The sequence below is a fragment of the Liolophura sinensis genome, chromosome 6 (assembly GCF_032854445.1).
Source record: "Liolophura sinensis isolate JHLJ2023 chromosome 6, CUHK_Ljap_v2, whole genome shotgun sequence".
In the NCBI taxonomy this organism is placed as follows: domain Eukaryota; kingdom Metazoa; phylum Mollusca; class Polyplacophora; order Chitonida; family Chitonidae; genus Liolophura; species Liolophura sinensis.
The window spans coordinates 70,699,313-70,761,989 of NC_088300.1; the positions used below are offsets into that span (position 1 = coordinate 70,699,313).

The 62,677-nt window shown below is 36.9% G+C and overlaps 2 protein-coding genes across 3 annotated transcripts in view; one reads left to right on the forward strand and one right to left on the reverse strand.

The window, feature by feature from the left end:
• Window positions 1-15,974: 15,974 nt before the first annotated feature.
• LOC135466815 (uncharacterized) lies at window positions 15,975-60,535 on the reverse strand. 2 transcript variants are annotated; one of them, XM_064744517.1, is made up of 29 exons: window positions 60,506-60,535; window positions 51,786-52,029; window positions 47,483-47,518; window positions 43,749-43,916; window positions 42,554-42,699; window positions 41,851-41,946; window positions 39,685-39,751; window positions 39,184-39,347; window positions 38,366-38,513; window positions 37,286-37,348; window positions 36,350-36,526; window positions 36,021-36,181; window positions 35,632-35,727; window positions 34,784-35,014; window positions 34,232-34,439; window positions 33,758-33,817; window positions 33,363-33,530; window positions 32,616-32,764; window positions 30,793-30,885; window positions 28,786-28,852; window positions 28,105-28,268; window positions 27,606-27,870; window positions 25,933-25,977; window positions 25,453-25,629; window positions 24,914-25,065; window positions 19,352-19,447; window positions 19,004-19,070; window positions 18,565-18,728; window positions 15,975-18,158 (listed from the first exon to the last, which is right to left on the reverse strand). In XM_064744517.1, exons 2-29 carry the CDS (start codon window positions 51,841-51,843, stop codon window positions 17,781-17,783), a joined length of 3,864 nt encoding a protein of 1,287 aa, XP_064600587.1. In that variant the 5' UTR covers window positions 51,844-52,029; window positions 60,506-60,535; the 3' UTR covers window positions 15,975-17,780. The 2 variants fall into 2 exon arrangements, with proteins under 2 accessions (XP_064600587.1, XP_064600588.1); XM_064744518.1 differs by lacking the exon at window positions 60,506-60,535 and adding an exon at window positions 59,274-59,352.
• Window positions 60,536-61,841: 1,306 nt separating this feature from the next.
• Window positions 61,842-62,677, forward strand: part of LOC135468443 (phosphatidylinositide phosphatase SAC2-like) — an 8,103-nt gene continuing 7,267 nt past the window's right edge. Inside the window, exon 1 of the mRNA XM_064746707.1 lies at window positions 61,842-62,029. Within this exon, the coding sequence (XP_064602777.1) occupies window positions 61,872-62,029 (158 nt within the window). The 5' untranslated portion in view covers window positions 61,842-61,871. The remainder of the gene's footprint in view (window positions 62,030-62,677) is intronic.

The window sequence follows — 62,677 nt, forward strand, 5'->3', positions numbered from 1 at the left end:
CAGGCTGAATGTAACCACTGTGGTTTTATCTGACACTCTTCCAGATGCTATTGAGTTTGTTCTGTAGTACTTACTGTTTATGGACAAGCTGGTTATCTATGGATCTTTACATGCAGCACATGTCCTTACAGCAGCCATATCATATGACCTTCACCCTGACCTTGTCAGACCAGACAGTCCATCTTAACTCATTGATTGATCTGTTCTGGCAAAGACATAGCCTTAATTATACACAGAACGTTGCATAATGCCACAAATAGATAAAATAATCTAAATAATGGGAAGAAGCGGAGGATATTTTGTCTCGAGCGTGCTTTGATTCCCTGTTGGCAGATCAAACTAAAGACTTTCTCTCCGAGAAGCATTTCCAATCCATAATCCCCCAAACTCTCCTAGGACAAACCATGTCTGTCATGATAACACACTCCTATTCACATCTACTCGTATGAATGATTATGAAGCTTAGCAAGCCCTGCATTTTCATCATAATTCTATTCTAAAGTTCTCTGATATACATTGTTGAAGCATTGTTGGGTGTATATGCATATCCTGTGATGTTTAATTCATTGTACACATTCTATATTGGCTGCGTTAATTGTCTGTTACCAAAAGAAGCAGTGTTTCATGTACATTTTGTTTATTTTTTGTGATAATGTTGGAAAACATCACCGGAAAAGTTATATTTTTGTATCTAGCTCATGGCATACAACCAATAATGCTAATGCTCACTCTCTTGGATAAGACCTATCCAAACATGGGTCTGTCCATTAATAGTCTAGTTATCCTACAAATTTCACATGTTTCTTGGCAGTTTGAAAGGTTTCGTTTCATAAGCTGTACAGTTTCAGAAGGCATAGGTGTATTGAATGAGGCATCTTTAAGTTTGCTATGTATTATACCACGATGAGCATATATATGTGTTGAGCTGCACCGTTGACCTCAGTTACAATTTTAACAAGTAAAAGGTGTCAGCATTCAGTATTAGTTGCACTCAAACTCATTTTGTCACTCAAACCTGTATCATCATTGCGTAAAAATTTCTTGTAAATTGAAAAGCTAATACCTTTAGTGGACATGAAGCTCTACAACTCATTCAAGATGCAAGAAAGACAGTCAAGCATGTTTTTTTTTTTTTTTTTTTTTGATTGGTGTTTTACGCCGTACTCAAGAATATTTCACTTATACGACGGCGGCCAGCATTATGGTGGGTGGAAACCGGGCACAGCCCGGGGGAAACCCACGACCATCCGCAGGTTGCTGGAAGACCTTCCCACTTACGGCCGGAGAGGAAGCCAGCATGAGCTGGACTTGAACTCACAGCGACCGCATTGGTGAGAGGCTCCTGGGTCATTACGCTGCGCTAGCGCGCTAACCGACTGAGCCACGGAGGCCCCCACTCAAGCATGTGTCATTATTTTGTAAGAGTTTGTTGTGATTTGAACATCAAACGGTGGACATGAAACTGCCACATTTGAGGTTGTGCTTTTTTTTTAGAAAGGATTTTTTTTGATTTAATACATGTAGATGAATCTAAAAGGAACCACAAAGGTCTGTCCTAATGGTGCTCTGGACCTGTCCTTGTTTGATGTAACCCCATATGAGATAGAATTCTTATAAGTTGATAACAGGGCTTCTTGGATGCCAGTTGGAGCTTCGCTGTGCAAGCTGTCAGATCATTATATACAGGGAGCTCTTTAGATGTCGTAACATAAGATATGTATATTAGGTGTTCTCTGATGTGAGTCGTACAAAGCTTCACTGGCTGAAGAGGCCCTACTCCACCCACACTGTCTGTGTTCTATTTGTCTTAATTTACCACTAACCCCCCCCCCCCCCCCACACACACACACACACACACCCCACCCCACCCCTCCACCCCCACATAATAAAACTCCTCTCGGGTACTTTGAACTTGGCTGATCATAAAGTATGCATACATGTTTGTTGAACATGTCATTTTAGTGCTCACCTATGGTGACAGTGTTTACATGCACTGAAAAATCAAATATCTTAATTGACTTCTGTTTGAAATGATTTCATAACCATGTAGGATTTACCTGTTTCTAATGTATGTAGAGTTCATTACCTCTTTCCTTTGGCTATGTCCTTGACTTCAACAATGCTGACTACACAGGGGCGTTTGGTTTGTTCATGGGGGTTGAAAGCCAATTTCCTTTGTTTCCATTTGATAAAGATTTGCATAGTAAGTCAGTGCTGTTTAAGAATTGTATATACATGTAAGTGCTTTTTTCGAAGTTAAAAAAGAGTAAATATTTGATTATAATGCATTGTTTAAGAATTGTATATACATGTAGCTACTTTTTTTGCAGTTAAAAAAGAGTAAATATTTGATTATAATGCATTTATTTAAATAGAAATATGTACATCATGGACTACAGCATTCATAACATTAGCATGGTATATGGTATATATGACATTGAATTACTTCTGCATTAAATTTAAAGTATATAATAGGTGCCAAAAATAGTGTTTTTTATTCTCCATAATATCCATTCAAAGCCCATTGTAAACACAGAAGTTGGAGGGATAAACACATAAAATTGAAATGTGAAAACTTTTTGACATTTGCAAAAAGGTTTAAAAACAGACTCAGTTTTTAGCCTGTTTAATGTCTTAATGTAACACTCATACTGGTAGTCTGATGTATAAACGTTCATGGCCACCTTAAAATACAAGCATTCAGATTTACTTTATTCTGTTTAATATAGTTTTGAGTTGGGTTTTGGCTGCCAGCGAACTCTTTAATGAGCAACACTATAAATATGAACTGTCGTTGGGAGTTAAATAAGGTGGTTATGTAGATTTTACTGAGTGTTTTATCTGAACTTTGTCAGCAGTTAAGAATGTTGCAAGATATTTTTTAATCTGACATGTAATGATAATGTATGTTATATGTAGACCTGTAGTGGCCGTGAGGGGATGAGCAATTACCTGGAAGCCTGAAAACCAATGCTGTCACTGTGAGGTTAAGTTCAGCTCATGCTGCTTTCCTCTCCACCCTTATGTAGGAAGGTCTTCCAGCAACCTGCGGATGATTTTGGGTTTCCCCCAAGCCCTGCCAGCTTTCCTCCCACCATAATGCTAGCCATCGTTGTGTTAGTGAAATATTCTTGCATTCAGCGTAAAACGCCAGTCAAATAAATTAATGAATAAAGTAAAGACATGGGACCTTCAATCATTGTTACTGTCTTCCTAGAGAACAGAACAGCTACTCTAAACTAAAACATATTGTGCATTTTGTAAGCCTGCTGAAGAGTGATGAGCATTCTTTGCAAAGCTCACGCAGATATTAGATATACGTTTTAAGTTACCTGACATGCCTGATATGGACATAAATTAATTTTATTTCTCTACAGAAATAAAATATGGACACTATTTATTACATGTATATTGAATATCTGTATTAACTAATTATGTGCAAATATTGGAAAGATCAGGATATAAGTTTCTTATATTTGAGGAAATCTGTGTACCTGTTAATTCTTAATATTTCCTAATATTTCTCACTAGGACATACATTAGTAGTTCTGATAGGAAAGAATTACATTTCTCTTTCTCATTTTTTGGACAAGTAAGGATATGAATGTGCTGTTCATTACATCGACTAAACATGTGAAAAAAAAAAAGAAAATTAAATATTCCTGCTACAATTATATGTATACTGGCTAAAAAAAGCAGATCAGGTGCCCCAAATATTAGAAGAATAAATGTAAAATATGTGAACTGTGAGTTGTCTTTGGAATGTCGCCAACAAGCTTGACAACTGAGGAGGATCAAGAGTTGAAACATTCTCCAAATGCTTATTTATACTCACCTATGTCCAGGTCTGTCTGAGTTTGTCCCTGTACATGTGTCAGTTACATGTGTGGCTGCCAAACACTGGCTGTATTATAAGCTCTGGCCACCCAGCAGGTTCCATAAGTTAGAACCTTAAAACTTTGGCTGGCCCCTTCCTGTAACACTTTTCTGTAACACGTTCCTGGTCTGGTGGGATATAAGACTACAGCATTTAGCCCAATCTGATGGGTTGAAAGGGAGATGGAAGAAGGGGGAAACATGCCCTCAACCCCATCGTTTGGCTCAGAGTGCGTCTTTCATAGCGCTGTGTTCCCGACTGTGAAAATCAATAGCCACAGTTTTAGCCAGGTTCCATTTGCCCTGTGATCTCACCTACCCTAGTGATTCAGGACATCAGAGTGAAAGAAATAAAAACCGGTGTGTTTTAATGCTCAACATTTATTTGGCCATCTGCTATTTTGCTATCCAGCTTTGACTATTTTAGAAACCCTTCTGAAGGAACTGGTTTGAAACCTAAGACGAAAGTGTAGATGGGTGCACATGTACAGGTGAACAGCTGGTCCAATCTGGTGGCTGTTTCTGTCCTTCTGTAAAACTGTATTACTTAGAGGTGCTCGTATGTACAAATTATTGTCAATGAAACAACTCTTTGTTGTCAAGGAGATCCAAAATCAATTTTTTTACGCGCGGGATGATCTTGCTCAATTAACAGCCAGAGCTTTTATATTTCATGTTGGGTGTAATGGAATCTTGTTTCCAAAACTGCATTATAAAGTAAACTACTTGTTCATCCACATGTAATAATTACAATACGCATTATGTCTTTTAGTCAGTCTGTCTATCTTTTTTTTAAGACAGATTCAATCTGTTTCTTTGGGGTTTGGATTGGCTGTGTCTTATGACAGCTACTTGTATTTTACTTGTTATCCAACAGGTTCTGTAAAAGATCTCTTTTGAGCAAGATGTTTATTATTCCCAGGCAAAAGCATGGTTTCATACTGAGAATTGGTGATATAGTTAAAAACACAAGATGGAACAAGTATTATGTATTATTAAGTATTATTCCAGAGGGCACAAGTATTATGGAATTGTCCTTTCTTGGAATGTTACTTTTCTTAGAATATATTCTTATAGAACTTCAGTAAGGGCTAGATGTGCTGAATCTGAAGCTGCAAATAGCTAAAGTTAGACTCTTGGGCAAATCCAATGCACGCTCTGACTTTACAAGTGTAACCTTTTGATATGCAAACTGTATGAACTGTGTAGATTGCTACATGGGCTTCAGTCTGGGTCAGCCTAAATACTTTGATATGTAAAAGCTTTCTTGATACTGTGAGAATGAAAATGGTCAATAATCCTTCTTAATAGAACAATTCTCAAGGGATTTACACGGGTGGCTTAAGAGGTACTGAGAACTGGCCATCAAAGAAGGCATTTAGTAAAATATTAATGGCTCAGAATGCAACTTAAAGAACATTTTGGGCCAGTTACCATTTAAGAAATTGATTTTATGGAAATCCTCACAAAGGATCTGAGATATTTGTGGAGAAGATTTTCCTTTGTTAGTGACTGATTGAGACTGTTGTCTTGATCATGAAAGACAGTCTTGTGTATTTGTAACTCAATATCTATACCCAGGAGAATTATAAAATCATTGTTGTTGACAGATCAACATATAGGTTTAAAAATAGATAAAATATATACACCACCTCAACTTTCTATAAGATCATATATTCTGACGGCAGTTTTTGCCTTGGCTCGTGGTCTTTCCTAGGAAAGAATTGTATATCTGTAACAGAAGTGCTGTATGTATATGTTTAATATTGGGAATGTATACACACACACTGAGGTTATCAGCTAGTTGCTAGAGCACATAGTGCACATATTCAGACAGGTCTGTGAGTGTAGAACATATTCTTAAGAATTTTTTATTTTTTTATTTTGAATCAGCTTTGACGAATATGAGTATGCACGCAAATGTACGCTTGTGTTTTATGTGTAAGATAAGATGAAGTCCGCCCAATTATTTTCTACTTAACAACCTCGACGTAATGGATTGATTCAGTTGATGTGAATTGTAATGCAAGCGGATGTAAAGAAGAACAATTATAATCAAGGTCCTGGTTTAATATTCATATATAAGTACAGGTACACATGTAAACCCTGAGGGAAATCCGCTAGGTCTGTGTGTGTGGGGGGGTATTTACAAAACTAGCTAACTGATTACCGTATGTATTTGATGATGTGGATGGATCAGGAATATGTGAGGAAGATGACTTGCGATGGTATAGGTGACTCCCATCTATTGATTATCGTATCATGGGTGTATTGAATCAAAATGGTAATGTCACGGCTTACGACAGCACTTTGATCACAGATCCCTACAACTGTGCAGTTGCCTCAGATACCTGATTAATTGTCTTTAAATGACAACTAGATGCTGACTGAAAGTCGATCTTCACGGCTCTGTCTCATCTGCACATGAAATTTGTGCAAGGTTGCTGCACATCTTGTTTGTCATGTCCAGTTTTGCTATGATGTATCCTTGGAGGCATTGTCTAAATGTTTTCATTAACATTTACGTTTTGGGCAAAATTTTTGGATTTTGGATGACCATTATAAGTGGCCAAATAAACAGATTGTTTTTTCCCCCCAAAAAATACGTAACAGTCTATCCACATTTTCCACAATGGTGTTTGTACAGTCAAGTATTGCGTTATAAAGGATCAAAGAAAATTTATGTTAAATTTAAAATAGTTGTTGAACTTTATAAGGCTTAATAAAGTGTCTGAGTGGCATAGCTATGGGCCCTTGGATAAGTATTTCCCATTCATAATATATGTGTTTCATTTTGCTTTGATTTAAGTTTCACCTGATTCTACCCATCCTGTGCAGTAATATTTCATGATTATACTAATATAACAATAGTATAGTACTTGTTTATATACAAGTATGTCTCATTTTCCTTTGACATCTAACCTGATTCAGCCAATATAAGTCTCACCTTACTGTACCCATTTCATGCAGTACATACGGTGGCAGTTTGAGTCATGGAATTGTACAAACTGACCACTTAATATCATGTGTATCATCTAAACCAGACACTTTGCCCAGTATCCTGAAGATCTGCATTCTTCCACTTACATGTACATGTTAATGTCCTGATCTAGTTTTTGATTTGAATTTAGAGAGCCTTTATGTCTTGTAACCCAGCAACTCCAAATCACGAAAATAGAATAGGGTCATTAACCTTGTTCTTGTACCTGGGAAGCTAACATGGACATCCAGACTGGCTTGAATTGAAAATGAATTAGATGAATGTTGTGGTGTGGTGTAGGTCCTGTCTGGCATCCAGAACTGCTTTACGCATTTCCAGTTCCGATCTCCTTGAACTTCAGTCCTGAGCTCTGGAACGGGAAGCTTTCATTGTGTACCACATGTTATACCTCATCATGGTAATTACTCGTATGTTATGTAAGTCAGGTTTATGCCATGCTGCAACAGTGGTTTTGAAGTCAGCGTACAGGCTGGATTGATAAATGACCTTGTCCAATTAGCGTCCTCTAGAGCATTTTCTCTAATCAAGGTCGTTCTGATATGTCTGGGTCTGTATGTGACAAAGTCAGTCCAGAATGTGGCAGAACCGTTTAATTCCTTTGGGTTTGTGTCTGATTTCCTCATTTGTCATGTTATAATCGTGTTCACTGTATTTTATTTAATAGCATCACACAGAGCCAACATTTAATTTTTTGGTCAAGGCAACCCCTTGTTAAAGGTTCATGAGGCAGCATTACTTACTACTGGAAATACCTCACCAAAGTTCATAATTATGTAGTTACAAAAGTATCCTATTGTTATTTCTGGTTAATCAGAATTTGTAAAGGATCAGTTGATTTGTGAGCATTTGTTCTTACAAAGAAGTATAATTGTAAATGGGTAAAATCACATTGTCTAACTTTACAAAGAAAGTGTACACTAAACAATAGTAATTCTTCAAAGAGAATTGCATTGGAAGACAGCTGCTATAAATTTATTCACCATTGACTTTAACTTTAATCACATCACTATTCGTTTGGATTTTATCCAATGGACTAGTCAAAATGGGCTTGCTAAAGGGTTCCTCAGTAGGCTTCATTTCACCAAGATCTCAGGATGTTTAGCCCCAGGCCTAAGTCTGTAATTAATCGAGCTTAACCAGCCAGCGGGCCTATAACATGAGATACAAACTCAGCATCTCCCTTGTATCAATCTTTCTCAGGACTATGAAACGTCACATGACATGTTGACCTGGCAAATACCTGGAGACATGAGGTCAGTGGGGTGCAGGGTTTTGTGGTCATGGGACCCAAGTCTGATAGAATATGTTGGGTGTCTGTGTAGAAATTTTCAATCTGAACTGGTTACTTTATAAGTAATGTGTGCCCAATAAAAAATAAATAAAAAAGAATCCAAATGAATGCAGGTATGTAAGATGTCTTTGTAGCTAGGCATCACCTCAGATATTCATATCGCAGTTGTCAACAATAACAGATAGTTTGTGTCAGTTATCCCAAGACTAGCACCATTCCTCAACTCACTTCAACAAAGAAAGGATACAAAAATTATAATAAAAAATTTGGGTGGCCTCATGTGAAGAGAAGCAAAGGATACTTTTACAAAATTTAAGCAACATCCAAATTGTGTACATGTATAAGTCTCAGAAAAACTGTGTACTTAAGATGACAATCAGGAATTCAGAAGTTGCAAGCAATAGTTGTTTTCAGTTACCAGAATATCTTTCATTGCTGAAAATAGCCAGCATTGTATTCCCAGGCAGTTTATTCAAAGCTAGGTAGACACAGGAGATTGCATCAGATTGTCAGTATATCCTTCTGAAATCTCATCTTAACCTCAATATCTGCACACGGGTTTTGGAGTGTAATATTCTAATGTGTCAGTTATGGTGTCCAGAGGCATCTGGTATAGCTTCTACATTATTCTACAAAATAGTGAACAAAACTGACTGTTTTATGTCAGTTCTGAGTTGACAGAAGTAATGTACAACAAAGAAGTGGTGTGAATTTAATAGTTGTCATGTGTGGAAAGCAATTCAGATGTGCATATGGCCATAACTGTATCATCATACCTGAATGGTTTAACGATTTCACAAAGTGTGTCTAAAATCTGTGTGAGAGCATCAGTAACCATCACGGTAGCTCAGAGTCATTTTATTACTGACATAAAAATCTGTTAGAAGACATACCAATATAATACAGTCATGTGTTATATGAGTGATAAAACCAACAGTTCCTGATTGTTTATGATGATAACTAAGACATCATCTGAAGTTTCGAATTCCTGGTAGTGTGGCTTATGTTTAGACCTTACAAGAAAAGTATGCCACATATCCTGGTTTGAGTTTATTGCCATGTTTCTGTCAGATTTGATATTAACTTTCTCACTGACTATTTGATATTGAATATTTGATATCCATTGAAATATTGATTACATGCAACACTTCATGCATGTATTATCTTAACATAAAATAAAATTAAATGTTGAGAGCATTTCTTTATTACATTAGATCTAATATGAGAATGATTTTTCTTCTGTATGGTTTTAGACAGTCATAGATTTCTGTATGAAAAAAATGAGAAAGTATAATTGAATTGTATTTTGCTCATTACAATCATCAGCATTTCAATCCAATATCAATCTTTTATTTTCAACTTATTAGTCAAGGGCTATGTTTATTTTAAAACTTCAAATTGCATGTTACAACAGGGGTGCGTGCAGCTGCAGGGGGCAGACAAAGCATCTCATTGAGTAGTTGATCACCTATACAGAATTTCACCTGCAGCAGTGAAGATTTTTTTCTGTGTAAACCTTCGAAATCCTATTACATGTGGGAAGCAAAATCTCATCAAGCTTCTTTAAAAGCCTTATATTATCCTAGACCTAGCCTAGATACAACACTCTACCATGGGAACCATGTCCAGTTTTTATCTCTGACATTTTTTTTTTTTTTGGGCCATTGACCTTCCCAATATGGATCACAGTTTGCATGTTTGAATACATGCTACATTAGACTTTTCAGCAAATATTTTTCAGAAGAGCTTTTTTGTTTTGATGAAAGATTATCGAATGGTGACCAGGTCTGAGATTGCTTGGAGGGTTAATCTCAGCCATACAAGCAAAATTCATCAGTTGTTCTTGTGCGGTCATATTCCTTTAATCTCTAGAATTTTCTCCCCTGAACTTGGCATTGCCTGGGGACAATCCTGTCATGAAAAGTCTGGAGAGTTACAGACTATGATTGATCGGCAACGCCATCTCACAGTTCTTCAATTTGTTGAATAATGTGACTTATACCATCGATGACCAGTTCCTTCAACATGACCTTTTATAGTTAGAAGCCAGATCTTGATATGAAAGCACTTCAATTAGTCATGTGACAAACCTACCGATAAAGTAAACATGCAGACATACCTAGTATATAAGATGGCTTGGGAGAGCTGTATAGAACAACATCCTATACCATCCCTGATAGACAACATTACACCATTAATCTTACTATCTTTAGGGGAACATGCAAACTCACCTGACATCTATGAGAGTGGAACTGGTAACTTTCTAATTGGTTTTGGTCTCTGATCAGTAAATGACACCTTTCTGGTGGGAAAATGATGGTGCCTTCAGTCATAGCTTTCAGTCCCAACTTAATCTCTCAAAGATAATTGGAATTTCCTAGATTTCTGTAAATAAAATCTTGAAGTCCCTAACCTCGTCCAATGTGCATGGTACTGTATGAAGCCAACGTAAGTAGATTGATAAATGAAGTACCATTGGCAGGTTCAGTGCACTGGCGAATGAAATTTTTTGCTTTACATTTTCATTTAAATTTACACAAATGTATTGTATGTTCTTGTATGGTTTCCTTACTTATTATTTTGGTTTTGAAAAGTTTGTACTTTTAGTTTTAATTCTTCAACACCTGGTTTTATATATCTAGCTTAACCTTGACATACCTAGTAATGTTCTCTGCTCAGTTAAACATTTATACATTTCCTTCTGAAATGAATAAATATGAAAGGGGCCTGTTTTTACAAAGCATACAGTTGCCATTCATACGACTGTTGAAATGCCCCTGGCAACATAGAAAGGAGGCATACATCACCATACTACATGCACTTTGTGCAGTGCAGCAATTGCTTTGAGAATAATTCCCTTTTTCTTAAATATTTCCAAAGGAAAGTTGAATTTAGGTACTTGTAATGCCAAGATTACATTGCTTCATTTTGCAGTTGTTCCAGGACAATATTGCTTCAGTTTGCAGGACTTGCTCAGCTTTTTGTGCTCAGGCTTGGAAGAATTAGATGTACATTTATTTCTTTTTGTCATTTTTTTTGGGTGGTTAATTAGAAAACCAGATTTAGAGGTCAGCATTTTGACCATTGATTCCTCTGTTAGAAACCACTTCAGAAACTCCCAAATTACCATTTTTTTGGATGGGAGGGAAATATTTAAGAAATCAATCAAGGTGAAGGGATCAGCATGACATATCTGGCGGTGTCCTTGGTGAAAGTCAAACAAGGCTCGTGAACCCACACTTAGAGCCACCACCAGATGGTTGTGTGGCAACTCTTAACCCAATATTGAATTTACACCATACTGAAGTCCCACCTTAAAACTGACTGCAAGCTGTGTGCCAACTCTTTGTAAATTAGAATATGCTTGACAACAGGGTTTTTATTGATGGTCAATTTTTACCTCTGCAATGTCAGCATTCATTCCTCTGACGGGACCCTGGATTATGCATGCAGGAAATCTTTCGGCTCAACCAGAAGCCTCTATCCACGAGGTTATAAAATTTGAGGAATAGTCTGTATACCTTTATTGACATTGCTGCACAATCGAGTTTCCAACCCTCTTAATGCAAATACTTGGTGTTTGGGATGAATTTTTATTGTATTCAGAGACAGAACGTCTGTATTGAATCCAGTCTGGAGTGTTTTGGAAGGCTAAAAGGATGCCTCCAATTCCTGATAAATGAAGTCCTTGAAACCTGTTTGTCCTTTGATTACATTGGCAGAGGCACTGCGAAAGACGTTTGAATGTAAAGCAAATAAAAGCGACACCCCCAGATTGAAGGTCATATTTTTCTGACATTTTGCCGTGATATTGTGGTTGCTCCTAAACACCTGATAGACTGTTCTGACTGTTTGTATGTGTTTATTGGATCAACGTGATAGATAAACTGTGTGTACGTTATTATGTTGGACAATAAGGGATCTGGCAGTTGTTTAAGGTGGTAATTGAACAGACTGGTCTAGGCATGTAGCTAAGGTCTGTGTGTCCGAGATTTGTACCCTGATAGGGCAGGATACATGTACGGTTGTACTGGGTACTGTCACTAGCTGCTTCAAAAGCAGCTGAAAAATGTCAGGAGAAATTATTTTCAACATACCAATATTTATTCTTTTGTAAAAAACTGTTTTCTTTGGCTTTATGCCTTACTAGTCATAACCATCATCTTACAGTTGCCATGCAAGGAGGATTGTCACAGCATATGATATTCTTAAAAACACTAATCTGTAGTACAGGCAAGTTTTTTAGGATTATACTGTACCTGTGCATGAAGCTAATAATTTATTGGTAATTAAGTGTTATTTGAAAATGAAGATATGGAAAAACATTTTTGGGGTCAAAAGTGGAAAATTCATATGCAAATTCAGGTGGTAAAAATTGAATACATATGAATGATTGATGTTCAGTGATAAAACTGCTGTATGACATAAAATCACTGAGAAAATGCAATGTGTACAGTGTTTTCTGGCAAACATGTGCTACTAGGCAGCTGATACTTTACTATTGGTCCTTCTGAAATAGCATAGTGATGACCATCTGCTTGGATGTGTTATAAATGGCCGGCACAAAAGCAGTAGACACTTCATGCCTCCATGGATAGGGCAGGAACACTTGAAGGGAATGAATATTGACTTTCTTGGGGGAGTGTCACCTACATCATTTGTAGCCTTATTTAGCTGTTTGACAAGTCTTAAACGATGTTTGTATAGACATGTGCTATTGATCTGAACATTTAGCTGAGGAATCCTTATTCTTTATGCATTTTATGCAGTGTTGTGGTAAAATATGCCAATGTGCTTTGTATTGCAGAAGTGGCTCATTGAATTCAAGGTTACATTACCATTGAAATTAGACACGTATAAAATTTTATGCCAAAAAACAAACTAGATGAATCTGTTTCATTGTTTAAATTGATAAATTATTAAACGTTTAGACAGTTTTAGCACATCAGCATTAGCATATATATATATATATATATATATATATATATATATGTAATACATGTAGTTTTATGAATTTGTTTCTTAGACTTTTATTTATAAGTCTGTGCCTGCTTTTGTAAGCTATACCAGCACTTGTCAAATCAACTGATATCCCACTCGCACTTTTCCCAAGCTCCTTTCCCACTGAAGCTTGTCAGTTTCTGGAAGGCAAAGCAATTAATGCGTGTCATGAATGCACTCTTAAGCACAGATCAAATTAATAAATAATCAGCATAACTGATATGTGTTTGTGTTCTATTTCTGAAATCATTAGGCATGCACACCTCTTGGATGATGTACTCGCCAATGAAGTGGGGATGGCCAAATCTGGCTTTTGTCTGAGTGTTTTTGACAGTTTGAGCAATCATTTAACCTATGACAAACAACTGTGTATTATCTATGTACAATGTAGAAAACATATGGTATTGTAATTATTGGGTTCCGGGTGACTTTGTGCATCCTTCAGGTGTTGGCCAATTTTTATGTCCTGATTAGTGAGTCAGGATTACTATGACATATGGCAAATGTTGGTGTTGCCTTACAAGCAGGATCTGTTGATTTGCCTTATACAGCATAAAATATTAACCCACCCACCCACCCTCATATATCTTCTTATCCTACACAACCTGCTCATTTTTCTATGAACTACATGTGGGTATGACATATGCTACCAACCAAACCTGACAACTGGTGATGATTGCAGTGAGCAGAATCTCTCCTGCTAAGGTGTTATCTTTGTTAACCATCCACTGAAGACTGAAGGTTAAAAAGTTGACCTTGTGACCTGAAGGCAAATTGATCCCATGCCTTGTCGTTTAAGGGTCTCCTGCTGTGACATTTAATTGTCAGAAAATTTTGCAGATCTTCTATTTCACTCTGTCTTTGTCCCTGTTTTACAACCCATCAAAATAATCCTCAGTACACATGGCATATGGAAACCATATCTAGAATGTACTCTAATTTGAAGTCTTTTCGAATTGTGCTATTATTCTCTAAGACAGTCACATGGACTAAAACATGCTGAACTAAATTTTCAACTTAATGACACAAAACAAGCCTTTATGTTCCTCTAGGGCAACCTGCCCTGATATTTGCCGGCATGCTCTTGTTGAATTAATCCTTTAAAGATGACTGTTCATGGAGTTGTTAGGGACATGCATGTGAAATGTGATGTTTTCAAAAAGAATGGGTGAGGTGCTGTACATGGATAAATGAGGAGTGTGTTAAATGATAATTGATATACATGTACCTGGTAAATAAAAAGAGATGCATGTTTTAGTCTTTACCATCGTCTTAAAACATGATTACGTTAATCTTTAACATCTCACACAAACAACACATAATTTATCCTACATACTTGGAAAGAGACCTAAATGGCCACAGCCATTTTGTTCTGACAATCTTTGAAATTTTATAAATCAACTTTTAATCTCAGATTATTACAAGGTTATTAATGAAAACCTCTATATAAAGTGGCTAGCTCTTATGGGATTAGCCATGTTAGATAAATCAGAAACATGATGTTACAAGTACCCCATGCTTACATGGTTAAAAGGTAAAACAGGGTTCGGGTGACATCAACAGAAACAGCTGCGTTTTCCATTTATAGAAAAAATCTTGCCAGATTTGTTAAAATTTATAACATGGTCGGGCTTTCAATTGTCTCATTTATGCGCAATTTTTCTTACATTGAACTGCAATATTTTGGAAAAGCAACATCACAAAATAGAAAGGTATGCATTAAAACTTTATTGCTGCAAGGATACATTTTGTCTAGAGCTGTCATGCTTTTGATTTCTGATGGGTTTTTTTTATATGTTTTATATATTCGCTGTTTGATAGGGGTATTTTTGGCCTTTCATTGTTGTGTTATGTTTAGTGTAAACTAAGATATGGTCGAAATTAATGTGGATATACATGTATGTAACATCGGGAGACCCTTAAAAAATGACATTTTCAGGATGATATAGACTGCCATCCATGGTACTGTTATCCACTGGAGAAAGTGTGTAGTATACATGTCATTACAGAAGTTGAAATATTCCGAAGCACCCTGTGAACAAAATTGGAATATACAAGTGTCTAATTTTGAAATATAACGGTTTTATTTCCTGATAAATATTTCAATCCATTCTGCCTTTCTATCCTCTTCTCAGTGTGGTAGTAATTGAGTATAATATATACATTTACACAAATTAACTTTCCTGAGTAACGAACTAAGCTGTTGGTAAAAGTTATTTAAAGGTAACACTTTTCAAAAAATACATACAGTTCATGGCCATTGATTTCAGATTGGTTATAATACTGGTATATATGATCATATGTAGAGTTTTAATGGGTTTTTTATCTTAGAGAGGCTGTACCAGAGATTTTGGGCAAAAAATCTGTTAGAGCAAATCCGGTTGAATATTTGCTATTATTTTGGAACTATCCAAATGATAATCTTTCCCAGAAAATAAGGATTGTTTGTGCATGTTTCACTGTTCAAAACAGGTCATTTACCTTCTTAGAATTTATAATCCAGATCAAGATGTATCTTTTTCAGACTTTAGAATGATTTTAACACTATAAAATAGTGTATGTATAATTATTTTTTGAGGGCACTAATCTCAGCTATTCTTATTTGGGCTACTGGTATCGATTTTTGTGTGAAAAATCTCTGGAACAGCCTCCTTAAAGTTTTCTCACTATAGGTAATTTTATACCTTGCATTCAGCCTCTATTTTAAACCCTTAAAAGACAAAAGAAATACGCTGACAAATCATATACAGTGCACATACATACAATGCTTAACTGTTCTCAGGATGTAGAATGATGACAGAGCACACCATGCTGTAGCACTTGTAACACTCCAAACACTGACAGGGAAGCAGTCTCAGCAATTACACTTTTATGAATATACATGTGTATTTGTTTCTCACAAGCTTTGTAGCTATCAACATTCACATCAGACTGAAAGCAAGTTCTCATGTTGTAAAAAGTACACTTCACCAGAAAGCCACTCTTCTAAACAGAAAAAATATCCCACCCTGATAATTGAGTAGATTTTATGATTTGAATCGTCATAGATATCAAAACATCTCACTTCTTTCTTTCTTTAGTTTAATTATCTGTGATAACTGTGTGTACATACAAAGTCTGCTGACATCTACTTCTGCTCTGACATCCTGAAGCAGATTTCAATCAACCTCTTGAAAGCTCTACGAAAGCTTCACATCCGTCTCATAATGTTAAACAAGAAGAAATGAATTGTGATGTACCAATTTTTCATGGTGGCTTTGAAGTTGGGGACTTGTAGTTTCAGATCATTTGTAATCTATAAATTAAATCTTAATATTGGAAGGCAATATGATTTTCATGGGCAGTTTAATGATTTTCATTACATATGCATGTACGTTGAACCCGTTAATAGACAAATGCATTAATATCCATCTATGAATCAATATGGATTGATCTGTTTTCATTGATTGTCTTGGTCTGTATCAGCATCAAAAAAGTAAACACTGAGCTTATATGTTTCAAGAAATTTAGGTTAAAATTTCACACCCAGGGTTTAAATCCCCATATATAAGCGGATAACGATTTTGTCCCTACAGTATTTATCAAATAGAAAGCCAGTCTTGCATGCATGTATATGTAAAGCTGAGCTAAGAAAAATCATGCTAGCCGTGTTGACTGCTGACATCGCTGGTTTAGTGGCATGACGTCACTATGATGCGCTATGGAATGCAGCGTTATATTGAAATATGACGTCGGCTAAATTACTGCGCAGGGTATAAGTTTAATGTCACAAAGAAAAATAACATCAGCTAAATTACTGTGCAGGGCATAAACTTAGTGCCACGAAAAAAAAATAAGGTCAGCTAAATTACTGCGCAGGGTATAAGTTTAATGTCAAAAAGAAAAATGACGTCGGCTAAATTACTGCGCAGGGCTTAAACTTAGTGCCACAAAGATAAAAGACAGCTAAATTACTGCGCAGGATATAAACTTAGTGTGTCACAAAGAAAAATGACGTCAGCTAAATTACTGCGCAGGGTATAAACTTAGTGCCGCAAAGAAAAAAGACGTCAGCTAAATTACTGCGCAGGGTATAACCTTAGTGTCACAAAGAAAAATAACATCAGCTAAATTACTGTGCAGGGCACAAACTTAGTTTCACAAAGAAAAATAACGTCAGCTAAATTACTGCGCAGGGTATAAGTTTAATGTCACAAAGAAAAATAACGTCAGCTAAATTACTGTGCAGGGTATAAACTTAGTTTCACAAAGAAAAATGACGTCGGCTAAATTACTACGCAGGGTATAAACTTAGTGTCACAAAGAAAAAATGACGTCAGCTAAATTACTGCGCAGGGTATAATTTAGAATCCATAGTTCCACCCAGCTTATTACGGAACACCTTTGTGGCAGTGTATTTTTTGTATTACTTGTGTGAAACAGAACATTCTGAGCTTTGTAGGCACACCACTTAAGTCCCCAAAGCATTCAGCAAGTGGTATACAAGCTAGTTTGAAGGTATTTTGGTATTGTTTGCTCTTAGTGTTGTTGGGTAGCCATCATCAATTGTTTTAAAAAAAACAGTGTACAGGCTGTCTAAAATGTCTTTGATCAGCCAAATAAAATGACCAATCATAAGTGAGATAACCATTTGATGGTGAAGGTGAGAATGATGAATGTTTTCAAGCTGAAGGATGACACAACAATGTTTGTTCCAGAACAAAACCGACTGCTGGCAACTTCAGGGATGCCTGAAAAATCTTTAAAGCTTCGGTAAACCACTCGGTCGTTCACAGGCTGAACTGGCCTGAAATTTGTTCTGATACGTTTTCGTGGATTGTTGTGGGATCTGTGGTGGGAGCCTGACCCTGGGTGACCTACTACAACTCCCTCTGATGTCCCTGCCCCTCCATGATGCTCTTTCTTCCTCTTGTCATGACCACTGTCATAGCTTATACCAGATAGAGATTCAGAGTGATCCATTTGAAACATATTCCAAAATTTCTTCAACTGAAAAAAAAAAAAGTAAAGTGGAAAATATTTTTAATTTTATCTTGCATATAAATTGTATAAGCTGGAAGATGTGAAATTAGTATCTCCACAGCTTAACAGTAGATTTCTTTACCCCCCCCCCCCCCTCCTCTCTAAAGCAATATATCTGTAAAGTCACTGTTTTCATTTATTTTCCTTGATATTTTTGCTGAGATTTTCTCATGGCAATGTGAAGGCTCACCTGAAAAGTTTAGTATACAGCTTCTCTTTGTTGGTATACATGGTAATAATTGTAGGTTTACTCAAAATTTTAGAGAAAGCCAAAAAATTTGTAAATAATTGGAACTTTCAGGATATTCTGCCACCCTGAAATCAAGATAAAACGACAAATTGTTACTTCTCAATAGTGATTTGATAGACGTACCTGTTTCTTTGATATTGTTTGGGGTTGTTCAAACAGAGTCCAGATGACACTCTCATGACAGCCAGGTGTGGTGAGGGAACCATTATACCTGTAGTAACGACTTTTGTCCTTAGGTAGGAAATACTTCACGGATAAGGGCTTTAGCTGAACCTCTTTGTCATCATCTGAAGTGTTCCAAACAATACCAAGCCACATTTTAAAAAATCAGTTTTGTTAAATCTTTGTATTAGTAATGAGTTGCACATTAATTTCCAGTGGTTTAGCTCCTGAGTTCACCCAAACATTTAAACATGGGTTTTGACGAATTTAAACTTCAAAGCACGTTTATCATATAGTCATTACCTTTTCGCATCAACCTAACTGTTGTTTATGTGTACTTTAATTCTCCAAATTTATGTAATATAAATTTAAGTAAAATGGGAAATAAAATAAACCTTACTTGGATCCTCAACATGTTCCAAAGCATCTATAATAGTCTGTAGAACAGGATTGTCATCAGGAGCAAGCTGACAACATGAATAGATAATCAAACTAAGCAATCTGCATTTAGTTACTTCATAATTTTCTGAATTTTATAATAGTTATAATTACAACTTTGTTGTGATACATGTAATGAAATATGTACACGGTTTGGCAAAAGAAGCGCCTTAGTTCTGAGTGTAAACGTTCTTGATGACAACTAGATTACAACAAAATGTACTGATGTGGACATAATATTGTCTTTAGGGAAACCTAATTTGAATGAGAGTAGAATATAATACAATTATACTTTGTCAATAAGCTTTACCTCATAAAATACCCCAAACACAGCCAAGCCGAGAGGCTGTGTCATTGCTTCTGTGATAGATGCATATGTCTCAGAGTCATAGTTCACAATATGTAGCTGCAAAGAGAAGCAAATAAACATTATGTATTAAAATGAGTTATAAATATCATAAAAAAGCACACTTACTGACATGTAGTAAACAGGGCTGACAAGATGTTTTAAATGATTCAGCTTAGATTAATATTAAGAACATTATTACAAATCGCTAATGTAAAGTGATTTTTGTCCTGATTCAGCCATATTCTGATCTCAGAATTGGAAGTTGCAGAAGAGTTTTGCTAGTACCAATCTGTAAGTTTTACAAAATGGAGATAATTCTTCAATGTCATTTATTGTGGAAAACAACGTGGAGCATTCCAGTGGTAGATTTTATAAGCCTTCCTTCAAAATCAGACTTCATCAAGAAAAAGTCCGCTCCTTGTATATGTTGTGTATACATGTAAATACAGGTAAATAATTGAAGAATGTGCATGAGTTAGTTTACGGGTTTTATTGTGATTGATTTGAGGGTTTCATGCTGATGGTAATAATTGGATTTCTGCTCCATCTAGTCTGGTCACAACTCTCTGTTTTAATAGGCTAACTTATACCTCTTTATTATTGATATCGTTGAGAAATAGATTTAAAATGCTTCATGTCACGCCAGTGGGAAATATTTTGAATTCAGAAGGGTGCCTTTATGTCTGTTCCTTTAACTGCCTAAGCTGTCTTTACCCAATGGGGACCCAGGCTTTAACAGTTTCTCACTGTGTGCCCAGGGGCCCAGAGGTGGCCAGATGAGAAATTCTGCAATGACGTTTTGTCCTCCAGTAGGAGCCATTGCTAACCATGCTGTAAGGTGCATACTGTCTCTTGCCAGAGGCCGAAGTGAGGAATGGTCAAAGTTTTCCCCTTATGCAGCTGGAATAAAATCATACATATATTGGCCCGAGAGCAATGATCTGGCTGTTTTATGCACCCTTTGAGATTTCATGGGACTTTAGAGCTGACTTGGACCTCGAAAAACAGGAGCCAAAAGTCAACCTGTGCCCCACATTCTGATTTGTGTTGCCCTTGGGATAGACATTATGGACTTCCTTTGAATACGAACACCCAAGCTTTGTACCAATGAATAGTTATTTATTGTTACTTTTATTGAATATGGCTTTGATACTTTACTGTAGGCCAGTCATGTCTGGTGCACTGCAGGTCTGATCCCTTGCATAGGAATAATCATGATGTGTATAGGTGATTCTCAGTTTGATACATGTATGTTGTTTACCTTGAAATATTTACAGAATTTGTGGTGTTTGAAGTTTAGTTGGAGAATTAAACCATTAGTTCTGCAGAGCTGTAAGTGTTTAAATATTGTGACATTGGCAGTGATGTAATGCTTTATCCAGTACAAACCAAAGAAGGGATCAATTACATTTGGATGAGTACATGTACTCAGACATTTAGTATATCTGAGTGCTGACCCATCTGGTGAAACCTTTCAGACAGAAAACCTATCAAATGTATTAATCAAGACATGAGAGTGCTCCAGAGAGGTCATGGTGGTGGCTGGGAGGGGTGGGTGGGTGATGTTTTATTCTCTGCCTAATCCCTGTGGCTAGAACAGCCTTGGTCCAGCCTCTGAAACCCATAGGAACACTTTTGCTGTCTCTGGTGTATATAGATAACACCTGCACAAGCAGTATTCATGACTCTGTCCACTTGATTTATCGGTGGGAGGCTCAGATGTGAAGTTTGTGTAATCTGCATTGAGAGTTCTTCAGTATTCTGCAGCTTTTATCAGCTGTAGTGAGTCACCATGGGGTGAGGTAAGGGAGAAAAAGAGTAACTAATTTGCAGTTTTGAGAAAAAACTTAGATAATGGAATTTTTAATATGTAGACAAAAGTGATATATAGATGTACGTATTAGCTTGAACTAAACTGAAGGCTGCTGTTTTAGCACAGAATATGGGTATCTTTGGGTTTTATATGATCACATTTTGGCACACAATTTCACTTGGCACATTGTGGATATGTGAGCCTGTTATATGCCTAAAATAAGTAGTGTTCTGGCTGGCATCCTTTCAACTGCTATAGTTCTGTCAATACAGTACATCCTGTTGTCACCATTCATCCAGGGATTCATAGAAGTCGCGTGGACGAGCCCTTATTGGGTCCGTCGATTGAATAAAAAAATCAATAACTGGTTATATTTATTCAATTTGATGTTTTTTGATATGCCAAATTTTACATAAACTCAGTTTGAACATATCCAATGTTCCGTAAAGCAACCTGTTCATGTTACAAGTTATCTCCCTTGTACGGAAATCTTCATGGGGAGGAAACCACCAGTCAGGCCTCGTGCGCTCACATGTAGTCACTTGCGCTACGCTAATCTCAAAAACAGAAGTTACGACTGGAAGCTGAAGTCAAATTATTCGTGAGGAACGATGTTTGTTTTCATACGCCTCTCCGCTTCCCAAAAGCGGAGAGGCGTATGAAAACAAACATGACACATTTTAAGCTTCCTTGGTCTCATATTGTTCCTCACAAATAATTTGACCTACTTTGGCTTCCAGTCGTTCTGTTTTTGAGATTAGCGTAGCGCAAGTGACTGTATGTGAGCGCACGAGACCTGATTGGTGGTTTCCTCCCCCTCATGTCAGGTATGGGTAATATCTTCAGCTCCTTTCAAGGCAAGCACACAGTTTCGTTCAGGGTGTTGAGATCCAGCTGTATTGGTCGTGGAAAAAGTGACTACTCATTGATACATAAAGTAGCAGTGTTTTTTATCTCTCTAAATATGTAGCCTCTCTATGTAAAGATCATTATAGTTAATACTCCATGTGGTAAATCGCTGTATCGCTGTGGGTCTCATAATTTTCTCATTACCGGTGGATGATACTACCCTGTCAAATCAGACTTTGTTTTGAACTGCTTTTGTTGATTGAAATCTTTGTTTATTTTGACAGGTAAGGATAATATTTCCAGAGAATTTAGGTAATGCACAAAGCATTCAACTGGATGCACTATTCAGATTAGTTTCTAGTATACATGTAATTTTTGATTTTTTGATTTTCTCAAATGTTTTTTTCTTTCATTTTTGACTTGTCCTTTTACAGACTGAAAGTGACAACCAGGTATTCCATAAGCCATTAATGCATGACTATTCTGTCTTGAATCACGACTATTGAATATTTTTGAAAAGTGATGTCAAGACCAGTTGCTCATGTGAGTCTAGATTGACTGATGATCTGGGTTGTAAGCTTTCTGGGCAGGTCTTGCACTTCACTGCACCTTATCCTGAAATACATGTAGCAATAACTGGAGTGTGTGCCAGTTATCAGTTTGCAGTATCAATTAGGAGGCCAGATTGAGTTCATATATAAGCAGTGATAATTACTTAAATCAGTAAAGTACAGCAATATACAAAAATATTAAATTTTAGTATTGAAACAAAAAAAACCCTCAATTTCAGTTGAAAGAAAAACTCAATTTCGCCCAGAAAGTGGTGGTCGGTACGTGGAAAAATGACTTTTGTGAACCCCTGGCATCCAAGGTTTATAGTGAAACTTAGGCCCCCTGTGTAGGGGCCTGCCCAGTGGTCTGCCCAGTGATGCTACAAAGTACAGGAAAATGACGTTGTATTTTGTAAAACGGAACATGGTATTCACAGCTACATGTACTCCAGACAGTTATGATTTGTGATAAGTTTCATACTTCTATTACTGGAAACTATAGAGATTTGATTTGGGTCTGTTTCTCATGAATGTTTAACCGTTTATGACCTATAGGTTTGGCCAGCAGTATGTGCTTTTCCACTCTGTTTTACTACAGGATCAACAGCAGTGACCTCTATATCATCATTGTGGACAGGATAGCCCTAATGCAAACTACTTATGAGGATTGGGGAGTACTGCAGTAGATATCATGTGTTGTGTAAATGTAAAAAAGCTCTCACATCCTTTGGGTTTGTCGTGGGTATATTCATGCCCTAGGGTGTATGCTTGTCCAGGGTATATGCTTGTCTTGGATGTATGCTTGTCCAGGGTATATGTTTGTCCAGGGTGTATGCTTGTCTTAGGTATATGCTTTGTCAAGGGAGTATGCTTGTCCAGAATCTATGCTTGTCCAGGATCTATGCTTGTCCAGGGTGTACGCTTGTCCAGTGTGTACGCTTGTCAAGTGTGTACGCTTGTCCAGGGTGTATGCTTGTCAAGGGTGTACGCTTGTCCAGGGTGTACACTTGTCCAGGGTATATGCTTGTCCAGGTTGTTTGCTTGTCTTAGGTATATGCTTTGTCAAGGGAGTATGCTTGTCCAGAATCTATGCTTGTCCAAGATCTATTCTTGTTCTGGGTGTATGCTTGTCCAGGATGTATGTTTTTCCAGGGTGTATGCTTGTCCAGGATCTATGCTTGTCCAGGGTGTACGCTTGTCCAGGGTATGTGCTAGTCCAGGGTATATGCTTGTCCAGGGTGTGCGCTTGTCCAGGATCTATGCTTGTCTAGGGTGTGCACTTGTCAAGTTTGTTTGCTTGTCAAGGTTGTTCGCTAGTCTTAGGTATATGCTTTGTCAAGGGAGTATGCTTGTCCTGGATGTATGCTTGTCCAGGATATATGCTTGTCCTGGGTGTATGCTTGACCAGGTTGTTTGTTTGTCATGGGTATATGCTTTGTCCAGGGTGTATGCTTGTCCTGGTTGTATGCTTGTCCAGGTTGTTTGCTTGTCTTAGGTATATGCTTTATCAAGGGTGTATGCTGGTACTGGATAATTGCTTGTCCAGGGTGTATGCTTGTACTGGATGTATGCTTGTACTGGGTGTATGCTTATCCAGGATGTATGCTTGTACTGGGTGTATGCTTGTCGTGGATGTATGCTTGTCCAGGGTGTATGCTTGTACCGGGTGTATGCTTGTACTGGATGTTTGCTTGTCCAGGGTGTATGCTTGTACTGGGTGTATGCTTGTACTGGATGTATGCTTGTACTGGATGTATGTATTTAGTTTGTGTACTTGTCCTGAATCTATGATTGCCCTGACTGTACATGCTTGTTTGCCAAAATGAGAACTCAGATCGCGTTTGGGTATTTGCTTGCCCGAGGCAGGGCTTGAAATAACGCTTATCTAAACTCGCTCAGACTGGATGCTTTTCCTCGGTTGTTTACATTGAATGGTAAGTGCACCCCCTAGTAGGTGAACTCCCGCAAGTAAGTTTCATTTTGGTGATCGACTTTGCAGAAGTTCTGACAGAATGTTGGATAAAAAAGAAAATGCTACTTACTAAAGCCAACTATATCCTGTAACGCGGTAGACTGATTTTTTTCTTCGCCAAGGTAGCGATGTTGACGGAATATGCCAACTGACATAACATACGCAAAATGCAACAATGGCGAATGGTAGTGCTAGCACAGTTAGACTTCTAAAAACCAGACTGATGGTGACATCAGTACATGTCCCTGCACATGTACATGTCCCTGCCGAGGTGTATGCATGTTCTTGGTGTATCCTTAATGTTTTGGGTGTATGCTTGCTACAACAGCTGGGATTACCTCAAGAGGATAAGCCTCACTGTCAACAGTGTGCTCAGAACCCAATTTATCGGAACCTGGTCCTCCCCAGTGAAAGTGAAATTGGACTGTCTTGTAGACTTTGGTAAGACCAGCGCCGGTGATGAAGTACTTCCCTTTCACATTCACTTGAACTGTAACAAATGGTATCCAAAAGTTCGTGAAATTGGAATCAAAATGAAAAAGATGATCATGGCATGCAGTATATGACTCTTTTCCTGACATCATGTTACGTGGATGAAATAAATGAGTCTGAGGATTTTACATTACCAAATACACCGTTCCAAGTAATCATACTTACACAACAGTATCACTGGGCATGTTATGGTGAAGACCAGTAGTTCTGTTTTTAAATTGAGTGTTGCAAGTCAATGTTCATGAACTTCTCCATGTACACATATCAATTTTTGGATAAGTCACAGAAAATAGCACATGTAGATGGCAGATTACAATGTTCGACAAAATATGATTCAGACTGTGGGTTTTACCTATGGAGAATTAATTATATGGATTTAGCTCACCTGTGTGCCCATTGTTCTTTACAGTCATCTTACTGCCAGGCAGGGGAGGGTCAAACCAAATGTTTACATCTCTGAGGTTTGCATCAAATCTTGTCTGATTTCGGTGGATGTTGATAGGCGACTGGTGTTGCCCATCACACTCTTTGTCAGGATACATTTCCGCCCATATCTGTGGTCCTTGTTTAATAAGAAAATTTATATCTTCAACGTAATTTGCAGCAGAGTCTGCATATGTCCTTTTGAAAAATGTAGTTAGAGTTTTTTTATTTGCACTTCCAGAATTCAGGTGAAACTATCTTTAAGGAGGTCTCAATATTAAAATTTTTATTGTAAAAAAAGCATAATGACTTCAGAAACGTCACATGTCTTTTAGCTGAAAATGAATTACTGTTTTTAAATCAAATTAAAGACACTTTAAAATATTCCTTTCAAATTTTATTCATAAAATGAGCAGTTTGTCATTGAGAGAATTAGACATACCCCCAGCTCCTTCATATCCCCAATGGTGCTTTCTCTTCTTTTCTCCTAAAACAAAGAAAAACATTGGTTCATTGTTGTTTAACACACAAAATCAATGATATGCTTATTGTAGATATATGTTCTGATGTTGTAGAAAAGTTCTAAATCATTTCACAATCTCTTTGTTTAACTAGTCAAATTGTCTTCAATAGACAGTGGTCACGGACATGAATACATAAATAAATATGAATTTCTTGTAAGTGGATATCTCATTAAACACTGACATAATAATTATTTCTAAGGAAAGTTGTTTAGATTGAACCATTGGAAAATGGATAGCTTAAGTCACAACTATAACTCTTTCATGCCTTTAAAGTGCAAACGATAATTTGATCATGACAGAAACCTTGAGATGATAGCATGAAAATTAAATGTTCTTGAATGTTATTTAACCTAGTGACACAGGTCAGCAGCAGGATTATTGCCAACTGCAATAGCCTTTGGCTATCACAGAACAGGAAATCCCTGCCATATCCTTTTGTTATCAAAAGCATCACAACAATGAAGACAATCATTTAATAGTACAGCTTAACCATAATATCTTCCACAGAATGACAAAATAACTAGTTTGCCCGTTTGACCACTATTCCCACCATTAATGCTGCAGAGAAACAAATTGCAACCTTTTATACTGCAATATTGAAACCATCAGTGAGAAGATTTCCAGAGGGCAGATTGTGAAGGCTTTATCTGGGTGTCCTGTTTAGTGTGTGAAATTTCCTCTTTGTTTGGTAGCTCTAGTGTGTACTGAGAACGACAGGAATTAGATTACTGGGTAATCTGATCCCTGAGTTCAGATCTGAGTACTATTGATTCCTGTTGGTCAGCTCCTGTGTACATGCAGCAGTTCCCGGCTTAAGTCGCTAATGTCCAGTGCATTTTGTTTGCTGCTACTATGCCAAAAATCTAACTATCTGCAGGCAGTACCCTGGTGTCGCAAACTTTCAACCATCACTTCAAATGCACCCTAATTTATATAGTTCCACTGTTAAAGGTTTATTTTGAAGCCATCAGAGTGTACATGCATGTGTGACCCGTATTGCTAATATGTGATTTGAGATTTGAGAGCTGTCCATTGAATACCTGAATTGCCAGAATCCAATTGCACATGGACCCTTTTTTATAATTACTACAACATAATTGCATACAATTGAAAGTCTTGATGTTGGGATTCAAAACTGATTATCAGAGTTGATATTAGTTCCCTGAAGGCATAGGCTAGGAGCAGATACATCTTTCAAATTATGCATGAAATGTATGCCTATAGGGCATTGTCTTGAAACTATCAAGCAAATCTCTAGTTTAAGAAAAAGTTGTGAAAGTAGCAAACAGTGATGTGTGTTAAATATAGTGATAATCATAGTATTGTGATACAGTTTAGGTACATTTAGCCATACACGCCTGTATTTCTTGAAAATTTTGTTGAGAAAATCCTTGAAAAACATGTGTTACAGTTTTGCTGATGATTTCTGATGATGACAGATCACTTTCATTAAGCAAATCACTAACTTAATGTTTCATCATGAACTTGATTCATGGTAGCTGGAGTTTATGGTAAAAGCTTTTACTGTTGGATTTTAGGCATGTTTTGTAGACAATTTTCTCTCTGGTACTGTGTAACATTGTTTAGTTACCCGATAACCTGAAGCTTCGCCAAACCCTGCGGCCATGGAGAGGCTGCACTGGCCTGAAGTTGTCCACCATGTTGGGGCCATTGCTTCGACCACTGTTGGTTATCTCCTCTGGCATGGCTTCCGCCCCACCAGTTCCCACATCAGCACCTGTAGGTTTACTGTGACCATTTGAATGAGGGTCACTGGGATTGTCCACAGTGTCTGTATGGCCGGTGATGTCATCATCCTTCTCTCTCGGAAAGAAAAGCTCTCTGAACTTTTGCATCTGTAATAGTTTGTGAAGCAAAGGTTAAACTTGCATTTGATAATAATTTACAGACATTCTTGAGTTAAACATGTTAAACACCATTTAAATAAGTAAATATATGTACATTAATTTACGTGAGGTGAAGTGCAGCTTCCTGTGCGACAGAATTAAGTCTTTGTTAAGTATTAAACAGCAAAACATTTGTAATAACATGAGAAAAAAAGTATTCATTATGTAAACTTCCTTTGGTACCTGATCATAGGAGATTGGAAGTTTCTCGTCAAACACTGTCCAGACTACACTCTCGTAACAGCCCGGGGTGGTCAGGGATCCGTTGTACCTATAGTACTTGCTGGTATCATGAGGCATCAAGCTCTCGATGCTCACGGCCTTAACAGGTTGTTCAGTATCAGAGTCTGTTAAAGATGAATTATGTGTACATTCAGCATATGAAGAACTATGTGAAGGGATTTAGCCATTTCCTACACCAAGTGAAAATAAGATGTCAGTGCTTTTAGCATTTAGGTGAAAACTGTACCTCTTTAAGACACATTTATAAAGACTGGAAATATGTTACATTAGATTTTTTTTTATCTACATAATAAAGAAATGATTTCTCATAACTTCAAGCCATCATCTAGTCTCTGTGAGTATTGCCTTTCTGTTAGAGGAAGCCAATAGCTCACATGTTGTTATGGCTATCTGTAAAATGCCACGAAATCCCCCACACTAAAAGGAAGGCCCTGGCCTTTCCTGCTTTCAAAGGTTTATTGACCTCAGACTTGGGGATTGCTCAAGATGTTCCTATTTCGTTTAGACTTGGTAAAGCTAGGCATTAAACAGGCTCAAGGAACAGCTCAACATATCTCACGATTACAAAGCTTAAGGCAAAACAAATCAGGTTAGATGTATCCAGATTATTGATTGGCTCACCTGGGTCTTTGACATGTGGAAGAGTCTCCAGGATTGGCTCAAGAACTTCATTGTCTTCTTTAGACATCTGCAAAAAGAAATCATTGAAACTTTTTTTAAAGAGGCCTTTTGAGTTATCACTTATTCCACATCATATGAATCTTGCATTTGTACATGTACATCAAAAGAAGTCTGATGTTTGAATATAAGTCATGAAACATTTACATTCGTATTTTCCACAGTTGGCTGAGAAAGCCAAGGGTTAAAATATCATCAGAAATGAAAAAACGGATTTACGTATGTCTAAGGCCGCTATACACATGTAAATAAACAGAATTATACACAAATTTCTTGTGTTTTTAAGTTACAGTATATATATAAAAAATATTTGCATAATTTATGTCCTATTACAGTAAAGGGTAAATACATTGTATATGTATGTGTATAAACAGTACACTTGTACTGATTTTGTCCTTGGTGAACTAACTGGAATGTGCCTTCAGACATGTATATTATGGTAGAGTTGAAGTATATCACTTGCTTAATCATTGTTCAATCATTAAAGGTTGTTTAGATAATAATCAGGAATGTGTGAGGTTTAATCAACCGTAGGATTGAAACTGTGATTGTTTGTTGTTGACATGGACGTAGAGGTCTTGCCCCAGGCACTTCAGCCTTCTATTCGTTACCATTTTTAGGTCAACTGAGAAATGTTTTTCCGCCAGGCAGGCAAGTCACTTAGTTGGTAGCCATGCTGATTACCCTTAAAGCAGCTAATATACTGGCCTATTCTTATCAGCAGGTCCCCTTATTGATTATGGGAAGGGGATTCTTTCTTGACAGATTGAAGGCACATGACCTTGTGATGTACTGCAGCTTCTCAATGAAAAGCTTTCATCTTGCCCAACAAAATTCAGTGTGAAATACTGTTTAATCCCCCCCTCTGGCATTCTCATCCTGACCCTTGGTCACCTCCAGTGTAAACGTTTGGACATCTTCCAGATTGTTGACATATAATTGAATTCAATTCATCCCCTTGTATTTTTCAAGAAGTAGTTCGATTGTCAAACAGTTACTTTTCTTATTTCCATTTGAGGACAGAAAAGCAACATTTTCATGACAATTTAGTATTTTAATAGAATGCTGTGATAATCATTAAAGTGGGCATAGTCATTGTGAATTTATGTGCATATCCGACATAATTTACAATCCTTAATGTGCTTGTTCCATCTTTTAAGTGTGGAATAATAAAGTATGGTTAAGTGTGGATATTCATTATGGCATCAAAAATCATACCACAATATGACTCAAACATCATTCATTCATGTCATTTGTTTGACCACCAATTGTAGTATGCTATGATCTTATTTTGGACAACACAACATTTTGATCCCTTTTTTGCTAGAGATAACCTATATAAAGGTAGTTAAAACATGTTCATACATGTACTTCCTTTTCAAACTTTGAACTGACAAGGAAAAAACTTTTTTGTTTTCCACAGTTTTGATTGTGTGAAGATACTGTAAATGTGTTGCAAAGTGTGATTTCTGTTCTACAGGTAGAGTAAAAAACACAGAAGAGACAGTGTTTTTGTCAAATCCCAGTGCCACATTGTCCATCTTTCTTTGTGATGTAATGTCTTTTAGCGTGTAAATAATGGAGATGGGTAACAGCTAAGGAGATCAGGCAATATCATATATTCTTCATCAAAATGGGAAAAAAAGGATATGTCCAGATTGAGGTTTGTCTGTTTTCTTTATGGATTACACAGGGAGACCATTGTAAAAAATACCCTGCATCGTATACATAAATGATTGTATAGCCAATGTGAGTATGTGTATCATGTGTGGTTATTTGTCCAAAACAAAAAAACTCCGCCTTCTGTAACAGTGTATTATCATGTCATTAATCTACTGCTGTACATGGTGGATGTGATCGGGAATGTTGCAAACACATCAGAAAGAAACTTTTTGGGTTTGTAATAGTGTTATTTTGGAGGGTGTAACATGACACAGTGTATCTACTTACATAAAACAGCACCCCTAATACGGCCAGTCCCTGGGGTTTGTCAATAGCTTCCATGACAGACGAGTACTTTGAATCGTAATTCACCACATGAAGCTGTCGTAAAAAAAAAAGTGAACGCTTGTGAAGAAGGAGTACAGAATAACGAGTTTCTCAGATATGTCATTAGTTAATGTACATTACTATCACTGCTGGATGGCGTAGAATAATTATTAAATTGAAGAGCTTCAGCTTGATCTTCATATACCTTTATGTAAATAATACCTGTATTACTATCATTTGTACATATATGTATTTACATGTAAACTGCATGATGTTTTCTCCTGTTATGAGAAAATTTATCAGGCCTCAGTTTCAGTGTTGAAGTATTTGGTTACATGTGTATAATCATGAACATATTATACTTTGACAAGCTCCAGAGGGGTGATAATCACTATACTGTAAGAATTCATTTCTTGGAACTTGTAATCATATCTGTCTGTAATGCATGACCTCACCACTATACAGGTATGATGGCATAAATTTGAGGTGATGCACCTATTTGTTTGACTTTCTACATCTTGGTCTATGAGACTCCAGTATTGGCTTATACCTTGAGCTTTCCTTTATTAGCATTATACTTTGTTTTGGTTTGGTTGACCATTGTCAAATTGTATCTAGTTATATTAACCAGAAATCGGCATGCTAATGTTTCACGCTCGTGAATCCCCAGCAGGCATATGTGCATCAGCTGTGAGTTCCTTTGTTAGGCCTAATCACAGGATGTGACACACCAATGTGACTAAAATCCATCAACCTATATTAAATGCCCTAGTGACCATTGACAGCGAGGAACCTGCCAGTAAAGCTGTCTGTCCCTTTGTCAAGAACTGAGGCAATTCCATTAAAAAAGGGATATAAATTCTGAGAAAGGAGCCTGTAACAAGTCCAGCTGCCCAGCTGTGTCAGTGAGAGGGTTAAACTGCCAGATTACAGACACTATCAAGAAGTGCAGACTTGTGGGGGTGGTAGCCGAGTAAATGAACGCTTGTGGATCATCCTCCGTAAACCATGTTACTCACTAGACTGGAAGAGAAACCCTCATCCTTTTTATCTACCCACAACTTTTCCTCTTTCATATCTCTGGAATTAGCTTTAAAGTTAAAAGGTTTGCTGTTCTAACAATAGTACAAGTAGCAATGTTGAGCACATGTTCCATTAGGTGGTTTGGCATTTCACTTTAGTTGTGGTTATTCATACATGTACATGTACTTGCATATAAACATTCAGGAGTTATTCCCCTTGATCCCCCTGTGAACAGCCAATATTTGAGATTTGAACTTGAGAAATAGATGTCATATTTTATTCTATAGCATGTAATGCACATTGCCAAAATTCGTGAACAGTTTTACCTACAGAAGTGGGAATATATAAGATTAGTGGATTATTTCGATTGTAGACGAATTGAAAAGCCTTTAATTTTACTTCATGTTTCTCCACCCATAAACCTTATTGCCACGGTTCAAGGGGAAAATTCTTTAAGGTGGTGTTTAATACAAATGAAATAAATCTGATGAATAAATAAATGCCGAGCTTTCACTACTTATGTGTGAAGTTTTATTATTGTAAATCTGTACAACGCTAAATCTGTGAGACTTGTAACACATGTAACACATCAAAAACGACATTTTAGACTGCAATTTGCTCATATTAAATCGTGCTATAATCCAAGATTGCTGAAGTTTGTCAGTTTCAGATATCACAAAAAACTTAGTCTTATTATTGTAAAAGAAAAATAAGTCCTTTTCAGTTTTAACATTTTAATATACTTTACTGAATTGCCATACCTCCAGTGGGAAAGCTTGTCCATCAACAGTGTGTTCCGAGCCTTGGTGTTCAGTACTACCCCAGTGGAAATGTAATTGGAGTGTCTGGTAGGTAGAAGGTAGCCCTCCCCCATAAACATAATGAACACCGCTATTCATTGTCACTTTCACTGAAATGAACATTTGTGAAAAATCATGTGTTAGTGACCTGTTCTATATCCTTTATCTTAGGTCTGCATAAAACATGGACAATTTTATTCACTCAGCTGAAGTTTGTGATCAAAGTCAAAGTGATGTGAAATGAAATTAAATGAGTAAAGTGTATAATTAGGAAAATGTACCATACATGGAAAACTTAAACGTCTTCCATTTTATTAGTTACTATCATAGGAGCAATAGTCTGATATTGTTGAAATTTAATTTTACCTGAGATTAGATTATATCATTTAATGTGCTGCCTTTTCTGTCACATCTGTCACTGATTCTGATTTGGCCTCGAACAACCAGACCAAACACCTCATCGTCAGAGAGATTGTGGGAGCATTGGTGATTTTCCTCAAAGATTATTTATGATTTAACTGTAAATTGTTTATCTGTGACACTAAAGTCAAACTGAAATACAATTTTCAGCCAGCAGTAAGCTTCACTTACCACCATGTATAGATTTCTGACGTTACAGACTTATTATACAATCCATGTTACTTTTGATAATGCTTGTACTTAAAAGGTTTCCTGACAATCTAAAACCATTGTTTTAGGAATTGTTACCTGTGTGTCCATTGTTTTTAACAGTCATCTTTGTGCCCATTTCCTTCGAGTCGTAGAAAGTGAAATCCTTCAGTTTGGGATTGAAATCAGTCTGCGAAGTGACAATGTTAATGGGGGACTGTTGTTTTCCATTGCACCTCTCCTCCATATCAGGCCACATATGGGGACCTGAGAAATATTTGTTTTATTGATTTCATTCGTAATTGTGCAAAAAATCAAAGAAATAAATTTAATGAAGATAAAGTCCTTACTTACAGAATATTACATTTATGTATAAGGTCTTGCCTAAAGACAGGAATTGAAGCAAGTTTTGAACAAGTAAATAAAATAGTATTTAATACAGTTATCACCTGATCTTATAGATTGATAAGTGTACAGATGCATTATGAATTTACCTGTGTGGCCAGCATAACTCCAGCTATGTTTATGTGACCCTCCTCTCTTTCTTTTAGTGTCTGAAAGAGATGGTTGAACAGATTAAACAGTGTTGTGTCAAGAAAAAAAATACATGTGCATGGAGATTTACTCATGAACATAGTGATTGTACCCTGCAGATTCATGGTAGATGCTACAGAAGTTCAAATGCAATATTCTCAGGACAGTACAAATTTTGAAATGTTAACCTAAATGTCGGCATGGTACATGTATAGTCATGACCAAGTGTAACTTTTAATCAGTGCATATTTTCTTTGAAGATAATCACCTTTATGTTTCTACATATGTTGATCTGAAACAGGGAATAGAGGTGACATTTAAACTCAATTTCTGATTAAAATTATATCTTAGGTGCAATTATCACAGGTTTTCTGCCATTTTGAATTTTGAGTGGAAGTCCATGTAGAAATTCCAGAACCATTCATGACATGTACCTATATCCTTATAGCTTCTCAGAACAACTCTGTCATTGATAGGCTGGACAGGACGGTAGTTATCCACCAGCCGTTCTCGCAGCACATCCCCGATCTTGACCAACTCGTCATTGCCATTTGTGCTGTCCAGTGATGGCTGGACGTCAATGAGTTTGTGGCCATCATCTGTGGCATCTTGGTGCTTCAGTATCTCACGGAACTGCCTCAGCTGAAACAAAACGTCATCCAAATGTGACACACAAGGTTCTTACGGGAAGCGGTCTTGAATAAGTAACAGAATACCAGAATATATCACATATGACACATATTACTGATGATTGTTAATCAGTTCCGTGTAAATGTTATTTGTCCTCAACTGAAAGTCAAAAGTGTGATTTGTTTTATCTCTTAAGCGTTTGCACACTATCCTGAAAAACTGAATTATGGGTAGCTTATTTCGTATGACAAGTCTATATTTGCTGCACTTGTGTAGTGTCTGTTGTCTTTGTTTTTGGAAGCACACACATCAAAATTCAGGATTTGCAGAATGAGGAGTGTTTTAATGTGTCATACTTGTTTGTGTGAGAGTTTCTTTGTCTCTTTGAACACTGTCCACACAACACTTTCAAAACAGCCTGGTGTGGTGAGGGAACCATTGTAACGGAAGTAGCGTGAGGTGTCTTCAGGCAGGAGATCCTCCAGGAGCAAGGCAGGGATCTTGATCTTCTTGTCCAACTCCGGATCTTCTACCTGCTCCATCACATCCACGATTGGCTGAAGGGCAGCGTTGTCGTCATTGGAAATCTGAAGATTCCAAATATAAACCAATGTTATTACCTACAGCAAGGATTTTCTCGTAACGGTTGAGAGACCTTTCTTCTCATGGAAGTGATTGAAGCATTGAGGAAATCTTTTATTATTATTCACTGTTTTACAAGGATCTACACTTGCAAATTATCTGCAAATGTTAAAGGTACTCTATAACTCTTGAAGAATTGTTACCTTTCTTTAAAAGATGTACATTCCTCAAACACTGACACAACATTTGGTCATATTTTGCGATGAGTGTTATTCCAACATGATAATGTGTAAATGCAGTTTTAAATTTCAAATCACATGGGTGATATCAAGTCACATGGATGATATCAGTTCAACAGTACCTAAATTCTATGCATTGAAACAGACATTGAAAAAACAAACAAACATTGAAACAGGACGTTCAAGGTCATTAATCGCAAGACCAATTCCCAAAATGACGTATAACACAAACCACAAGAGAGCTAAGAAAGTATATAAAGTAAGAAAATGGGACGGAATCATGCAAGGAGAATCTTCAATGATGTTGGAAAGACAAAGGGGAAAACCAAGGATTTGTGTGTATCCATGTACTGCTTGATGCTCAGTTATTCCAAGTGACGTACCTCAAATAAGACTCCAAGTACAGCCAGCCCTTGGGGTTCCTTCATGGCTTCCATGATTGAGGCATAGTTACCAGAGTCCCAGGTTACTATGTGCATCTGAGTAGTGCATAAATATATTCATTGTGTCTGGATTGTATCTGTAGTTCAGCTTGAAAGTATTTTGGCCCAAACTGGGCCTGATTTATCAGTGAGATTCTTACCCACAGCTTGTAAAAGCACTTTATGATTGAAAGTTAGTACATTTTCCTTTACAGATAATTAGGTTTGAAATATTCAGATCTGAGGTACTCTAACATACATAATACATTTATCAGGAAAGCATTGTAGATGTGTTTAAAGTTGACGTAAGACAAGCTGTGGTGACTATTATTTTATCAGGGTATACTCACCTCTATGGGGTAGGCATGTCCATTAACATGATGCTCAGAGCCTTTGTTGTTCTCCCCTCCCCAGTGGAAGTGTAACTGAGCAATCTTATACTGAGCCTCTGATGGTAGTGACCCACCCCTTACCATATAATCCCCAGAGCCGGCATCTACAGATACCTTAACTGTGAAATACATATGCAGATAACATGAAAAATAGTCAACTTAATGCAAGTTTCATACAAGTTCATATTATTATTGATAATAAATTGAGGTGCAATTCACTCCCCTCTGTTATTTAATAATATATACCTCATACAGTCAGTGAATATCAAAAATGATGGTGGGCTTACTGGTATGTCCGTTGTTGTACACAGTCATAGTGGGATTAGTGGCCTTGGATGGAATTTGAAGGTCAAAGTCCCTCAGTGATGGCTCGTACTTGGTCTTGTGCTCAGCAATGTTGATGGGAGATTGGAGAGAGCCAGCACATCCGGCATCAGGATAGATAGCCTTCCACTGGTCTGGGCCTGAAATTTGGATTGAAGTACACACATGCATGTATACTGAGATACAGTGGGTTTGATAACTGCCATCATAGAAGTCAAAAATATGTGAGTACAGGCCATGTTTGATTGGTTAATGGAAAGGATCACTCTAAAATGAAGTATGTATCAGATGAAAGACCATTAAAAACTGTCCAGGAATATAGGTGGATTTATTTTTTTTTAGAATTCTTCTAACCGAGTAAAATTGTGTTAAAAGATCAGGTTCTATGGTGGTCTGTTGCGATAGAGAAAGAGTCAGTTACGTCACATCTATACTTTTTGCCTGAAATAATTCATGTTAAAGTCAAATCAGCAAATGCATTCATAGATCTATATGTATTTGCATTTTGAATGATGAAATGTAGCAGTCTGATGTGTGTTAAGGAGCAAAAAACTTTTTTGTGAAAAACTGTAAAAATAAAAATCCAATTATTTTCCTGGACAAATTTTAATGGTCTTTCATCTAATACATACTGCATTTTAGAGTGGTCTTTGCCTTTAAGGTGCTTGCTTTTCAGTCTCAATAATACAAGGCATTCAATCCCATTGTCAGCCACGGATCTTTCACTAATATAGTCTTGCATGAAGTTACCTGGAGACCACTCCTCTTTCACCAATATAACACTGCACATGTGAGAGAGTTTGCCAGAAAAACTCACCAAAGATCTGTGGTTAAATACATTGTACATGTATGATTGTCTCTCCTTTCATAATCCTTTCTGAGGTACAAAGCTGTGTTACCTGTCTCCCCTTTATAGCTCCACACAGCATGTTTACTCTTCATAGCAGCTGTTGGAACTTCACCTAAATAGTACCAAAATCATATAAAGTATATACAACAAAAATGTAGCAATAAATACCAATTTACAGGTATGTTGAATTGTGTTTAAGAATAAATTGGTTGCGCAGGTAAAATCTAATTTTAAAATTAACCATTTACCATGTTTCGTTTATTTTTTTTTTGTTATTATCAAGAAAATGAAATTTACTGTATTTTTCAAGTGACATATTTGCTTGATTCATCGTTATTACAGGGGCACTTAAAATTAATGAATTTTGAGTAATTTCTTATCAGAAAAATTTAAATGTTGGCATCCAAAGTATCATATTCTTCTGAAAGTGCATGTTTATAAACCAAACCTAAATATAGTATTTAAAACAGTCTACTAAGCAATATAGACAAAGATCTACATTTAGTTGTGTATAAACCAAACCTAAATATAGTATTTAAAACAGTCTACTAAGCAATATAGGCAAAGATCTACATTTAGTTGTGTATAAACCAAACCTAAATATAGTATTTAAAACAGTCTACTAAGCAATACAGACAAAGATCTATGTTTAGTTATGTATAAACCAAACCTAAATATAGTATTTAAAAGTCTACTAAGCAATATAGGCAAAGATCTACGTTTAGTTGTGTATAAACCAAACCTAAATATAGTATTTAAAACATTACACTAAGCAATATAGGCAAAGATCTACGTTTAGTTGTGTATAAACCAAACCTAAATATAGTATTTAAAACATTACACTAAGCAATATAGGCAAAGATCTACGTTTAGTTGTGTATAAACCAAACCTAAATATAGTATTTAAAACATTCTACTAAGCAATAAAGGCAAAGATCTACGTTTAGTTGTGTATAAACCAAACCTAAATATAGTATTTAAAACAGTCTACTAAGCAATATAGGCAAAGATCTACGTTTAGTTGTATTGTTGAAATCAGATTTCTGTTTTCTTTTCCCCAACAAATCTAGATTTAAAACAACTGTCTATGACTTAAAGATTGCCAGCTGATCTCCTGAATGTATCTGACCTTTCTTGGGGAAACTCCTGTAAACTGTGCGTCCATTGAGAGGCTGAACTGGTCTGAAGTTATCCACCACTGTTTCCCTCTCCATATGTGTGTCTTTGTGATGACTGTGTGAATCAGCACTCCTTAGAATTCCCCGCAACAGCCTCAGCTGGAAAATTCAGTGAAAATCCTGGTATTTGAAATTATTGTACATTGGACCATGAATTAGAAGTCGCTCACTTTAATCAGTTAGGATGGTAACATACAGATTCAGCTTTCATGGATGCCCAAAAGAACTTGTCAGTTTTCCAGGTCAGATTTTTCAATCGACAAAGTCCAGGTCAAACCTAAATAAATTTTGTGGTAGAGCTAAATGGTTAAGATTATGAGGTTTTAAGTGTATGCTTTTATTCAAATATTATAATGAACTTACTGTTTCAGCAGGATGTAAGCTAATTCTTAAAAACTTCAAACAAATTTTTGTAACTTAATCACTTTGTCTTATTGTAAACTGCGCTTTGCAGCCCACTGAATATGAAGCCAAGAGAACATAATCTAGGTTTACAGGATACCAAATAGAGTTATCTTCCCTTGTGGTCTTCAGCAAAACAGCACGTCTGCACTTAGCAATGTGGATTATGAGATCCTTACTCTTGGCTATGAGAGAGAGATGGCAGAAAGTTATGTAGCCATTTGTACAATCTTTTGTAGATTAACAAAAAATCAGTTTGGTCTCAATAATCAGAAATCAAGAACATAAAGATCTCAAAGCTTTTTCAGTGCATATGTACATAGACGTTCATGGATGATATATAGCAGGACATGCAGCAGATTCCTACCTGACGTTTAGAAATGTATTGTTTCTCTTCAAAAACTGTCCACACGACACTCTCATAGCATCCGGGAGTTGTCAGAGAGCCATTATATCTGTAGTATCTGCTTGTGGAGCTGGGGAGAAGGTCCGTGAGGTGGAGAACTTCTATGGATGTGGTGTCTTTCTCATCTGTAGAAGCAAATGAATGAAGGTATAGACAGATTTGTTTGCATCAGCATCTGTAATTCTTCAACTTTCCAACATGGACTGATAGCTCATTTTTTGAGATCTGAAAACATTTTTATATAATATGAAGGTCTTCAAAAATCACATTGTACGTCCTTATCATTCCAATATTTGTGTTAAGGAATGTCAGTCTCATCTTGAAACTACAGAACGTGAAAACATGTTTTTGCAAATATAATAAGTGTAGAGGGTTTTGTGCTTAATAAAGAACAAAAACAAAATGATAATTCTGTAGAGCGAATGTTGTTTTATGATATGAAAATGCCACTTAATTCCTAACCTGGATCTTTGACATCTTGTACAGCTTTTAAGATGGGCTCCAGTACTGGGTTATCATCATCTGAAATCTGGAAAAGGAAGAGTACAAGGCCTGTCTAATTCTGGACCAAAGTCAGACATCCCAGACAGAATTATATTAAAGCCCTGGTTGTCTATGATAAATGAGTTTCATGAATCGGTACAGTAGGATACAGGGTTCTGCCATGTCTATAAAACTCTGCCTGTCTGCCACCCTTAGTGTATGGAAGGCCATTTCTCAATCATTACACTTATCACCATGACCTGATGTTCCAGTTCTATCATCACCTTAAAAATAGATTTCTCTCACACTGAATCTGTAAGGAAATCTCTGCCATGATCAAGGTCACGGGTAAAGAACTCTCTCACATCACCGTGCAGACATCACACCATATGTAAGTGCTTCAATACCATATTTCACTTAAAGTTTGCTATGTTAAAAAAGCACTTTCATTTTCAATTTACTTTAGTCACCAATGCATGCAGCCATACAAATGAATTTATGGTGTTTATAAACTTGGCAGGTATGTAAACCCTAAGGGGTTCATTATATCCCAATATAAAATAAATTATGGTGTATTGATACCTATAGACTCAAAAGAGTTAACACAAATGAATTTTAACAATATATATATATATATATATATATATATATATATATATATATATATAAAGAGATAATAGTACCCATTGTATCTGTGGCTGCACTGTAAAACAAGTAAACGTAACGCATGTAAATGAGATGAAGTTCCACAGGCATGAATCTTTTTTAATTTATTTATTTATTTATTTGATTGGTGATGTACTCAATAATATTTCACTTATACAACGGCGGCCAGCATTATGGTGAGAGGAAACCGGGCAGAACCCAGGGGAAACCCAAGGCTATCCGCAGGTTGCTGGTAGACCTTCCCACTTACGGCCGGAGTGGAAGCCAGCATGACACAAGCAAATATAGATGGTGTATTACAAGTATAACATGATGTGGTGGCTTATCAAGTGTGCATGCCTCGGGGAAGAACCTGCTGGTTCTCTGATCAGTGCATGTATCACATTGGTTAAATCAGATTGTGTTATCATAATAAATGGTCTCGCCTGTTCATCCCTACACAAACTCCCTCCTCAGCTGCTGTCTGCTTTAAAGTCCTCTTGCAAGTAACCCATTGCATGTTCTGATGCAGTCTGATCTGTACAGCTTGAGTAGTGTCTAGTTAACTGACACATTTCAAAGCACATTATGTGATGATTTTTCTCAGCTGTATACCACTTTTTTACCACTGAGTTGGTTAATCTTTTGTCGTATTCACAAAAGAATTCACTTTGAAGGGATTCTTTCCCTGCTAATTTAAATTAAAAATTATCTTGAAACAGTAGTGTTTGTGAAAAACTAACAGGGCAAACAGTGTAAAGCTCAAACAAGACAAGAACCAGTATGGTAAAACTGAAATCACATCAGTAAAAAAATTGGACAGAATGACCCCTTTGTTGTGATAGTTTGTTGGAAAAACTTTTTTTGCTGTTGTGCCATTTATGCAAACAGTGCCTGAGTAGTTATTGTTTTGTAACATAATGTATATCATGTAGAGAAACAAGTACATACATGACTAAAAACATTTCATGTTGGGAAAAAAAATCAACCCTTCAACTGTGCAAATGGTAACTTTGGAATTTTATTGATCCATATATATATAAAGATACAAGCATGGGTTGCTGTTTTGCTGACTGGCCTACATACATGTATAGAATTTAGCTTTAATACAAAAAGGTGCAGAAAAACAATGAGGATCAATGTACATGCATGTATAAAAGAAGGAATCTTTGTACACATATATATTTGTACTCCATTCATCAGATGAACTTCACCCTGACTGTGTGTATTGCTGAGTACCCTAGAAAGTGCTGTTGAGTAGTCCAAAAATTGCTTGTTGCACATGAAAATAGTCATAACTGGGCAAGGCTCTGAAGTAGTTTTGATTTTAAATATATACATATGTCTGATCAAACAAAAAACCATTAATCCATCAGCAAGGTATGAAATTTTTAAGTATATTTGGTTGTGTTTATTTCCACTGTTATTGATTATATTCCTCCAGCTATTTTGCCAAGATGGAAAATACTAGGATTTTGATTAGGAACCTAGTATACTTACTGTGTATAATGTTCCCAGCACAGCCAGCCCCATGGGGCTCTTCATAGCTTCTCCAATAGATGAGTAGTTCATGTAATCATAGGCAACAACATGGAGCTGGAAAGCGAGGAAATGATTATACTGCTTTACAGATTATTTGAGAACAAAATAAAGTTCATTTTGCCATGGTAGGAATGTAAACTTATAATAAGTGGAGCGCTTAGCATTGTTATGAATTTTATTGGCCACACATTACCAGTGGCAGAAGTCATCAGTCTTAATGGCACCATCTGTGGTGATGTAATGAAGTTAAAGTGCCTGTATTCCTATTCACACAGAACAACTCAGAATGAATAAATGGCTGGGGTTTGTTGCCGCAGTGACAGTATTTCAGCCTTATCGTGGGGACAAAAGTGACATGGAAACAGCAATGCAAACATGCACGTACAGACGTTAGATGCTCTGATACTGTGGGAGCGACAGGTGCAAGCCAGACGTGCTGGTTTCATGTCAGGCTCTTTTATAGCTCATTTATAGCCTGCCTGCATGATATTGTTTAAGTGCGTTATGTGAAATATCAATTACATAAGAAACGTACGTGAATAAATTTAATGGTATGTAAATGGTATGTTGCAAATTTTAAATTGAAGCAATACACATATGGTATCGTCATATGTTTCAAAGAGCATTTCTGGAATGCATTGTAATTCTCATTACAACCTACCTCCATAGGATATGAATGACCATCAATCTGATGTTCAGAGCCTTTGTGGTTGTTTTTTCCCCAGTGGAGATGGAACTGGGCAATCCTGTAGTTACTGGGCAACCCTCCCCCCAGTACATAATAATCACCAATTGTGTTTACTTGCACTGTGGAAGGAAAGTGGTCAAGTGTTTCTGTCAGGTTTCCTCTCACCATAATGCTGGCCCCCATTGTAGATGGGATATTTATTATTTATTTCTTTATTTATTTAATTTGTATTTTACACCGTACCAGTACTCAAGAATATTTCATGTGCTCGATGACCAGCATTATAGTGGGAGGAGACCAGGCAGAGCATGAGGAAAACCAATGACAAACTGCAGGTTGTGAAATAGTCTTCAACAAGGCCTAAAACAGCAGTGAAATAGCCAAATACAACTGCAAATGTGGTCAATATTTCTTTCAGTGGCACTGAAGAATTAAAGACATCTGGGTATGTCTCAGAGACATCGCAAGCAAAATAAAAAAAAAACATACTGTTGAAGATGGGATTTCAAATTTGGGTTACCAGACATTGCAGTTCCACCATTCCTGGTTATACAAATTATGCTGACATTGAATTGTGGTATCATCTTAGGAGTAATTAGCAGTGATGGCTTTGCCATGTACACCACATCATTTAGGGCTGACACTGACAACTACCCTTTCTTAAAATATGAATGACACCACTTCGGTGTCAGTCTAATGTGACAGGGTGGGGTGTCATGTTTGGTCTTTTTGGCATGATACTTCAGTGGTGGTAGCACTTTGGCGGCATAGACTCTCCCTGCCACAAGAAGACACAATTTATATACACACACACCTAGTGCCTCCTCATCATCATAAGACTGAAAATTGGTTAAGTGCAATGTTTTATCCCAAGCAAACATAAATATGTATAATTTGAATGAATGGACGAAACCTTTTTTGTAATCGGGGAACTCTACATGATATGTCAAGACTTCCAGCATTTCAACTCTATTTCCTACAGAGTTAGTAAACCTGATGAGAAACCTAAAATGTGTACCACTTTAGTGGAATATTTTATGTTGACAACAAATAGATTCTAACCGAAATGGATCCAGAAGACAGTTAACAGTTTTGTTTGATTCACAGCTCGAAAACAATGCAAGGTTTGTCCTACATGTAGTTCATTCATCAGTCTGTGTGTACTTACGTGTGTGACCATTATGTATGAGGATCATCCTTCCCACAGCGTCATGCGGCATTTGTAAGTGGACTGCCGATAAGGAGGAATCAAACTGTGCGTGATCCGTGTCCACGTTGATTGGTGACTGCTGCCGGCCACGGCAGTGTTTGAAGTGCTCCGGCCATTTGTGGTATCCTGTTGCGATATGACATGTATTTTAAAATTTTGTGAAAAAAAAATGAGAAAAAAAAAAAAAACTCACAATTCTGCTTCATGATTGTGCTTCAGCTTAGAAACAATTTGAATACTGAAACAGCTATTTGTGGCTAAATGAATTTGTCAGAAGCTTGTCAGAACTTTCCATTATTGAGGCCAGAGTAATTTCAGCCCCTTATTGGATACAGCTGTGCCCTTATACTGGATGCCTATTATGATAGAACTTAGAATTTTCTCAATTATGTTGCAAAATATAGCAACAAACTGAGATGTACAGCTAGAGATATGTTTTTTTTATAATGACCAGTGATGCTTACCTCCGGAACTTGAGCTAGATCTTGTAATAGACGGCAATCTTACCCTCATATTAAATAAAACAAAATTATTTTATACATGGTGAAAGTGTTTTTCAGGTTTAGCCAACTTTAAAGTGTAATGGTATGGATAACCTTTCTTGAATCCAAGCCTTATGGACTGTGTATGCATTAGGATGAACGTAAATTGTAACTCTTTATTTTCAGAGGGTAAATTTACAAAATGAATACTGTCAGTTTAAACCGTTCTTCTCAGAGGTCCCCCAAGACATGGGCATGAAACCTTTCACAGGGTTTTGTTTGCTCGCACTTGTGACCAAAACAGCTTTAAGAGCTACATAACTTTTCTTACACATAAGTACCATATTTTGTCTGTCTGCTTTACGCATCTTATGTACTCTTTCAATGTTATATTCTCGGCTGCAAAGAAGGAAGGTGCCATTTCAGCTGATATGGATATGCACTGCTGAAATTTAGATGTGTTCTTAATACTTTTGTCTTCAGATATTTGCACAGTCCAATATTCCAGTGATGCATTTTAGACATGTTAATTGGCCCTATTTGAACATGTGGACAAACTGATAGAACTATTATATCATTGAAGCTCTAAAGTCAAGGTTGGTGTTGCTTGCATCGGTGTGTGAAGATCAAATTGACAAGATTGTTGTGGTACAACTGAACACCTGGTGTTTGTAGCTTTCCTGCTTATTCTTTTGACATGTAAGATCCATATGTTAAACAGCTACTACTTTCTTACTGTCTTTCAGAGCTGCATGGACAGAATAAATCTCAGTCTCAAGGATTGCTTGTTAGGCCGGTTTAGGCTTATAGTAGTGTAGTATAGGATTTGTTGCTCAGAGACGAATTTCCTCTATGCTTTCCAGTTTGCCAAGGATACATGTACATACTTGGTCGAGGGGTCTAAGAGCTTTTCTGTGTGTGTATGTTTGGGTGGGAAGGGGGATGGGGGTGGGTTAAGGTCAGGAACTTGAATTTTGTTGGAGGTAAGACTTTAAAAACAACATACATATGTATCTCATTGCCCTGTAAGATTTTATGATCCCAATAATCACCTTGACCAATTCAACTGTAAACTACATGTGTATTGTACAGGTACCACTAGTACAGATATTGTACAAGTACCACTTATACAGGTATTGTACAGGTACCACTTATACAGGTATTGTACAGGTACCACTCGTACAGGTATTGTACCGGTACCACTCGTACAGGTATTGCACAGGTACCACTTGTACAAGTATTGTACAGGTACCACTCGTACAGATATTGCACAGGTACCACTCGTACAGGCATTGTACAGGTACCACTAGTACAGATATTGTACAGGTACCACTTATACAGGTATTGTACAGGTACCACTCGTACAGGTATTGTACAGGTACCACTCGTACAGGTATTGCACAGGTACCACTCGTACATGTATTGTACAGGTACCACTTGTACAAGTATTGTACAGGTACCACTCGTACAGATATTGCACAGGTACCACTCGTACAGGCATTGTACAGTTACCACTCGTACAGGTATTGTACAGGTACCACTTGTACAAGTATTGTACAGGTACCACTCGTACAGGTATTGTACAGGTACCACTAGTACAGATATTGCACAGGTACCACTCGTACAGGTATTGTACAGGTACCACTTGTACAAGTATTGTACAGGTACCACTCGTACAGGTATTGTACAGGTACCACTAGTACAGATATTGCACAGGTACCACTCGTACAGGTATTGTACAGGTACCACTTGTACAAAATCCAAAAAAATACCCTTATTTACTTATAAATCACATTAATCAAACTACCGGGGTATTAAAGTGTCTTACCACCCGGATGATCTTCAGTATATTTACACATGCACATACTTCTGTTGATTTTAAGTTGTTAGAAAATTGCAGTTTGTTCTTAAGAGTCTGGAATGTGGAAATCCTGACACATGCCCTTGGCATTGTGTCTGTATATGAACAGGAGTGTGTTCTCAAGGCTTTTGTAAGCACTGTGGCACCAGATCGGTTAATGTAAACCTAGACAAGTGGCCATCTAGGAGGGTGAATGGTGAATTAGCCTTTACTAGGTAAACACTGTAGTCATTCAAGTATCAAGGGATGGCCACATGGCTTCAGCTTTAGACTAGGTCACCCCGTTCTTCTGGGGGCTGCATGACTTAAGGTACGGGGATTTTTGAGTCACTGAAAGTGAACTACTTGTCTGTAGATTCATATTTTCTTTGACATGAAAAACTTGGTAAGGGAGACCTTAAAAAGCATTCAAAAACATGCCTTATTAGGTATAAAAATAACTTGAAAAGAAGCATGGAAGATTTCCTTCAAAATGTGAAGTATGTTAAAATATGGTAAATCCTAGCAAACCATCAAGGAAAAGGATATTATTAAATAGTATAGGGAGTGAAGTATCTGATAAACGATGAGACGTAATACCATCGATGCCAAGGAACGACATTTTCAGCGAAGAACCACTATTTATATCAGAAAATGATTAAAAATTGACTCTCAGGAATTTAAGGGATAATCTGTGAAAGACTTTTTTTTCTGTAATTGTGTCGCTCAAGCCTGGGGTATTATACTTGTATATATACCAGCTCAAACTTTATACCATTTGCCTGTGTTCATGACCAGGTGTCAAATTTTTTAGGTGACATTATTACATGTATCACTGGTTCCTGAAGCCGCCAGCATGTTAACTTGGTGAATACTAGTTAAATTTTGCATTTAAATAATTGCATGTTAAAAGTAGTTGCCATGAGTGCAGGGATGCACTTACAAAATGTGAAAGTGGACTTTCACTCTTTGGTTACTAGTATTTGTTGATCATTAATATTTCTGGGCACATATCACGCACCTAATGTGATTAAACCAAAACTTGATTGTGTCAGGTGACTAGGTAACTTAATTGAACCTTCAACATATGGTCAGGGCCTCTGTGGCCAAGGAGATTAGCGCAGTTAACATGCCGGTTTTGTGTTTTCTTTAAATTTAAGTCTAAAGCCAGAGCCCAACTTTATCCTGCCTAAAACCACCTTATCTTGTTATCATGTCGCATTTCTCAGGTGAAGCTGTATACATATTTTTAGTGTGGATGTTGATCTCTTATCTTTAGTGTTACCTGTATCTAGTGGTATGTTTACCCTGCTGGAACATTCAGGTCAAGCACAGATGTTACAGGTCACTGAGGTCAAGGACAAACTTACCCTTTTCGCCTGAATAACTCCAGTCCACAGATAAAGCTGAAAGTGAAAAAAACAGAAAGAACCAACATTAAGACAATAATAAAAAAGCAGAAACGAAAGTGTATTAATATGAATAAGTGTCAGTAAATTTATGTTCATCAGAGCATAACTTTCCTGCACCTAATTAATTGTTGAAGTGAACTCCTGTCAGTTTCTGACGCGCTTGCTATGAAAGTCGCTCACCCATGAGATACCCGTGAGTTCACGTCTCCCGGTCATGAAACTTTTGGCTTAAGGGTAACTAGTAATAGCTGTATATTCATTTAAATTCATTCATTCAAACCTCCATAGCAGATTAAGAAGCCCTTCCAATGTCCCTCTTAACAATAACCTGTTCAGTTCAACTTTCAAATGAAAGCCGCATCCGTTAGGTTTATTATTATTGGACTTATTAACAACAATTTGATGGCTTTGGCTTGTGACTAAATGTCACCAGTGAAGCATGATATCCGTGAGTTTTGCCCTGTTCCAGACTACATTGGTCATGACAATTCTTTGTGTGCAGCCTAAAGTACCAGTTATATCCAGGACCAGCTTTTTGCATTGTGACACCAAAAGTAACACTGGACTGTACCTTGGAGGAAGCTTAAATTACACATGTATAATCATTGCAGGTCATCAGTGAATTATTTTGATGTCTTTGATTGGTGTTGTACGCTATTTCTTGTATGATGATGGCCAGCTTTATTGCGGGGAGGAAACTGTCCGATGGAGACCCACTTCCATCCACAGGTTACTGATAGATAACCTTTTTAACACTGACATATATTCAAATATATGAATTCCTTTGAAATAATAGTCCTCAAATTTTGAATAAATTCAAATATGCCTTGTTTCATGTGCATCATCTCATTGTATGTAAGTTGATTCTATGAGAATGTTGTAGTATTTAACAGCATTATCGGTGGCAAATAGCAGTAAATGAAACATAGACATGGAGTCAGCGATTAGAAAGAGTCGTCAAGACTGTTCAGGTTTAATGAGGTATAATAATTGCATTCGCTTGAGTTCAGAACCCTTGAAATATTACAGCTTGAAGGCAGGAGAATTTATAATGATGACACAGTAGATCTGATTTGAGAGCCTGAAGTATGACCTGTGGGTTATGGGCGAACAGTTTACCGTAGACAACTTACCAGCATTTTATTCACAATAAAATGCACTTTTCCTTTATGAGTGGACTAAGATACATTTTAAAAAATGTAAAAGCATTGACAACTTATGACAGATATGTTAAGGAGAATGACTCATGTCTAAATGCTACAAATAGATGGCAATTAGACTGCGTGAGAAATCATGACTTGTAGGAAGATACTTGGGTAGTCCTGCAAGTTACTTTAAGAGTTGTTAATTCAGATACATGTAAGAGTGCATGAACATAATGCACCTCAATTGTGTTGTTTTTGGAGGCTGTAGCCTACTGTTTTCACCTTGGGATATGAACTTGATATTATACGCAGGAATTGATCTGCAGAATGTGGATTATGTGCCTTTTGCAGTAATATTATATCTCCCTAATCTCAGGTATGAACTGATTCTTTAATAATTATGTTCCTGCATGAGGAAAACAACATCATAATTATGAAAGTTGAAACTGCCTGTTCTGCCATTATGCTATGGCCCCAGCATAAAACCACTGTAAATTATACCAATTATAGATCTGTGTTTTACAAAATCTGTGAATTTGCGATGAGGATGGATGAAGGAGACACTTAATTCATCAGGCAAATTGTGTATGTTGGCTGCCCAACATGTGTTTAAATGAGTGTTGTGTCTTTTTTCTCCTTTCCTGAGAATCTGGCACATATTTCACTGAGTAGGGTTAAAAAAAGAAGGATCACTTCTACTTGTGCTCAATACACTGTGTGCTTAAGTGAAACACTTGTTACATTATCTTTAAATTTGAGATCACAAGTATCATTCTTAATGATAACAGCCAGTGCATCAACATGCACTTTTAAAGGTAGTAAACAAACTGAAATTGGGTGCATTTGTATAACAGAATCATGTTGTTACAGAAAAATTTAATATGAGCTGAAACATCAGTCTGATAATGTTTAATTTGTGCATTGACATGCCCTGGCAAGTTGTGGCCTGAACTGCTTCCTACATCTTCATGGTTGGCAAAGTTACTTCAGGCTTTGCATATTGCTTGTTCCTCTTGGTTTAGAAACAATGCAAATATTAATTGCAGTTTAATACAGTGTCTCTGGATAACATGCAGCTTAATCTAGTTTTATAGGGTATGCATATGCTGCTAGGTACATGCGGTGTTGTATCTGAAACAACTTTTACAAACTCAACAGTGAGAAATAAAGCACACTGATCTGTTTACTCTGACTAAATCCTTCCTGGGATTTGTTGTAAATTACATGAGTGAAGTTGCACAGGTGTATATACAAGTAGCGCGCGGAATGGCCTCCAGCACTGACAATTGCATGGCGTTAGTCACGTCTTCACATTGCAGTTTGAGGATTAAAACAACTGCCACCAGTGTGCAGTATATCATTGCAGTAGTTGAAGGGTAGTCTGTTGTACTGCTCAATAAGGATATGATTGTCTGGTATTTATTTGATACTAGATAAGCTGTTGGTATGAGAATCATTACTGGTAGGCTTTTAAATTATATCGACCTAGGCTCTTTTGAACATTTCAGGAGCTAAATCATTTGAAACTGTTAGCTTTGAACTATAAATAAAAAAATTCAAGTTTAAATGTCAAGAGGAAAGCTACTGGTAGTGTTTTGTATTGAGGTACACCTTAACACATGCTGCCTACAGACGTATAGTGTCTCATGGTTAAGTCCACTTGTACGTGTATGTAAGAAAAATCCTGTTAAAGACATAAACTTTCATTGCTGTACCTGAAACCATTAATTGAAGCAGTTACATGTTCATAGTATGGAGTATAGGTTAGTTTATGTAAATGGACAAATTCGTGTTTCTGCTATGTGTCTTTCACTGTTAACTTTATCACAGTGTAAGGCCATTGTTTGTTTGCACAAGTGTTTCATGTCACATGGGTGTGATTTTAATGTCTCTTGGGTGTTACATTAATGTTGCAATGATGTTTAAAGGTGGTAAGTAATTACACTACCTGTTCAAGGCAAAAAGTTGTGTGCAAAATAAAGTATCTTCATGTTAGATTAGGACTGTATGGAAGCAGACAAATTCCCAGAAGATTATCCACGATGTGACTTTTTTGCATAGTGTTGCTAGTTTTGTGGCTACAGCGGACCAGTCTATTTATGAATCTGGTGACCTGACAAGCTGTTTGATGAGATGTGCATTACCTCTAACCATGGTCAGAGATGTTAGCGATATTGGAATGCACGAACCAAATTCTTTCCCATGCATGGCCTTATTTAAAGGTGCACTGAGTGAAGTACAAGCTGGTACCTGGACTTAAGATCTTTGTTGACAGGGGTCTTGATAAAAAGAGCTGACATGTTATAAGGCTTGGCTACCACATGTGTATCGTCATAATCAGGTACACGCTTATTACAAGGCAATAAAGCTATAGGTGTAAGACAGAGAGACCTAATGGACAAGTGTCAGTTTCAATATAGGAGTTTTCTTGATGTCTGGCATACCTGTCTCAGTAATAAATTTTCAATTGTCATGCAGGAATTGGTGCATTTGTGTTAACAGTAGTATTATGAAAATATTAATGGCCATTGTTAGAAAGCAAATGTATAGCACATGGATTTGTATACTGACTACATGGTTTGTAAACCAGGCCTTTTGTATGTGTCCTTTAGTACAGTTTGTCCATTGCGGTCATTAACATGTATTGCTTGCTCTTTTTATTCTTTAATTGTTTGTATTAGTATTCATACCCATGAACTTTCAGTTCAGGCTATGTTAGCTACAGTTAGGTCTGTTTAAATGTAAGAAAACAACAGTGTGCTTATGTGTGATACCTAATTGAAGTTAATAGAACTTATAATGGATGATTTCTCTCTAACTTGAGATCAGTGCTGTATATGGAGTGGTTTTTCCACTTTGTTCTATTACGTTATCTATATAAATCACAACTTCGTCTGGAGTCTATCCTGTTGCATTTGGCATAGAAAAAAGTCTCTCACATTGACTGTAATGAGAATAGATCTGATGCAGGTATGGAGAAAAGCTACATGGAATGCAGTTTTTCTTTAGGGTCACTCTGTGCAGATTGACCAATCTTGCCAGCAGTGATTATCATCAGTAAAATTCAAATCTGCATTTAGGAGGAATGAATTTTAAAAAATTTAACCTTATCTTACCTGTGTTTGGCAAGTAGAGAAGTCCCACAACCAGTAATACAATCAATGACTGCTCCATGTTGACTGACTAGCGCCTTGTGCATGCACCCGTGGCTAGGACTGGCCCCCTTCTCAGCTGGAATGCCGTTGTCTGACTGCCGGATAGCTTCTCTTAGGGCTTCACTTGTCTTCTACTGGGCCGTGTGCTGTCTTTTAATCCGCACAAGGAATTAGACCTCACAGTTGTTTCCTTGATAATGGCTACCTGTGTAAAAGCAGGTGATGATCACTTCCAAATTTAAATGTCATACTACATGCAAAACTGAACTAAAATACAACTTTATATGCACATACATTATATACATGTAGGCCAGTGAAAACTTTTGATTTGCTCAAGAACTTATTACCTGTCTTACAGTTTACAATATTGATTTTCATGTGTAACTTAGCCTATTACAGCAAAAATTGTCTTGTGAGAAATATATAGAAGACGAATTCAAACTTTCCATAAATGCTGAATATTGTGCTAAGTTTTAGGTGCATAGATGTTATTTCTAGTTAGAACTAGTTATTATCTTTAAAAAATTTATGACAGTAAACTCTAAAGATTTTTTACATGCACACATATTTTAATACCCCCTGCATAATTCTGTGCTTTGTTACTGTATTACAGTGACATCCTTGTTAAAATAGTTTAAATGAAATATAGTTACAGTTGGTGCATGAGGAAATTGTGGTTGGATTGGGTGACTGATTTTTTGTGTGATTAAGATGGATGTGTCAGTGCTGCTTCCTGGGGATAAAATACAACTATATAAGTCTTCATGACTGAAATAAAACATGTTCTCTTCTGGCAACAGACGAGTTAATAAGATGCAGCTTTAAAGCTAAATGTAACACTTAACTAAAGTGAGGGTCAAAGTGCAATCTGGAATGCAGGTGTGCAAGTACATTTGTCGCCCTTACCTGAATTGACAAATTTTCCAGGCAAGCTTTTATATACCTGTATATGCAGTATGATGACTTTTGACCAGACTGGTGAAACGTGTATGTTTGATCCTCGACTATGAATTAGATATTCCATGACTGAACATAGTGCTTGTCAGTTATCAGGATTAATGAGTGACGATATTAGATGCTGTATTTAGGAATAGTTGTAAGGTATCCTCTTCTCCATGTCAGCTGTTAATATCTGTCCATTCAGTGGATGTGCTGTGTTAATTATACCTGGATATTCATCCTAGCGGAACTTACTGTCATCCGTCCTGGCCCTAACTGCCCCATTAATTACCACTAATGCCTCAAGCCTGTCACCCCCTGACCAATCTCTTACAGATGTCTACTTTTTTCCAATGGATTTTCTTTATACAAGTATCTGCCCATTACCCGTAACTTTTTAAGAAAAAAACATAGAATCAGATTACAAAGTAGTTCGATTTTGAAATGAAATTATATTTGTTTGGTATTAACTATCTCTTTGACTAACTGTTTTGCAGTCAAACTTTTGGCATTCTAACTTTTATTGTGGGCAATTTACTGAACGACCTGAGGGCTAGACGATTTTTGTAGGATGTTGCAGCTATTGTGAATTTTCACCTCTTAACCTCTGGGCTACACTAGAAATACAATCCAACAAAACAGTGCTGTGATCTTGAATTAGGAGCGCATGTAGTGAACATCTTGTAAATTTAGTAAAACAGATATGGTCAAGATTTACAGCCAATTACTCAGCAGTCCCTTAAATGAATGGTACATTGATGAATGAAGCAAATCATTCATTACTCATATTTGAAACTACATTGTATGTGCACATAGCAAATATAACCTCATACTGTAAGACTGCATCTGAATCAACTCACAAATAAAATTTTCCATTTGACAAAATGGCTACTACATGCAGTCATGAACGTTATTATGATGTTGGGGCAACATCAGTGTAATACTGATGGTGCTGGTATTATATGGATAGGGCCAGCTTTGACCCAGCTTTTCAAATCCTTCATTAGCATTCTCTTCACTTTAGGTGCATACCTTCAGGCCAGTTCAGTGAATCAGATTAACTCTCTGATATGTGCAAGTAGGGGCCTCTGTGGCTCATTTGGTTAGTGCGCTAGCACAGTGTAATGATCCAGGAGTCTCTCACCAATGTGGTCGCTGTGAGTTCAAGACCAGCTCATGCTGGCTTCCTCTCCGGTCGTAAGTGGGAAGCTCTGTCAGCAACCTGCGGATGGTCGTGGGTTTCCCCCCGGGCTCTGCCCGGTTTCCTACCACCATAATGCTCGTATTTAGTCACCTATTTAAGGGTCACCAATCAAATAAATAATGATTGAAATGTACTTAAGGTGGTGTACCTGTATTTTTTTTTTTGTATGGGAATAAGACCTGTTATGATGCTTTCTGTCACTGAAATGTAAGACCTTCAATATGACTTTCACTTCTACATGTATTTTGGATATTTTATGGATTGTATATTGTGCATGCAATAGTTCCACCTGCTCGGCATTAAAAGTGTACTTAATATGTGCACCATATCACGTTTTATCTTTTGTAGGTGAACAACTTTCATTAGAGTTCAGTCCACTGACAGCATTTTATGAAGGTTTATCTTGTCTTGCACAGAAATGTAATATGTCATGTTCCTTTCAAAGAAATTAAAAAAAAAAAATGGTGGTCAAGGCAATCCATCACCAGCTGAGTGTCTGATGATGTAAAAGTGGGTGTGTTTTATTGGCACTCCAACACAGCTATATGGAATAGCCAAATGATGGATGTCCTGTAAGGTTTAGTTGTGATGGGAGGAGGGGTTATGTTAAGGTATGTATAAGCAATACTGAATATGGGCCCTATTTGTACCTACCTGTAGTGAGGGGTCAACGTAAGCTACCCTAAATCCTCAGCAAATTCCACCAGTTAAGTGTAACTTTAGATGCAGTTTGAAAACACAATTCATACCATATTAAATACTAAAACATGTTACCCAGATATGGGAACCTTACAGAAATCATTAAATAATCTGTCCTGATCAGATATTATTCCTCTAATATGTCAAAACATGGTCAAATTGTTGAGAATTTAATGTGTATGCATGTACTGATTAGACCTCATTTGTACTTACCTGTATGTGTAGTCTGTGTTAAACATCCCAGGAAATATAAATAACCAAAAAAGGGAAGGGCAGTCAAGGTTAAATAAGTGTAAAGTGAAGGACCATTTAAATAGACTATGCAGTGTTAACACTTTTTTCTCAGCTGCTGACCTCAAGAGGAGTCAAATTTGACAGATTAGGTAAATGCCTTGGGGAGTTAAAGGGCTGGAGGAAGTCAGAATAGTGGCTTACGGCGCAGGGTACACTTGGGTTACAGCCAGGTGTGTTGTGCAGAGAGTCAACAGAGTGCCATGATCTGGCAAACAGTTCTATCAGGGTTACAACATAGTTGGCCAGGTAACCAGAAGAACTGGAAAACCTACATTAATCTTTCTGTCTCGTGCGTGCAGTTCAGACAGAAGTTACCATGTCAACCCTGGTCTCTTTATCAAGATAGTTAAGGTGTTAATAGCGGGATTGCCAATCTCTACCTGCAGGGAGGAAAGGTGGCTACTGTTAATTGTTAAATAAAAGTTTTACTGTATTTGAGCTGAAACTTTGTGGGAGCAGGTTGTGGTTCAGTGGGTACAGGCTAAGAGAGACAAGGTACTGGTTCAAGGTTCTGGTTGACCAGTCGTGGTCAGGGAATGTGGAGGTTCCCTTGCTCTCATAGCGTTCCAGGCCTTGGTGACCATACCCGGTTGACAGCGCTCAAGTGGCTGTTTGCACAATCTAACATTTCTTGAAGACCACTTATCTTCTACCAATGTTGTGGGCATATCTGTATGTTACGTGTGGGAATATTCATCAGTAATTTACCAAAGGTCAGTGGTTTATGCTGGGTACTCTGGAGTGCCCGGATTCCCCCACCCATACAGTTGATACTATCGTACATGCATATGTGAAAAATTCTTGCATATGGTTTTAAATAACAATCAAGTAAATAAAAAAAGTACTAATTTTGCCTGATTCTGATGGTGCTTTTCATCTCACAAAGAACAATGAAGCTAAGCTATTTACTTTCAAAAGGGAAAAAGTAAATTTTTGCTTCAAGAGTAATATTTTATGACAAATGTGGGGGCAAAGTTTTAAGTCAAGTATGGTTACATCGGTTATAGGGTCTAGCAGGATTCAGGCATGAGCATCACTGTTATATTTCCAAAATGTGCATATGGTAATTTTAACTTTATAGTGAAATAAACTTGTGGAGAATCATTATACTTTAAGTTGTCACAAATGGGTGTATAGTCTTTAGAAGCTTGTTTCACTTCTATGTATGAAAGGTGAATGGAATGTTGCTAATGCATGTACATTTACTTGAAAGAGGAATGCAGTGTCTCTGGTGCTACCTTGTCTCTGTGTGGTTAAGTTAGCAGCTGTGAAACAGGCCCTTAATTGAAATTGCTGTCATTAAATAATCACTGTAAACATCATGATCCTATATCATTTTGTGTGAGAACAAACTATTAAATATGACAGCTTATAATAATGTAATGAGAAAATCTTAGTCCATGTTTGTATAGGACCATATGGAAAAGTGAAAAGAACCATTTGATCATTGTCAAGATTGCCTCAATCTCGATTAGATCTGGTCTTTGACTATATTGCATACAAAGTTGGGGCTGCATGAACAACTAGTCATGCTCATCAGGAATGCCTGAGTGTCTTTGTACATTTGAAACTTACAAATCTGCATCTAATGTCAGATTTTCGAACTGTCATTCACCTTAATCAAGCTTGACTCAGATGATTTTGTATTTATGTAAGTTAAACACAGATAGTTACAAATTCAGAATGAAAGTATATATATATATATATATATATATATATATATATATATATATTATGAAAATGACACTAAAAATAACTAGTCTATGTCAAAGATGTAAGCTGCAAATTGTTTCTCAAAGCCAACCTCCACTTTTCTCCAGTATGTGGACATAGGTCTGTAAAAAAAAAATTAAAAGGAGCAAAGATTGTTTTATATGATAGCTGACTGGATTTTGGATAAGGGAATTTGCAGAAAAATGTGACTTTCATTGACAGATGAATGTTTTAGATGTTAAAGTAGTTATTGAAACCACATCAACCCTTTCACCTTCAAATACACAGGTTTATGTAGGTGTGTTGCACACATTCCTGTGTTCGTCAGGTGATTATAGGGCCTGCTCAGTTTGTGTGGAAAGTGCTGATGGACAAAAGTCAGCGTGCATAGACACAAAAACATCTGTAATCTTCTACGCAGCTTTTGTACCCTCACACACAATTTAGGATTTTGGGGGGATATCACAAGCCAAAGATGTTAATTATGGAGCAGTCATGGACAGAGATCTTTCAGAGATGACGTGAACAGCATGCAGTCAAGTTTAAGTGATTTATTGCTAGCTGAGTGCCAGTGAATGTAAATGAATAGTGTGTATAGGATATCGGCAGTTGGCCCATACTGCCCCACCCTATGATAGGCTTGTAAGAACTGTGCCATGTAGATCAGATGTTATCATGAAACAGGGAAATTCTGGCATATGTAAAGACATACTGTTTTCACTGGTATATAAAATGATTTAAACAAGACCAACAGGAATCTAATTTTTGAAATTTGATTTCATTATGCTTTCATTTTTTTTCAGATAACTGTCCTTATATATATATATATATATATATATATATATATATATATATATCCTTGTACATGTATCATTGGAGAGAGTAACAAAGACTGCGCGCCCCCCCCCCCCCCCCCCCCCAACCCCCCAATACTAGTTCTGGGCTTTAGAACATGTAGGCTACATTTCCTGCTAGGGCTAGATGTCTACCAACGATGCAATTTGATTCATCTGCCTGGTTTATACTCTAATCACATCGTCAGCTGACTCCAGTTCTAAACCACAGGTGTGTACTGAATGCTGATGGCCTCAGGCAAATTAGTACAAACTAACAGCAGTACAATAAAGTCATCACCTTTGTTAAAATAAAACAGGGAACTGCACCCAGTAAACTAGCTAGTGCAACGTACTGTTGAATAGTTTAAGTAAAAGTATAAACTTGCTTAATTTTGCTACTTTGATTTTCTTTTATTTTGGCGCTGTACATATTTACTCATGTGCTGACAAATCAAAGATTATAAAACTGGAGGAAATACTTAGAAATTCAGGTACCCTCAGGATACAAGAAACTTCATGACCTTGCAAATCCTTATGAGGTTTATTTTGAATGAAAATTTATTATAGAACATTTCCAACAGTAAAGTTGGGGATTACCTGTGTAATAATAGAATTATATTCTTAATTACAGAAAAAATCTTGATTTGTTGTGTTGTTTAAATAACAAAACTTGTAAAAGATGGGCATGTAAATAGACATGAGTTGAAGTTTTGCATCCCAAAATTATTCTGCGCAACATTTCTTTACTTGTATAGCTTTGGTGCACAAATGGCATATTGCTCACATTGGTAAACATGGAACATTGGAGAAACCATTAAAATGCTATTATAACACTCCTTAATTTTGACAAATACAGTATTTACATGTACAAAGGGAAAATGCAAGAAGCAACAGACTGTTAAGCAAAACAATTTTTATCTTGTCTGTGAAAAGGCATAGCACGTGTGACTGTCCAGTAAGAGATCAGGTATATTGAAGTAAATGTTGATTACTGGTATGTCAAAAAGTATGGTACTGCATGAGTTAATGCACAGTAAAATGAGGGGAATGTTTAAGGGTTAAACACTGCTGTACTGCTGAACCTTTATTTGTACCCAACTAAATCTTGAGAATGTACAGCAGTTTAATTACGAGGTACATGTATACCGTAAATTACAGACATTGTATTAGAATCTGTGCTAATGTAAAGGTTAAAATGGTATCTCAAAAGAACATGTATGTACCGAGCTGAAGTTTTGCATTCATATGTCTGCTACAGGTGAGCTTTGGTAGCTCTTCTACTGAGTCTATTTTCCATAAATGACCCATTAATTTTGTCTCTTTAAACTTGACAACCAAAATCATAATGGTCAAGGAACATTAGTCTTGTCAACATTAGGCAGCATAGAGTTTTAGCATAGCTCCCAGTAATTTTTTGATAAACGTCACCTCTATACTAAGCTGTGCAGATTGCAGATGAGTTTTTACTTTTATTATCATAGTATTTAAGCAGGGGGGCCGGGGGAATAATGTAAATTATTGCCTTTGTGGTAGAGAATATGTTCATTAGTGAAAAGGCTGATGAATTTGTACAATTAAAAAACATGTCTATAAATCATAACTCTCAATAAGTGAACACATGGGTGTGTTAAATACCAAATACATGAAACTCAGTAAAACATGGGTTGTTGTTGTAGCGGATTGATTGCTTTGCAAGATAATTGACATTTTATCAAATTAATTAAGCAGCTGAATTTTAATTACCAAGCTAAAATAACTTGTTACCTGTCTTGTTAGCTGGTTTTCTAACAAGCCAATGTGTACTTTTGATCCTAAACTTTCAAGAAGATGCCGTGTTATATGTAAATCTGACTTGGTACAGACATATTTGTTTTCAGTAAATAAAACTCTAAACAAATAGTCTTTTGTTTTTGTCTACAAATTTACAATGCTGTAGTCCACAAATATAGAACTCAGGAGACTTTTTATTGTTACTGTGAATGATATATGCGATATATGCGAATTGAAAGCTACAGTCATTCTACAGTGTAATAGGAATTTTTGAGTTAGAGAGTACACGTACTTGTAGAAGGGGGAAATTCAAGTAGCACAGACCCACTTGATCCAAATTATTCCAATGTACATTTTGTTACATGTCAACTACACGCTGACTGAGGTATGGAAGCTAGAGCCAAGTCATTATCATGCAGACTGTTTCAACTTGGAATTATTTCAACTTTTAGTTACCCTATTTTCTCTGCATGTCAGTTTTAACTGTCTATATACCGATAGAGTCCGGCCTCTATCTACCCATTAAATCAGAGAGACATTCAGATTTCTATGAGACAAACTGTATTGTTGCAACAAGTGCAATCACATTTATGAAGTTATAACAAAGCCCTGGGTTATGGAAACGTTTATTAAAAGTTAAGCCAGGCTTAAATCTTAATACCAGTGTTGGCCTAATACAAAACTAATGGCACTTAAGTGCAGACTAAAGTTAATACCAGGCTTAAATGCTAATACACTTTTGAACAGCTGGGTACTGAAGTCTAAACTGTTCAATGCAATTAGGAATCTACTATTCCTTTAATTTTATAAACTGTCTGTACATTCATTCGGTCACCCTGGGAAATCATTGGATGCCACTGCAGATCACAAAGTCTATGTAGGCCCACTTCTTTTCTTTTGAATGTCATTGCTGTGAACACAAGTCCAGTTTGTGTTGGCTATCTATCTGGTGATACAATGGAAGGTGTTGCAGCAACCTTCGGATGGCTGTGCATGGTTTCCCCTGAGATCTGCCTGGTTTCCTCCCACCACAATGCTGGCTTTCGTTGTATAGGTGAAATTTTCTTGGCTATTGTATAACAGTCAAATGAAATAAATAATTGGAAATGTCACCCTAGAAATGATTGGGTCATAGAAACCTTGCTATAATCCAAGATACCATAGGTATGCTTTTTACTTGTGTCAATTTTTAACCCTAAGAAAGGTTGGTAGCAGCTCAGACTCACCCACTGCAGTGATTTGGAAGCCTTTTGTGAATAGGCTCTCATCAACCCTTAAAAACTATTGGGTACTGTGTGAAATTCCCACCTGTAAATAGAACGTGAAAAAAAAAAAAATTTAATGTTGACACTATAAGGTATGGTTACGGCATGTTAAGTTTTCTCCCCGTAATATATGCACATGTAGGCATGTGTGTACTTGCTGAAGTGACCTTTGTGTATCTAGTCAAGTTAGTTTTAAATTAGTATCATCATGCATATTCATAAATATGGCATCGATACAGTAACCAGGTAAATATACATTTATGTGTTGTTGACATACCTGTTTGCTGGATTTATATACACAAGACCATTAGCTAGTCAAGTATTATTCAATGTAGTATAATCGTGCAGATAGAAGCCAGTGTATTCATCATGATTCAAACTGCCATGTTAATACCTACGCCTATAGAGTAAACAGCACCATATATCAACTGGTCACATTAAAAACCGTTAGCATTACGGCCTGAGCTTTCTGGTATTGTCAAGTGTGTGATCAGATTTCCCAGGTAAACACCTCCCTCTAACTGGTTTAATGGTTTCACTGATCTTGTACTGCCCTGTGTAAACACATGCATAGGCCTAAAACAGGGCAGCTGGCCCTTTCCCAAAACCAATATAATAACATGAGGACATTAAATTTAGAAACACTCCATGTGATTGCTCTCCCCTGACTTTTTATTATGTCAACCCAATTTACCCATTATCCAGTATTGAATCCACTTCCCTAAACATGTCATTGTCGATTTTGAAGATATGTGTATATTTGTAAATGTTAACTTCCTTGCATGCTCTTAATTGATTATTCAGCCAAAAAGTTCAAATCATTCAGTGTGTCGGATTCTCTAAATTTGTCATTTGTCATTAACATTTTAAATTCTTTACTTGGCATCAAGTATGTCTTACGGTTCAAAGGAAGCCTATAAGACATCAAACATTTAGTCTTCAGGATTTTGTCTACTTATGACATATTTTATTTTGTAATGTTCCTGTCGTTATGCATAAAGTCAAGCCTATTACATCCAGATGCTCCTTCACATGTGACAAACCATCAGTGAAAGATGATGTTCTGGGATAACAAATCAAGCAGAAATTTAATTTGTTTTGACGCGCTGTCCTTGCCCCACAATAAGCCATTAATATTATTACTCATATTAGCGGTAGTTTGCATCTGTTGTTTTTCGAAATAGCAAAGAAAACAGGAGAGATGCATTTGTGAATAATAAAATATTCAGACACTATAACAATTTAACCATTGCCATGGTAACGGAAATGTTACATTGTTGTTGTTGTTGCAGATGAAGACGAGGCCCACATTGCCTTCTGTAGACATATGGAGGAGCAATTAACCCTGTACAAGAACCTGTCTGTGGTGAGCCTGTCAGAGCTGAGTGGCAAGGAGCAGGTGATTGGTGAGGCATTCCTCACACACATCCTCAACTACAACTCCCCAAATGTCACCTTCATCGCATTCGATTTTCATGATTACTGGTGAGTTTGGAAAGTGGATATAGTTTTTGGTAGCTCCTCTTAATTCTGAAAATGTTTCTGTCACTAGTTCACTGTGACTAGCACGCCTTTGTCCTGTGAAGTCATGTGTTTGGATCCAGCTCTCGCTGTTTGGACTGCGGCTTAAAATCCAGAGGTTTGTCAGGTATGTAGTGAAAGTGGGTGGTTTTCTCCTGACACCCCGGTTTCCTCCTGACACTCAGGTTTCCTCCACCACTATACTTGCTTGCCATCTCATACGTGACAAATTCTTGAATGTGCTGTTAAGAAAGTGTCGTTATGGCAACTTGTTTCAAGTGCTGCTTCAGTGAATCATTCAGAGGAAGACACCGAACATGACACCACACCTGCTCATATCATACTGATATGGGGACTGACCAGCTGGCTCTCTCAGTTTGAGAACTGGATTTGCCAACCTTCATTGAAAGTACAAATAAAATATTTGTCCACTAGATGTTATGATACTATCAAAATGTGACAACACACTTTCCACAAATAGGATAATTTGTGAAAAATGTAGTACAGGCTTTTAAAATATTTGTCCCTTTTTATGAATTTTCACAAGTTTTGATTTGAGCTACTAAATTTAAATTTGAATCATTCTGCATGAATATTTTGTTTTATTTACAG

What these genes read in the sequence shown, in the direction of transcription:
- LOC135466815 (XM_064744517.1), bottom strand. Translation starts at nt 51,843, where the DNA reads ATGGAGCAGTCATTGATTGTATTACTGGTTGTGGGACTTCTCTACTTG. An exon ending in TCTCTACTTGCCAAACACAG is followed by an intron (nt 47,519 to 51,785) that starts GTAAGATAAGGT and finishes TTTCACTTTCAG; the next exon opens with CTTTATCTGTGGACTGGAGT. An exon ending in TAAAAACAATGGACACACAG is followed by an intron (nt 32,765 to 33,362) that starts GTAACAATTCCT and finishes TGTTCATTTCAG; the next exon opens with TGAAAGTGACAATGAATAGC.